The sequence below is a fragment of the Strongylocentrotus purpuratus genome, unplaced genomic scaffold (genome assembly GCF_000002235.5).
Source record: "Strongylocentrotus purpuratus isolate Spur 01 unplaced genomic scaffold, Spur_5.0 spur5_scaffold_1, whole genome shotgun sequence".
In the NCBI taxonomy this organism is placed as follows: domain Eukaryota; kingdom Metazoa; phylum Echinodermata; class Echinoidea; order Camarodonta; family Strongylocentrotidae; genus Strongylocentrotus; species Strongylocentrotus purpuratus.
Window position 1 is genome coordinate 25,223,885 of NW_022145594.1, and position 72,089 is coordinate 25,295,973.

The 72,089-nt window shown below is 36.6% G+C and overlaps 3 protein-coding genes and 1 long non-coding RNA gene across 5 annotated transcripts; all 4 read left to right on the plus strand.

Annotated features, from left to right (window-relative positions):
* The first annotated feature begins 9,208 nt into the window (after nucleotides 1-9,208).
* LOC115921000 lies at nucleotides 9,209-11,765 on the plus strand. Its single transcript, XR_004062661.1, has 4 exons — nucleotides 9,209-9,293; nucleotides 9,959-10,229; nucleotides 11,113-11,271; nucleotides 11,699-11,765. It is a non-coding gene; the product is annotated as an uncharacterized LOC115921000 (long non-coding RNA).
* A 2,344-nt stretch (nucleotides 11,766-14,109) lies between these two features.
* On the plus strand, nucleotides 14,110-27,966 carry LOC105440307. 2 transcript variants are annotated; one of them, XM_030977881.1, is made up of 6 exons: nucleotides 14,110-14,522; nucleotides 22,212-22,284; nucleotides 22,896-22,957; nucleotides 24,094-24,615; nucleotides 25,959-26,258; nucleotides 26,790-27,966. In XM_030977881.1, exons 1-6 carry the CDS (start codon nucleotides 14,228-14,230, stop codon nucleotides 27,107-27,109), a joined length of 1,572 nt encoding a protein of 523 aa, XP_030833741.1. In that variant the 5' UTR covers nucleotides 14,110-14,227; the 3' UTR covers nucleotides 27,110-27,966. The 2 variants fall into 2 exon arrangements, with proteins under 2 accessions (XP_030833741.1, XP_030833742.1); XM_030977882.1 differs by having other exon boundaries at nucleotides 26,796-27,966.
* Nucleotides 15,283-17,345, plus strand: LOC105436453. Its single transcript, XM_030977883.1, has 3 exons — nucleotides 15,283-15,875; nucleotides 16,148-16,466; nucleotides 16,786-17,345. Exons 1-3 carry the CDS (start codon nucleotides 15,683-15,685, stop codon nucleotides 17,084-17,086), a joined length of 813 nt encoding a protein of 270 aa, XP_030833743.1. The 5' UTR covers nucleotides 15,283-15,682; the 3' UTR covers nucleotides 17,087-17,345.
* Nucleotides 27,967-38,964: 10,998 nt separating the features above from the next.
* On the plus strand, nucleotides 38,965-53,535 carry LOC753898 (galactosylceramide sulfotransferase). Its single transcript, XM_001183680.4, has 4 exons — nucleotides 38,965-39,145; nucleotides 42,594-42,755; nucleotides 47,459-48,087; nucleotides 51,762-53,535. The coding sequence occupies exons 2-4, from the start codon at nucleotides 42,604-42,606 to the stop codon at nucleotides 52,505-52,507; spliced, it is 1,527 nt and encodes a 508-aa protein (XP_001183680.2). The 5' UTR covers nucleotides 38,965-39,145; nucleotides 42,594-42,603; the 3' UTR covers nucleotides 52,508-53,535.
* Nucleotides 53,536-72,089: the final 18,554 nt, after the last annotated feature.

The window sequence follows — 72,089 nt, forward strand, 5'->3', positions numbered from 1 at the left end:
TTTGAATACATTGAACTTGAAATACTCTCTGTATGATTAATAAGTTTGAGGCCACAAATACTTACTGTTTCCCACTGTAAATATTCATTTAAAAAAAAGAGTGATAATGAGCATTTTATGTTTTATTTTACCGTAACCTTTCAATAGATATCATTTTTACTTCGATTAAAATAAGGAGAAGATATCGCTTGATATACCTACTGCGATGACTTGCTTCGGAAGAACAAAAATCACTATTCCATGTTACGTTGCAAATCACTTTTTTAGAACTTATATTTCGTCTAGGTATGTTGTTTGCATGATTACACATGTTAATGACTTTGACGTTTAATTTACGTATGATGTATTTTTTCTATTTTTATGAAAATCTAGTTCACTTGTATCGTATCTTTAAAGCTAACGTACCACCACAAGCAAACACCTTGTAGGAATAAAGTGACATTGGAAATACGATGTGTAGCTGGAAAAGTCAATAGAAGATATTGCAAACAAATAATCAGAAGACAGTATACACGTTTTGTGCACTGATCCTGTTCATTTATAACATTTGGAAAATGCTGCGTCTTACAAGTATTTGTATCCTAAATTTGTACAAAATTCACACAAATTTGACCATTTATTAATCCAATATTACCTATTTTACCTAGGCAACGCAATTTTAAAATGATGACATATTTTTTCAAGATGTTGCCTATTAAATTCCCGTATGAGAGGGCAGAGCCTACGGATGTTTTTTATTTGTCTTTAGTCAAGTTTGTAACACATTATAGAAACGACCTCAAATATTTGTATATTGATATTTTAACACGGACAAGTCTTTGCTCGTTGTACAATCATGCTTGCAGAAGTCACAGAGATGCTTTTAAATATACTTTTGATTGCCCTCTTTAAATACATATGTTCACGTGCGCATCACAGCATGTACCGTCGGTGCGTAAATGAATAATACAAACTTAACTTTCATGAATACATATTCAGCATTTGTCTAAATCTGTCTATACAGTTATGTACAACCTTAATGACCTTTATCTACCTATTTGCAGATGAAAACTTCTGAACTGGCTTATTCAAATTGATCAAGTAAAGATATTTACATGTTATTGGTAAAACTGGGTACAAAGATTTTAAGAATAAAGGCAAAAAATCTTCATGATTAATACAAAGGGGGTAGGTTATATTTCAGAGTTCAATCAAATGATAAGATAAAGACGAAGCATACAAGGGAGGAATATGAAAGAATACGAATATGCGATGAAGAAGCTTACAGGGATTGATATAGGCCTATATGTATATAAAGAGAGAAGAATAAAAAAAGAGGGAGAGAGAGGGAGAAAGAAGAACCTTGGGGGCATTTCCCCAAAATGGACTTCTGAATGCGAACAAGTGAAACAACCTGGTGACAAGCATTTTTCCCTCTATAGAATTCGATGACAAGGCAAACAAACGAAGACAAAGAAATAGCGTCCCTTTTCAATTCAATGTTCTCCAATGATTCAAAATAGATTTCATATTTACTCAACCTGTTACTCCCCTTAAATCACTGCCAGCACTTCCTGCAGCTCATGAACGAAATAAATGAAAAGGCCTTTAGTGAGAAGGAAGAGGAAGAGAGAAAGAGAGAGAGAGATAGTGTGTGTGTGTGTGTGTGTATGTGTGTGTGTGTGTTTGTTCCAATGTGAGTTCGCGTGTAAGTGTGTGTGTTTGGGGGATAGAACGTTATGGTATACAGGAAAGAGGGGAAACTAATATGAGAAAGAAGGATACGTAGAGATCAACTAACATTTGCACCTATCAATTTATTTTGATGGATATTGATAATAAATTACCATTATAATACTGATTTAGTGTGGATTTATTGCCATACATTATCATACCTATACAATTAAACACTGGCTGGATCCGCCCCTGGTCTTAGGGACGCCTCCCATCAAGTCGATTTTAAATACAACAATTGGGGATACAATACAACGTTGGAGGAATCGCACCGACACTGTTGCTTCTTTTCAATTCGCTCTGTCAGACAGGTTATTTCTATCTTTATTTTCATCAGCATACATGGTCCATTCCTACGGTGAGTTATTATTGTACACACAACGCTGTCAGGCCGACGAAATTTGCAATTTATAAAACGTTAACAAAAAGTTTTTTTTATAAATAACGGCATGCATTGACAAAGTTATTTATTTAAAACAATGCGTTACAAAAAGTGTATAACACAGCATTTAAGCATTAGGAGTTATACATACAGTATTTGCAATAACAAATATAGTAGAAACATTTTATGCATACGAAAATTAAAGGTTTACACATAACAAGTTTATGAACACATATTATTTCACATACAAAAATAAAACCACATATTTTCAATTATTTGCTTTTTGGCATGCCATTCGTACCTGTCATCTACAATGTACTCGATCATGCATGACATCAATAGAAATGGATCAATCGAAAGGTGAAGAGTTCCTCTTTACTTGAAAGCTGGAAAATAAACTGCCAAAGGCAATGTCCTTGAAATATAAATTTTCTTTATTTGGATTTATTGTAATACACACGTTAGATATCCTTTCATTCCCAGCGTAGGCCTGCTACCGGTGCACCTCAGAGATTAATAATAATAGTAATCTTGATTTACATAGCACTTATTACGAAACACCATCTCCAAGCGCTTATAAACATAAGATTACCCGGGTCATCGGATTCTTTCATTCACAATATGCACCATCTCAACTCACTGGATGTATTCTTACCACATGGTCACCATGAGGGCATACAGCAATTACTAACACAAGGGCTTTCGTCATCCTACCAGGTCCCCATTTCTCTCCTGGTTATGGAGTGGCGATTTCAGATTTATGCATTGCCAAAGGACATTAGTGCCGTGTCGGGGATCGAACCCACGACCATTACATTAGTCAAGTCAAGTGCTGAAATCACTACGACACCTCTAGATTGTCTTACATAATATATTATGAAAGTTGTCTGTCAGAGGTAATTTCCCCTCCCCGTGTTCTCGGAGTTTACCCAGTTTCATTTAACATGACCATTTTATGGATTAATGTTGGATTGCCTTTTGTTTCCATTGATAAACACCTCGCCTGTAAAAGGGAATCGATGATTAACTGACAAATATGGCTGTCATTCATTCTAAGTCTTTGTCGCTATACATGATTACGTTTTGCAATAATACACGACATCGCTGACCAATAAATCTTCGGCAAATCATATCAACCGTTATTAGAGGTGTCGTGGTCGAGGAGATATGTCACCAGACTGTGGATCACAAGGTCCGCGGTTCAAGTCCCACTGCAGTACTAATGTCCTTTGGCAAAACATTGATCTACATTTGCCACTCTCCACCCAGGTGTTAAATGGATACCCAGTAGGATGCAAAAGTTAATGTGGTCAGATGAGCAAGTGTGCGCTTGTAAAAATTACGCCTGGCTAGAAAGCTCCTCAGGGAGTGGAGAATGTGCATACATTGTGTGCGGGTAAGCATGAATCCGATGACCGGGGTAATAATATTTATATCTGTAATAAAGCGCTTTCAGAGGGCCTGCGGTCCTAAAAAGCGCTATATAAGCGCCTTATTAATTCATAAATAATATTCTGCAGTTGTGAGTCGGTCAAAGGAGGTGCACACCGTCTTATTTTTTGTTTGTTCGATCCTATGTTTGATCCTATGTTTGACCTCTTGTATGTATGTTTGATCTCACTCTTATCTTATTTTTTATTATTATAATATGTATGATTTATTGAATATAGAACAGATGTATAAGTTGTGTGTTTATTATAAGTTTTGGTAAATAATTGTTAAGTCAGAATATGATGCGCTTAGAGACACCAGTATTAAGCGCCTTATGAATATTGTTTATTATTATTTTTATTATAAGAACTAGCTATTATCATTATCAGTAGTATTAAAAGGGGGAGGAAGGGGCGGGGGTTGAAGCGTTAAATTATAATGCTGGCATCGACAAAAAGGTTAGTGTCAATTGCTTTTTTACGATGACATGGAGTAATACATGACAATGACTTGGTGAAGTGTTCCGTGACCTGGTTAAGAATTATCCTTAGATAATGTGCATGACGGTGACATTTTGTCATGTTAGTGTCAAGTTCTTGTGATTTAATGAAAATGTAATAGACCTCCTTGGTAAATGACGGTGACTTGATGAAAAACTCCCCATTGAAATATAACATTATGGTGACTTGGTGACGAGTTCCCATGACTTTGTGAAAAATTGCCAAACATGTTTATTCGACGACAAATTCTCGTTCTTGGTCGTGTTTTTGTTGTTGCTGTTTGTTTACAAAAAGGGGAAATGCTGTAAAATGAGAGATTTGCTGTGTTTCGAGCAAATAATATCGAGTTCGAGTGGTGGGTCGGCACGACGAACCATCGGTGATCGCTAGCAAGCTGACGGCAAACTTCTCCGTTAACACAAGAAAGTCGACCCCGTCCGTACTACCAAATGTAATGGGCCTGTAATGGGTCGGTGACGACAAGCTCAGAAACTAAATGAAAACGAAAGAAGCTGGGATATACAGTTGAAGAACACTTTATTATTCATAAAGTAAGCCGAAGCTCCAGCAGTTACAAACGAAGATCAATAATTTTAGAACATTTTAATATAGCTGATTCTCTCAGAGGCTGGGCGGCCCTATGGACAATTAAAACTAGCAGCACATCATGAATGTGGTAACGGAATGAAATAAAAATCATCTTCAAAGTCCCGCACATGGCATTTAAATAATCCGTCACCCAACGATGCTTTAATATCACATGATATTTTAGCCAATCAGGAGGACCCTTACGAAGAGAACGAATTACAAGATAGGATATATAAAATTACCATTAGGTCATCCGACTTTTAGATAAGTTCAATCCACCAATTAAGAGAGGAGTTATACATAAATATAACCAATGACAGAGCATAATAAAAAGAGTTTCTTGAATTAGGCACGGACGAAAATGGGAGGAGTCTATTTCTTCGCGAGAATGTTAGGTCCCCGGTAAAACAGTATTGTCTAACGTATTCATCGGAAATAAACACCTGTAAATCTTAATGCAGGAATTCATTTCCAACGTGCTTATCGGAAATGAACACTTTAATCTAATGCAGGAATTCAAGACCAGGGGTTGTTTACCCGTTCCCGGCATACTATTGGAAACATAATTAAGGCGAGGCGTCAAAAATATCGATACCAGCAGGCTGCCGCCTCACGTATTGGCGCATCGAGGCTGCAATTACGGCCGAAGCCTGGCTGCATGGGTAATTATTTTTCACTTATTAGCCCAGCCGGTTTGCGCCAGGCTGGGATCTGAGGCTCGGTTTCCATTCAAAAGGCGGCAGCCGGCGCATGCTTTTGAATGCCATTTCCTACCGCCAGCGGTAGCCGGCTGAGCTAATTTTAAAAAAAAGGAGCCAGGACGCACAAGTGCAGTTAGCTGCCGCTGGCTGGTATATTTATTTTTGACGCCTCGCCTAACGCTATTTAACTTTTAGATGTATACCAAGTTAAACTAATAACCGTACAACTGATCAACTCAACCCGACTCCTCTATTGCTCTAGCGCCCCCTTTAGGTCAATGAATTGCCCAAATCATCGTACCACTAAACTGTTAAAAACTTAGGTTATAGGAAGAGCTTGCCGTATTAAAACATCTGTATTACCCTTAAAGTAGATATTCATTGATTATAAAAACTAACTTTATTTTCATTATTGCAAAGTTGAAACTTTGATTCGGCAAGGTTATCAAAATTCAATGCTTGGAAAAATTCGAAGTAATGATTATTATAAATTACAAAACGTTTAAATACAGCCCTGGCATAGCACCTGAAGAGCTCTCCGAACGCTGCTGACATGTGTGAGATCACAGTATGGACATGACTTGCACAAGCAGACGATATCCAATGACATCTCACACATTTTCAGTGCGTGTTTTTTTATTTTCTCTTGAGTTCTTTCTCTTACTTCACTACCGTCAGGCTAAATGTATAATCTATTGCCTCACTCTAAACCCCGCGCATGGTTTTATTTTATTGACAGATGCAGCGATGCAAAAATATAGGAATATGTCGCTAGTAAACAAAGTAAGACGCCATTGTATATTCAGTTTTACACACCGGGGTATGTTCGGCGTTTCAAGAGGGAACAAATGCGGGGGGGGGGATTCAATTTGAAAGTCTGGTTTCTTTGATTGTTAATTAACCCCTATCCTGTGTATCTACAAGCAAACGATTTTAGTTATCAGAATTGGGTCATATCCCCTTTTGAATGGTTTGACATGCCATTACATTTATATACACTAAACTCATTATAATTTGACAAATAATAGCTTTGCAATTATGTTCATTCTCTATGGGATGTCGTCTGCTTGGGCAGTGTTGGTTCATATAGTCATTAAAACATCGTTATTTTTCCGGTGAATCTCTCTTATATCCCAGCTGCTATGGAGGTGGTTGTATTTGTATTTTTATAAATCACCCGATATGTAGTTGACCTAAAACTTGTACGATGGCCATCTGTTAGCTTACAAGTTTCTAGTGATACATTAGTTGACATATTTGTGATCTTCTTTGAATTTCACCTGTTAGTTCTGCGTTAAACGCCCCCCTACCAAAACACAAAAAAAAATCAGTCCCATTGTGGTATCGATCGCTGCGATAATGCCTAACAAATGTATACATGAAACACAAAGCGCACATGACGTGTGCGTGGTACAGCGATTGTATGTATACAATATGATGTATTCCCTCATCAAATTGGCAAGTCGACACGTCAATGCACTTTGAACTGGCTTCCGTATGTACGCGTGAGTTGGTGACAACTTGATTCAACCGATTTTATTTTATACCACCGCTTTTGCTCTAGGTTTTCCCAATTTCATGAAACATGACAAATCTATTATTTTTGTTGTTGGTTTGTCTTTGATTGTCACTACGGTGCTAATTGATGTCCGCCTCCACCTATTTAAGGTTTACTTGCTAGACCTCACTGTCGGACACTATTAAGTGACTGACTGGCTTTTTTCTTATAACATACATAAAATGAGCTGTTAAAGGGTACATGAGCATTTGTCTACATCAATAACCCACTTCTTGTGATGGCCAAAATTAAACTGATTGAATCTTTGCGCAGCATCAAACGTATGACCATTCGGTACAATGGTCTGAAAATCAAGACTATTACTTTTTGGCTCTATAGCTCCTAAGTCGTTATTTTCCCACTTGAAGACATTTTCAACCCCCACATTTTTAGGGAAGTTCTAAATTAATATTATCTTTCAAATGCCGTTGGAATTCAACCTTTTCGTTTGTTGGGCCTGCAAATGGGACATAGTACCTTTAAAGGCAATTGATGATTTACTGGAAAATGTGGCTGATATTTATTCTTAGCCTCGGTCGCTAATATACTTCTGCAACCAAGAAGGACATGGTTGTACAACTACAGTACGATTTGAAACATTCAGTTTCCTCTCCAACTGTTATGGGTTAACGGTTAATTTTGTCTCACTATGATGCCTTAAAATTACTGAAGCCTCAAGAATAGCCATGTGTTTCTCATGTGGTTAAATATATTAGTGATAGACTCAAACATTGAAATTAAGGACAGAAACTAGCGTGGAATATTGTGCTTCCACCATTTAACATGGAGAGAATTATTGTAAAACTTGTGTGTGTGCATTTTGGTGGAGGGCAGATTGTGTGATTCAAATAATACATTTGAATTTCATACCACAAATCAAATATCGGTTGATCATTGTTTAAAATCACTCATCCGTTTATCCTTCTGTGCATGGTACGTGCATTTAGATACAGAATTTCCTACCCACCATTGTCAGTAATAACTAGACCTACTGGCCCGAATTCACAAAGCAAGGTTTGAGCTCAGACCAAGGTTTATGTGCGTCATATGACGCGTTTCAGGTTTGAGTTCAGACCTTGGTCTGAAATGCATTTCACAAAGGAGGTTTGAGCTCAGACCAAGGTTTTCGTACGTCATATGACGCGTTTCAGGTTTGAGTTCAGACCTTGGTCTGAAATTGCATTTCACAAAGCAAGGTTTGTCTTCAGACCAGGTTTATGTACGTCATCAGACCCGAAATTTACAGACTGCTCAGATAGGAGGTTTGTAATTTCTCAAACCTGGTTTGAGAGCTATCGACCAATCAGAATGCAGCACTGGGTGGAGATAATTTATGCTCGATTGATTTTATCCAAATAATTCACCGCCAAAACAATCTGCGATAGTATCTGGTCAGCCCGATTTTAGTGCAATTGAAATCTCTCAATCTCTCGATCCTTTCCTTAAAATCGTAAGTATAAAACCTGTACATGTAGTCGAATTCATACTCTTCACGATATTGACATTTCACTATTTGATATGCTTTATAACTTTCCATTTTCCATGAAATGTTCGGTGTTTTCATATCCGACGGCCTCTCAATTCCAGAGTTTAGGGACTGAGTCTGAGGGAGCTCGAGTCCAACGCCCAAGGCGGCGGCGGAGCTCGCACCCTCTGACCCTGGGCTGGAGTTGGGCCTAGCCGGGCCGGGCCTACAGTAGATATCTGTATGACTGTCATGTTTAATTTTGTCTTGTTGTCAGCAATGCCATGACACATGCCAATTAGACTAGGCCTAGACCTACACTAGTTATTACAAATTCATGATAATGATAATAATACCAGGCTCTAGCTTAGGCCTGGCAATGATGTCCATCACTTGACTTGGACACTGGTACCTAAATAAATAGAAATTGAAGTGGCATCAGCAATGCCAATGTTCCCCAAAATGAATCACACTGACAAGCATAGATCTAGACCAAAAGCTTCAGTCTCTCTATATTGCCAGTTGTTCACTGAGACTACGTCTGGCTCCAAACTAGACCTCCGATTATAGAATGTCAACAAATGTCAGTTTTATTATTTTTATTAAAGAAATGACCCACATCAGACGGTTATTTCTGTTTATGAGTCATGACAAGCAAAGCTTTTATTAAATTTAGATCTGGTTCTAATTGTCTTAATTAACTGGCTTAGTCTCCAGAGCCAGGATCACCCACAAAGTCACAAGCACAAGTAACATTTCTTTATTTTAAAAACATTGTTTAAACATTTGTTTCATTTTATCTTCACTCTAGTAAAGATGGGAGAAATGCAGCTGATTCAGCATAATGAGCTGGTGTACCTGGAGGAGGAGCTGGAATATATAGCAGCACAACTGGGCAGAGGCCTCTGAGATTGGGAAAACCCGCTGGATGATGAGCCTTTTGTTTTAGATTGAGGTAGGCTACTTTGAATTCAAATTTTGTATTGGGAAAGTTGGCGAAAACATGGCCAAACTACTTGATGAATATTGTTAACATAGCTATAAAAAAGGGCTTCTGTTGTAAAAATCCAACCCTAGTGTCGTTATTAAAATCAAGAAATATTTCAATTCATGTTGACCGCCTAAATTCACTGTTCGTTTGCCCCGCTCCGCTGGTCTGCCTACGACCGTGCAAGCCCCTAATGCCATGCACATGTGAGTTTACATAAATTTATTCAATTTCTAAGCATTTTCTGTCATATTCCATACATTGAAAGATTAGTTATGATATTTATTCTTTTACATGGTAGGTGATGAAAGCATTAATTTTCATAATTTGTGTGTGGGGCATTTCCCAATACTGTTATTTGGCTTTAATACATGAGGAAATTATTCAGATTATGTGTTGGAAACAAATTTGTGATTTGTTGCTTAAATTTCACAAAAGGTGAAGCCGTGAAGGAGATTAGAAAAGGCTTAGACAATTTTGTCTTTTACGTTAATTTGATTCACACAACATCTAGAAATCAGGATTTTTTTTTTTTTAAGTGACAGTGACAGTTGGGGATGTAAAAATATAATAGCATAAACCAGCAAAAAAATGATATATTTGAATGCTTGTTTTTTAATTTTTTTTAAAAGGTAATTCGATCTAAAGGATGCACCGTGAGGAGGCGGCATGCCGTGTCATATTCATCTGTTTGCTGAATGGAGAGTAGTGAGGGATGTTTCCGAAGCTGTTGTCAGAAGAAAGGGACAAGTCATGAAGTTTCCTACAAGTTACAACAAGGCAAAAAGTGACTACTATTCAGAAGCAGTTTTTCCAGTACTGCAGATTTCCAGGAGTTGCTGTTGATGGGACACATGTTTACATCAGGAGCCCTGGTGGGGCAAGAGCCAGGTACTACTTCAGGTGAGAATAAATGAATACTTCATGACTGGATCCAGCACGGCTTTCCATTTAGACCTTTTTTTTGTACCTTGCAAAATTTTCACATTAGTTATATACACTCTCCAGGCTTGTGTGTTGTACATCCATGCTAGCTAATTCATTGGTGACCAATGAAAGATTTCTAGTGGCCAAATGGATATTAAGGTAATATTCGCGTACAGGTACTCATTTCACTGCCTTTGTAAACAATTAAGAATATCCAATGGATAGTTAAACTTAAAAATCCTAACACTCGTTAATATCTTTTTAACGAAAGGGAAATTTGAAAAATCAAAACTTGTTCTATCCTTCTATTGGCAATACGGATATGACCTCTAGATTTCTGATATTTTGTTGATGGCCATGGCAATTGGGCCACTGTTTTTGCCATTGATCAATGAAAGAAAAAACAACAAAGAGAAGCATGTAAACTGATCAATGGCAATTACCACTATATATTTTAAACTATAGAAAAACAAACAGGTTCATTTCCAATAAAAAGATGCGAGAGTGGGTACCCCCCCCCCCCCCCCCCCCACACACACAAAGCATTTGTTGTTTTAGGCTCGAAATGTTTTGTTAAAGGTGATATTATTTTTGTTTACATTGTTACAAGATAAACAATGAAAACTAGTTAAAAATGAAGAAATACTTCATCAGTCAATAAATATAGGGTAATTAGCATTTTCTTCCAATTTTTGTTGTATAAATAGATATTGAAAAGCAATTATCACATATTCAACTGCATTTGCATTAATTACCATAAATAACAAGTGAAATTTATACATTTCACGGCCTATCTGAAGTGTGAAATGAGTGAGTTTTCATAACTAATGAATGCCAAGATGTTATTTCATATTGACAGGTTGTCTGTGATTATGCTGGGAAAATAACTAGTATCGTTGCAAGGTGGCCTGGACTGGTAGCAGCCACGATGCCAGGATCTTTTCTGAGTGTGCACTGAATTGACAGCTTCATGCTAGGGCATATGAATAACAGTTGATTCTTGGAGATAGACTATAGGGTAGGTAGATTATTTCTTCATATGAAAACATTTGTTTATTCTTTTTCTTAATCAATCTTGTTTCCGTTTTTGTATTTGGCCAACATGTGACATGTTAGGAATGTTCATTTGGTAATATAGTAACAACTCGCGTTAAGTAATTAATTCAAACGAGCTCATGTGCTTTTAAATTTCAGTTCACAAATCACAATTAATGTTTTTGATATCTGGATGCAACTTGAGGTAGTTTGTTGTCAAGTGGAACCTCATAGTTTTTGTATTGGTGACACAGGATTGAATAATTCCTGATTATGTGTACAATACATTGTATCCTTTCTATAGTATTACCCCCCCCCCACCCCCCCCCCCCTCCAAGAAAAAAAATGAACAAGTTGAAATTAAGAATATTGTTTATGATATTGTTTATTTTGTCCATTCGATTTTGCAGGTATCCATGCCTTCTCTGTCTCATCAGAAGCCATTTCTTCATTCAGAGGCCATCTGTACTAGTTCAGCCAAAGAGGATTAGACAACCCAGCGAGGTCACTGACGGGAGGCTATCTCATCAATTCAGTTCTCAATTAACATAAGAAAAAGAGGATCATGGGGGAATTAACAGGCACAGATTGGGGAAGTTTTCTATATAGAGGGAGCAAGTAGCTACAAGTAGTACCGTGGGGCTTTAACACTTCACACACAAAAAAGGGAGATGTGTGATTGAGCGCATATTTATTAAATGCAATGATGAGGACGTTCCATGCCTCATCAATCTAAGAGAGAAGGTCGACACTTCTTAATTATTTTTATGCTTTCCTGTTGCCCTTATTGGGGAAATTCACGTTGTGCAAATAAAGCATTGGTTTGGCCAAGTATAGCCTAAAACAGCTAACACTGGAGCTTACTAACAAGCATTTATTGCTTTCTTAGCTGTCAAGTAAAATAACCACCACTATCTATCTATTTAGTGAGCTATACATTATTTAATTAAGGATTCCACACAAAATTTCAATGTATACGGTAATAAGCTATAAAATACAGATTTAACTCAATTGCAACTGGAATTACCTCAAAATGTATTTCAAAATACGGCCCCTCCCTGGTGTTCCCACAATACTTCGTAGTTATGCAGCATTACATCAAGAACCTGGGTGTTGAGCTGTTGATTATTTATGAATATTTTTGATGTTATGTTTAGTTGATAAGTATTTGTTGTCACTCTGACGGTATTTGTAATTAAGTGTTCTCTATAGATTAAATGCACCCGATTTAACTATAATTAGCATTGTATACACTGCTGAGTTGAGGGGTGGGTCAATATAGATTATTTGGTTGTCAGCTAGGGGAGAGTATTCGAACAAATATTATTTACTGTACTAAGCGAAGTCAGAATTAAAGAACTTGTATGTGCAAATTTGAATTTTCGTCACCTATTTTGTTGTATTTCTGATTTTCTTTCTGCTAATAGCGCTACAGTGAGACTTTTAATTGGCCTTCCAGAGCCTCTCTTAACCTCTAGTGGGCTATATTTCATATAAGCATGCTACAAAATTTACAAATGTGAACTGCATTGTTTGCACAAACGGTAGATTACTATTGTGTTGTATGCTCAATTATTTATGTAAAACATGAAAATACAAATACAATATTCTTGCTTTCATATATTTACAAAGATAACTGAAATAGATATGTGTCAGATTATCTCTCTCTCTTTCAGCTCCCTTTTTTTTGGGGGGGGGGGGTGCAGATGTGTGTGTTTGCAGTTTGCATGGTTTTGCATTATGTGTTTCATTGCAAAAAAAGAAGAAGAAGAAGAGAGAGAGAAAGATGAATAGAGAGAGAGGGGGGAGAAAGAAAAAGAATTAATAGAGAGAGAAAAGGAGAGAGAGAGAGAACAAAAATGGGTATAGAAAGAGAGAGGAGGGACGGGAACAGAGAAAGAGACAGGGAGGGAGAGAGAGAAAGATGAATAGAGAGAGAGGGGAGAAAGAAAAAGAATTAATAGAGAGAGAAAGGGAGGGAGAGAGAACAAAAATGGGTAGAAAGAGAAAGGAGGGACGGGGACAGAGAAAGAGACAGGGAGGGAGAGAGAAAGAAAAGATGGCCATAGAGGAATTTTTTTTTAAATTAATATTATATGGAAACAAATCATTTACCAGTAACAATTTTGATGTGAAAAAATAGCCAGTTGGGGAAACAAACGGGGAACTAGTTAAAATAATAATTGATTGACCATTCTAACAAAATAACTATGTAGATCTATAGTAATTAACAATTGCAATCAAATGAATTAATATATTAATCGCAATAAAAACTTAATTCATATTAAATCATTATTATTATTATTATTATTAGGTGATTTCATTGATAAGAATTTGTAACCCCCAAAACAATAAGACTCTTACAGTTAATTTAAAAGAGCCCTTGACAACCTTAGATGTATTTATCTAACGAAGGTTTTCAGGTGCCGATGTCAATTTGTTCTGGGTCAGACTGTGTTTCACCAGCACCACACAAATGTGAGTATGTGGGGCACTTTCTGCATCGGCGCGCCAGTTTGGTTCGATTAATTCATGAAAATGCAATTCAAAAGTTTATTTCAGAGATGTTCTAACCATCATCTTTTCAAGATTGCTCATTAAGATGTCCGGATCGTACTAAGAATGCTTAGTTTAACAGTTTTTTCAATTCTTAACATTTAAACCCTAGCCCATAAAAATTATGTTAGAAACCCTATGGCTGAGACTAGTTTTACAAACCTTGGTCGGAGGTTTGGGAATTACAGACAAAGGTTTATTTATACAAACCTTCCTTTGTGCAAACCTTGGTCTGATCAAACCGGGTTTATCCTCAGACTTCCGTTGTGAATTCGGGCCACTATGTCGCATGCTTAAATAAACAGAATACGTTGAACTTGAATGATATTGAGCGTATAATAAAACGTGTTTGTTCGCGTATTCAGGGCGACATATGTACAAAGATGGCCACTGTCAGCTCTGTGATTAGAAATAGAAATGATGAATTACGGCATGAAATCTTGTCGTACAAACCGGGAAATGCCGTACCCTGTGATGATGAACGAGTGGTGTTTCCTGATAAGCTTGTCATCAGTATGATATGTCCGCATGGGCATGTGCCCGGCATAGTCCCTGCTCTGAGGCGCGCTCTGGAAGGAGACGCAAGGTATAGCAAGCTTGCTGATAAACGTCGTCAAACATCTACTAAGAATGAGGAGGAATATATCACCGATTTCATATCTGTCATCACGAAATATGGTTTGTATATTTGTTTGTTTGTATATTGAAAATCTTATAATTTTGGTGTTGTTTTAATTCAAATGAAGCAACACTTCTACGATGAACATGTAACTATTGGATAGCATTATTCTTTAATAATCAAGTTCGTGGTATGGTTTTGGTAAAATATTGAATTGTGTTGTTAGTATTACTAAACCAACGGAATACTCGTTTTCTCTCAATAAACTGGCGTTGTGAAGAATGTATATAAACTCGTCGGGTAAAACAATTCATTTTCTTTCCTTCCTATTTTGCTCTTCTTTGTCTCTAAACTAAGTACGAAAAAGACCGACGTCACCAGTGACCACCTTGTAGTGAATAATCATGACTGTTTTACTTAACATCGTTATGATCCTAAGTGGGCTTACTTTACCTTTACGTTGATGGGATACTACACTACATAAAAATCAAACGTTATTCAACACTGTCATGGCTTTACTCAGTCGCTTGAATTGTATAATCATATGTGACCCGCTACGGCAAAACCCGACGCTTCTCGGCAAATCCCATTGTGTTGTAGGCCCGTTTGAACATGAAATTTCGAATTTAGGGATCAACTGAGATTTTTGCATGGTCAGAAAGTCTATTTTTTATAAATTGATTTAGAGAAAAAATGAACTCAAAAGACGATCTAGAAGTATTTTTAATTATATTTTGTATCTAATCATGTGCTCCATTGTCCAGTGAAATTAGTTGAAACAATGCGGTCAAAAGAGGGGAAAGTTCGTGATTCATCGCTTGTTGTTTTCCCTCTCAGTTTATCACGTTTGAGTCGATCCCTGACGTACTTGGTACGAAAATAACGAGAAAGGATCGGTTATTCCAAATATGGTTATATTGGGCGGTCCTAAATAAAATTGCCCAATGAAAAATGCCATAAAAGATGACATCATTTCGATAAGCTGTCAAGCAGGCCGTAAACAAAAGCCCGTTGCCAGCCACGTGATCCAAATCCAGACACTTGATTCGCCAATATTCGCACATGACGTCATTGCCTTGTTGTTGTGATTGTTCAGCGGTCAAATTCTCGCATCGAAACACCAGCTTTTTCTTCGAAAACTTGTTCAGAAGTTTGTTTTTAATGAGCTAGAGTTTCATATATCAAGTGAAATACGTGTATTCGTCGAGTGGCTAGTACAATGTCGAGGAAAAAGAGGAATTTAACGGATAAAACCGTCGCTTCTTTGTTGAATGATGCATCGGCGTGCGGTATGGACGTGCATGGCTTGACCGAACACTTGGCTGACTACTTCGCGAACCCGACCGAGCCCCTGGCCGCGGGCGAGAGAGGAACTCCTTCTTCTCCTAGGCCTAGCTCCGACTCTGAATCTGGTAGGTTTATTAATATTATCATTATTAAAAAGGTAATCAAGTTACTTAATTAGGTCTACGCCCATATTATTTATTAAAGACTTGTTTCGAGAAAAAAATGTTCGAGCAACAAAAGCTAGATTACTTTATTTTAAGTGCACTAATTAAAATTTATAATTAAATTAGATTATGATTTATGAAGCTTCTCATACCGATAAAAAAAATCTCTGCGGAGTCTAGACTTCTTGTTGATATTAGTTTTTGAATCTCTATTTTATAATTGTACTTAACAGAGTCTGATGAGTTCGAGGAGGCAGGTCCAGGACCAGCAGAGCCTTGTGAAAGCCGCGATGAAAGCGGCGATGAAAGCGATTGGGTCGATGAGGCAGAGGAGCCTATGGATTTGTCAAGTGACAATGAAAGCGTCATACGGAGACCGGGTCCTGTCATTGATGACGTGGAGGAGGAGGCGGCAGCGGCTACAAATCTGGCCCAACAAATAGATCTTGATCTGGAACCGCTGAAGGATCGCGTGAATAAATGCAACTGCCGTATCTTCAATGGAAGACGCTGTATAGAACAATTCTCTGTAGCCGAACAAGAGTCCATAAGGTATGATTGGATCTGTCACTATTTACTCCTATTTCTTTAAAATAATGTCTAAGGACTGGATGTTTATGTACAAGCTGCAGTTTAATGCAAAATATAGTTACATTTATTCTAAGCTAATTAGATTTTCTCCTTTTTTGCAGCATTAATCAGTAGACCCTGAATATGTATGCTTTTATAAAATACTTCACCACTAAACTGCAGTCTACTGGTATCTTATGAAGAAAAAAATACAACAAGTTGGACATTTGGTTTTCTTAATTATCATTGGAAGTAGATACTAGTAGCATTATTATTTTTCATTTCTATTTTGCCATTTCAGATATTCAACCAAAGAGCTCACGGAGTTCGAAAAGGATTTACTTCTCCTGGGTATCATTTCGTCTTCCATCAATGATGGAAATATGACCCAGGGGAAGAAATCTAAGCCAACGGAGAGGAAAAACACAAGGATGCGGAATTTTTGCTATGGGCAGAAACGGATCTGTAGATATACGTTTTTCTACTTGATGGAGATTGGGCCACAGAAGTTTACGAATCTCAAGAAGTGGTATGCCAGCAATGGACTCATCCCAAGGAGAAAGAAGTCAGGTGAGGTGGTTTTCTTATCCTTTCACAGATGATGAAATTTATAATGAAGTTAACATTATTTTAATTACATTTATATTGAATTATTATTATCTTCAGGTGTGACTTCATAATAATTTGTATTATCATTTTGTGATGCATTTAGTCATAGTAAATCTACCAAAGGTTAATTGCGATGGTTTTTTTGACAGTTATTTTCACTACAACTTGACTCAAAACTTGACATCTAATCCCTCTACTTACTGTTTCAATCTATTCCGACACAATACTGATCATAATAAATCTTACTTTTGTTCAATACTTGTTCATTGTTTTCCAGGAGGACGGAGAGGCAAGAAACTTCTCAAGCTAGAGCAGGTAGAGGCGGTCGTCAAATTTATTTTGAATTTCACCGCAGAACACTGCATTAAAATACTCAATCATCTGGCACCTGAATATCTTAATGACACCCTCCAAATATATACACCAACTCGTAATCTTCGTTCAGCAACCGACACATATAAACTTAACATTCCTAAATCTAGACTCGCAGCAGCTGAAAAACGCTTTGCAGTAGCTGCATCAAAAACATGGAACAGCATCCCTCTTTCCATAAGGGAAATTACCTGTCTTGCCACCTTCAAAAGATCCCTCAAAACTCACCTTTTTCCCCAATGATCTATGTGATATACTTCCTGTACTGTACTTTCTTGTCCTCTTTACATATATTTGTATTTGTAAGCGCTATGGTACTTATTGTTTTTAGCGCTCCTAAATATTCGATATTATTATTATTATTATTATTATTCACCTACCAGGCAGGATACCAGGGTTCAAATCGGCTGATGTGAAACTGCTGCCGTCCTACGTCACCAAGGCGCATCTGTGGAGGCTCTACAGAGATGCTGCTCCAGAGCATGGACCCGTAGCTGAGTCTACCTTCCGTAAGCTGTGGAGCGACCTCCTCTCCTATGTGGTTGTTGCCAAGCCGGCCACGGATCTCTGCTGGACATGTCAGCAGAACAACAACCTTATCACCAGACAGGTGTGTGTTGGCTAAATACCGATTGTTTTAAATTTCATTTTGTTTTACGCTGCTGCCCCCAATGGTGCTAAAGTATTTTCACGTAGAGTTATAATATACATGTATATAGCTATTAATGTACCAAGCATAATCAATATTATAATTTGGATCCTTAGGAAAACGTTACAAAGCTCTGTCCAAATTTCAGGTGTTTTAATGAAATGAAATTTGCTACAATACATTTACTCTTTTCTTCTTCCAAGTCAACCAACTTTTACTTTATTGTGAGCTGGTGTTTTCCATTTGAGAATGATCTACTTTGTAGTGTAACAAAAAATATTTAATTTGTAAAGAAAAATAGTAGATGAGAAAATTCGACTAATCAGGAGATTTTTGTTTTGTTTTGCTTTTTCCCTCATGTCTGCAGGTCAATGTTCCTGATGAAGAGAAGACAGAGGCACTCAGGAGGCAGGAGGAGCATCTTCTGGAGGCCCAGAGAGAGCGGGATGCCTACAGGACAGCCTGTCAAGCCTCAAAGGCAGTCGCGAGAGAGCATTCTATCAAGAAGCTAGGGAAAAATGCTGCGAACTCCAAGCCTGTAGTTTTTCATTACAGCTTCGACTTTGCACAGCAAGTGCATTATCCGGCTGACCCCCAACAACCTGGCCCTTCGTATTTCCGTACACAAAGAAAGTGCCACATCTTTGGCATGGCTGCAGAGGGTCTGCCTGCTCAAGTTAATTACCTTGCAGATGAGGGCGTCAGCTGTGGTAAAGGAGCCAATGTTGTTGTAAGCTACATCCACCATTTTCTGGAAAACTACGGGATTGGAGAACAACATGTGCACTTCAATGCTGATAACTGTGCTGGACAGAATAAGAATAACACCATGCTCCAATATCTCTGTTGGCGTGTGGAGAGTAATCTCCACAAATCTGTCTCAATTTCATTTTTGCCAGTGGGACATACTAAATTCGCCCCTGACTGGTGCTTTGGCCTCCTCAAACAAAGGTACCGCAAGACCAAAGTCTCCTGCCTCCAGGACATAGTTAATGTTGTAGATTCTTCTACTGTGTCAGGGGTCAATATTCCACAGCTCGTTGGAAATGAGAAGGGGGATGTGTTTGTGAAGGTGTACGACTGGTCCAACCATCTTGGCAAACACTTCAAACGATTTCCTCGTATAACATTCGCCAGACACTTCAGAGTTACTGAAGATCATCCTGGTAGAGTGTTTTACAAGGAAAAGTCTGACAGTGCTGAAGAGATGTTTGACCTTGCTCGCTCGTCACCTCCACCAACACTTCCTCCACTCATCCAACCTGCAGGACTTGATGCCAGTCGCAGGAAATATTTGTATGAGCAGATCAGAGAGTTCTGTACGCCAGAGACTAGGGACTTGGTATGTCCAGCACCAGAGTAGCTTGGGTCAAACCATAAACTTTAGGTACTTAAATTCCTCTAGGACGTATTCAGCATTGAAGTGTACAAAGTATTTTTTCTGTCTACATGTAATAAGTAGCAGTCACTTTGTCCACTATAGTTTCTGCCATTTCAGTTCAGCAATATAATAGCTTGGATCAAACCATAAACTTTAGGTACTTAAATTCCTCCAGGACGTATTCAGCATTGAAGTGTACAAAGTATTTTTTCTGTCTACATGTAATAAGTAGCAGTCACTTTGTCCACTATAGTTTCTGCCATTTCAGTTCAGCAATATAATAGTTCCATGTGTTCATTTATTCTAAGCTTGATGCATATCAGCACTTAACATCAGCACTAAATTATCGGTGTTTGGCCACTGCCATATGTTTCTATTTGTAAAGGTTTTTGTTAGATTGACATTAACAATGTCTATCCTATGTACATACTATTGATCTCTTCGGCTGTGAATTTTGTATGAAACGAGATAACTCAAAAGATTCAAAACTGTACATCATTAATTCTTGGGCACTAATGCATAATAGTTCATGATTAGTGTAGTCACTAGTCAGATTGCATTTTTTATGGGATTCGTTATTGTTTTTTTTTTACGTTGATAATGAAAGAATATAATTATTTTATATCTGATACTGATTGACTGAAATTGATATTTTTGCATTATTAATCTCTATCTCAAGAAGACAATAGTTCTGTCAAATTGTCTCAACTGTTACTTTATTGTACATTCCTTAATGTACCAGGATATTTTTTACAATACATGTATTATAGGTTATCTGTTGTCGAGTGACTTATAAGTTTTTTTTTTTTTTTTTTAATCTCAAATAGCCTTGATTAAGACTAATGCTTTTTATCATAGCTTTTATTAAATATGACAAAATATAAATCATTTTGAACTCGCTTCTTGTGTTCCAGTAATTATCATTTAAAAAACAGATTCTGTCGGGTTTCAAGTTCAACGCAATTTGTTATTTCACTTTATTGCAATCTTTTTTTTAATATATTTAAAAAAAAAAATCATTTTTATTACATCTGGTTTTGTAATAGGCCTATTATTAAGCATAAATTTTAAGAAAATGCATTATTACATTTTATTATTGCAACATTGATGTAACCTGCTATTATTTTGTGTACGAGAACAATTTTGTACTGATGAAACATAATAAACCGTGGAATCGTTTTCCCAGCAACTTTGCCTAGTGTAACAAAAACTTTGAAATTCTTTTGTTTTCTATTGTTTTTAAAAATTATCATAACTTTATTAATATTTATTCAAATCTAATGGTTTTAACAGAAATGTAAGTTGGGTATGTGTCAAGTATGCCTGAAAAATTACAAGACTTTAGCTTGTTTGGTTGATGCCGTTGCTATGGAGTGAATGTGTGCATGTTTTTTGTGTGAAAATTGAACCAAATTCTTAACTTTAAACCTCAATATCTCATAATTAACTTCCGGTGATTGAAATCACAAAAATGACAATAACTTTGTCAAATTTGAATCAATTTCTTTAAATGAGGTATCATATTAAAGGTCATACCTTACTCTTTCCAATGACACCAAGAACTCAATTTTCATTTTTACCATGAAGTGTTGGGTTTTGCCATAGCAGGTCACATATATCCTAAATATCAGTTGTCTTTAACCTGTAATTGTTTTTTTGTTGCGGGTATGAATCATGACATAAGTAACATACTGACTATTGACATCATGTCACCCACTATCGACTCAGAGGGAAATTATGTGAACACTTGCGTTCTCTTATAAAGTCATTGGTTTAACAGTAATACATAAAACTCTTATATTTCGCATAACATAGCACACATCAAACTTATGGAGCGCAATATATGTATATATAGTTATAATGGATAAGAAAAAAACTAATGTTTGTGGGACATTGATTCATTTTTACATTTTACCTGTACTAAAAAAAATATTGTTCAGATGATGCGAATGTTTCGTTGTGACCATGTACCTGCCCTGCCTGATGCTATTAGTTTAAAGTCTACCAGCAGGGTATTATGCATAAGCATACAAGTATTTTTGGACGTTGCAAAAACAGGTTTTCGGACATAGTCAATCGTCAGGTCACCACATTGGGATTAATTAAAAGGGAGCTGGGAACAATTGTAGAATTAATTTTGGTTTTCTCTCTCAAAATCATATGGGAATAAACATAAGGGCCCTAACATGCATTTCCCAAAGACATTTTCAGTAAAATGAAGCTCAAATAGTGTTCATATATAGATGCACCCTTTCATTGAAGGGAGGGGTTTATTCGGATTTTCAAACATCCTTATTTTTGTACATTACTAGGTTCGGTGTTTCTTTATTCTTGTTTTTGTTCTTGCTGTTTCTTGTTTCTAATTTTGGTATTGTCCCATGACAACCCACTCCAATTCTTAATATATTTTCAAACGACATTGTACTTATATTGCTTTGCTACTTACAATCATTCATAATTCATTTTGTGCCGGGTATAATTGTAGAACTGCAAATAATTATCATATTTTGGCTATTTATCTCTTAATAATTTATGATATGTTCACTGTTTTGGTTATCACAAAATATTTTGTGATATTTCTGTTATTTTGGAATATTGAATGCAATTTAAAGAATTGCATAAACTTGTTTATTTCGTTGTTTATGAATCCTGAATTTCATGTTCTTAATAATCCATCGCATCATGAACAATGTATAACATATGTTCTCTGTTACAGTCACATTTTCTGAATTGAGAGATTATATACAATACCTTACTGGGAGGGTCGGATGTGTGGTGATGTTAGTTGAGTGAGTATAATCTTTGTCGTTGTCATATTCACATAGGCCATACATATATTGACTAAAATCAAATACTATATATATCTTTTAATATCAAATGTAAAAAAAGGTAACTCACGCAAAAAGTGAAAAATAGGTCTGTACTTAGCCAGAATTCAGTAAACGCTCTCAATAAAAGAATATTATTATTTGTTAATCAATTATTTACGACTGAAAAGCGGAATGTGTTATAATATATAATAGAAGAGTTACCTTTCCTTTACAATCATTACGCTCAACCAATAACTGCTAGTTACGGTGTATTGGTAGTTATCTCTACCAGTTAGGTACATCGGGCCTTGCACGTGAAGGAAATAGAGTAAGAGAGAGGAAGAGAGAGAGAGAGAGATGAGAGAGAGATAAATTCGAAACAAATACGCAATGGTGTGACTGAGGCATAAAGCACAAAGAATACTTCGTTCTATTGCATAATAACTACATACAATTTCTTTTATTGTAAGGGTGGCCTTCAGTTGTGATGGGTGGGTTGCAGAATCAAATTTTTATTATCATGAATCCTTTAATCATCACCACGTGAATAATAATGATTCTGAATCGGTGCATTTTCAATTTTCATATAGCTTCAGCCGGACTCATAGTTTATTTTACCAACAATGGATCAGTTTGGTGAAGACGATTACAGGTAAGTTTGCTCCTAATCATATTCCTTAAAGGTAGGTAGGAAAATAAACTAAGGGCATATGGAGCGATTATTTAATTTATACACACCATAAACACCACAATGGAGTGATATACACCACCGCATTGATTAAAAGAATGAATATAATTAAAGAGATGAATGAATCAATAAAGTTCTGAGCTAGGTTACTTCCACGCATGAAAGTTTGTTTTATACAGGTTGGTAAATTGTGTTTACATAGGTGACGATTTGTGTTATTTGAACTGCTATCAAATGAATAAACATCAAACAACAATGACACCTGATACAGAAACAATTTTGGCTAGGACATGAGACATACGAGGAACAACCATTATTAATTGCATATTACATGCTTATTTCTACAAGAAAATTTACATTGAATTCAAGTAGATATCTATATTATCCATTATGTCATATTATCAAGTACTATATTACACATCTGTAATCCTGTTCGTCGAATCTAACATGCCCTTTGTCCGTTCATTTTGTATATCGAATTCCCTTTTTTTCCTTCGTGAAACACACGCTAATACTTAGGCATGTTTAATGCAATATGCCTATGGGATTCTCTTTATTTCATTCTTTTCTTTAAAAAATAATGTTGTATACATCATTTCACTAGTCTTTACATTGACGATAGTTCGTCAGAACCATGTTCATGGATTGCAATTGTTGTAGCTAAATTTTATAAACAATGTCATCCTGCTATTTCATCTTCTCATAATCCATGTGTATTGTCATAGTTGTAAATGTATGAGTATCTCCTGACTCTCCATGTTAACTCCCTATTCCACCTCTTCTGCAGTCTCCTTCCTTTATCACCCCTCCCCCTCTCTCTCTCTCTCTCTATCTCTCGCTTCCTCAATCCTTCTCTCATTTACCAGTTCTACTTGTTACAACCCTTAACAAATGGTGGTATATTATGCGCGCATACAACATGTTTAGTGACAATACAAGAAGGCACAGAGATGAATGAAATATTACGAATCGATCCATACTCTGGTGTCAAAATACACCCCCAGAAAAAAGGGATTAGGTGACAAATGTGTAGCATATAGAGGTCATAAAACGATTAAACGACTTGTTTTAATCAAACTAAATATGTTTGGATTGGATAGATCGCATCCCTTCATGTGCCATGCTTACTTTCGGCGGAAGTGAAGACACCAATGAGGCAATAAATAAACTAAAGGAGCTCGGGGTCATTCACATCTATGAAGTTCCATGTTCTGATCACGTTTCTTCAGATGAGGAACAGTTGAAATTGCTAATACTTCTACATGGATGCCTCCAAGAAGGTGACAGAGTGTTAGCAATTAATGAACTGACAAAAATATGCACGAATCCAAGATGTAGGTTGCTCTATGAGAAAACCAAGAAAGAGATGAAAGAAGCAAATCAGAAGATGGTCAAAGAGGTCGAAGAACGCAGACACGAAATTCAGGAGCTGAAATGGAAACTCGAGTCTACTTCTAATGAGCATCGTATGGAGCAACTTGAGCGTGAGAACGGGAAACTGAGAACCACAATTCAACTAGAAAGTGAGATACGATCAGCAGAGCAGAAGAGGAAAGCAGAAACACCTCGATGGATGCAAAGTTTGATTACCTGGACGAATTCTGGAAAGCTTGAACAGAGTGGTAAGACTATTTTCCGATATTATTATGCACGTCTGTATATACTACCATCTTAATATGTTTATAGTATTACTGTTTCATCTTCAGCCTTTGGTTACGTTACAAAGTGAATTTAATTTTCAATTGTCGACATTGTATACCAATTAATCTGGAATTAGTCTGCAGACCTAACTAGGGTAATACAATAATTATGGGTAGTACCAGGCGCATTCGCAATGGGGGGGGGGGGGTTAATTTTAAAAAAATATTTATAAAAATCCTAATGGATGACATAAAAAAAAATGATCTTACCCCCCCCCCCCCCCCCCCCAACGAAACGGAATGTCGATCGGTCAAATGTTGAAATTTCGGGACCCCCCCAAAAAAAAAATTAAAAAAATTAAAATTAAAAAATAAAACAAAATAAATAAATAAATAAATAAATAAATAAATAAAATAATAATAATAATAATAATTATTATAATAATAATAATAATAATAATAATAATAATAATAATAATAATAATACAAAATGACCTCTTACCCCCCCCCCCCCCCGCCCGCTTATTCAGCGGCTGGCTGAGTCGTTGCGAAATGTTTGGCCCAATTTCAAAATGTTAACCCCCCCCCCCCCTTGAAAAAAACCTATGTACGCCACTGGGTAGTACATTATTTTGTGATGATACGATTTTATTAATTTCGTTAGTTTATGTTGTGCAAATAAATAGATACTGACATTAACGATCTGATCATATCAAACTGTCCTTAATTATTAACCGTTTTATTTCAATTACATCCAAATATTCTACGTTCATGGCAGAGTTAAGTTCTTCTGAAGATAATTCAATTGGACAATGCTATCCATCGAAAAGGAGTACTACATCAGAAGCAGAGTAGATTGAAACAGATTTTGCATGTCGGTTTACTACACCTGATGTTCCAGGTATTAGGTATTCTAGCTTGAGGGCCCATTTCCATTACAAAATGTAAATCATATTGAACATCTTCTTTTTCCCTTTATTCTTCTTCTTTCTCATTCTCCTCATCTTCCATCTAATTTTTCTTTTTCTTCTTTCTTCCTGCCCTTGTTTCTGTTCGTCGTGTTCTTTTTCTTGTTATCATTATTTCCGTGTGGGAATAATAGTATTATTTCCTTAAAAGGCAAACGCTTATAACCTTTAAATTCCTTATTATGTATCAATTTGTGGTACATAATTCTGCTAAACGAAACCCGATAGAGAACTTCGTTTAATTGTAATGATTATTTCCATCATGGCAGATTTTAACTTGTATCCGCTTACCTTTTTTGTTAAAGCGACAACAAAATGCATGTCTTCTATTTTCTCTAACTATGCTGATTTCTAAAGTATATTCCAACGTGAAACTACCCAATGATGAGTTTGCAGAAATCTTGAAGCAGATAGCTGACGATCTTTCCGATGAGGCCAAAATCGATAGCTTGGGTAGTCAGCTTGGAATCCTACAGGGTGATATAGCAAGAGCTCTCAAAACCAACATGAGATACGAACAGGTCACTAGTAGAGGAACCCATCTCATGCTGAAACAATGGAGAAGAGGTGTGTCCAGGGAAGATGAACGGATGGAACTGAGGAGGGCGCTTGTGGCTGCCAAATTGCTAGACCTTGCTGACCGTTATATTCCACAAGGTAAGGTTATCATAAAATTGGTTTAATAATTTGATTTGGTTCGTGATATAATCAATATAAAGAGAAAATTAATGTCTACTGTCTGCCTGCTTTTCCACGTAACCAGAACTAAGGAGAACATATCGTTAAGCCGCCTTAATCATGAATACTCTCTGTTTTCATCCGCCTGATAATGTCACTTTACAAATAAATATGTAACATGAATAAGGGTATGCCGGTTTCGTGGTTGTTATTTGTCTATATGTCGTTTGTCAGATTTTGTCTATTTTTAAAAAATAATTAATTAATTAATTTATTTATTTATTTATTTATTTATTTATTTATTTTAATTTTTTATTTATTTATTTATTTATTTTAATTTTTTATTCATTTATTTATTTTTTTTATTTTTTTATTTTTTTTTAATTTTTTTTTTTTGGGGGGGTTGGGGTGTTGCTGAGAGTACACTATTCATTATTTATTCTGGACCAGCTCATGTTGAAGAGCATTGATGCTAGTCTTGATAAATACCATCTCCCGAAACAGGAACAGGAACAGGAACAGGAACAGGACCAGGACCAGGACCAGGACCAGGACACTCTCAGAAAATGGAAGATTCTCACCAGCTATCCAGGATAGATAGCACATCTGCAGCGCAATGTTCCTCAGGAGGACAAACCAGCGTGTCTTCTAACGAGCCGTTTGGAGAGGGAACTAACACATCTGATGAAGAGGGTGTAGAAGATAACGGCATCAACTATAGCGACTTGCTCTCTAACATCGCCTTGACCGAGACATCTTCGGAGAATCTAGTGATGCTTTTATTCATAAAAGTAATCATTGATGTTCGTCAAAAAGCCTTTAAAGAATAAACCCTTTCGGACAACCTTTATTGTGACTGTATATATATTTTCTACACATTTATATGTGAATTTAACTTGCTTAAAGATTAACCATAGTGACAATTACAAAACTTTACATTGGCAGGTGAACAACTATGACTATACCGAGATATGATTCTCCTGGATCTTGTATACTCATGTTTATGTTACCATTATGCTTCCTAAATACAAATGTTGGATAGTCTAACAGATTAATACGATTCTTTTAAAGTATTAATACTGAGGTGCCCTTAAAAACAAATTCTATTCCTATGCAATAGTAAGGTATAACATAACAATATTTTGACATACGGATAGTCAAATACATAAAGTCTATGTGATGTTCACGCTCGTACGCCTGCGTCCTCACAGTAATGAGGGCTTAAAAATATAATGTAAAAAACTGTAAGTGACTTAATCAAAGTAACAAAAACATAATTCTCTTATTAAGACTTTACTTTAAATTACAAACAAATAAGATATCATTTTGTTCTCCCCAATAGTATTTGGAGTGATTATTATACCTTTAAATGTGAATGCCTATATTTCATGTGCAAATGCAAAGGTTGCCTTATATTATGTGTACGTTATCAGTACACATGACATAAGAATAATAAAGGTTTCGGAAACGTAAGGAAAACATAGATATTAATTTTACTATATACTATCAACTATGAAATTGTAATTATCTCATGCATAGCAGATTATTGAAGTATGTGTAGTATAGGTAGAAAATGCACGATTTATATTTAAATGTTACACTCTGCTTTTTTAGAAGACTCACTGTCCGTGGCCATTATGATAAACTGTGATATATCTCTGTATAAGTATGATCTATCTTGTACCACTTTATAATAATAGTACATTTATAAAGCGCAGAAACTATCCAACATTAGGTATATATTCTACTGCGCTACAAGAGCTCCTGATATGCTTAGATTTACGGTACAGTTAATTAAAAAGAAGTGTTTTCAGTTTTGACTTAAAGACGTTTACAGATGGTGATTTCCTGACTTCAAATGGCAAGTTATTCCAGAGTTTTGGGGCTGCACAAGCAAATGCTCGATCACCTAGCGTTATTTTTGTTTTGATAGATGGGATCTGTAGCAACAAAGTATCTCGGGAACTGCGCAAGTTGCGATTGTGTTGATTAGGTTTGAAATTCAACAGTTCTTTGATATAAGTGGGAGCTTGACCAAGAAGTGCTTTATATACAATCAGCAAGATTTTGAATGTTATTCTCTGGCGTACTGGTAACCAATGTAGATTTCTCAAAATTGGGGTGATCCGTGTGAATTTAGAACAACCACAGATCAGCCTTGCACAGGTGTTTTGAACCCGTTGCAATCTCACTATTTGAGAGTCAGGGATCCCATACAGTAGACCATTACAATAGTCCAGCTTATTGGTAATACATGCATGTACAATGTCTTTCGTAATGTCCTTATCTAAATATTTACGAATACGTCTGAGATTATAGATCATGTAGTATGCTGATTTACAGACATTTGTGATGTGCTCTCTCATATTCAAATTCGAATCGAACTGTACTCCAAGATTTCTTGCACTAACAGATGGTTCTATTACAGAGTCTCCAATTGATACACTGTTCAAGTTGATTTTGGATGTCTGTTTAGGTGTGCCAATGATCATTAATTCAGTTTTACCATCATTAAGCATGAGCCTATTTTGCAACATCCATCCACGTACATAGTCAACACATGTTTCTAGGAGTGAGACACATCGCTCTTTAGCATGTTCATCAGGTCTGAATGATACGTACAGCTGTGTGTCATCTGCATAGCAGTGGCATGATATCTCGGGGAAATTTGTTCGAACATTTGAAATGAGATTAGCAGTGTACAGAGTAAATAACAAAGGACCCAGCCGAGAACCTTGTGGAACTCCGAAAGGCACTGGCAAATCATCAGAGATCACATCGTCTATTTTGACCTTCTGATATCTATTCGCCAAATACGACTCTATCCATTCAAGAACACTACCATCTATACCAAAACAGGTCTTTAAAGTTTCTAATAAGCAAGAATGATCTATGGTGTCGAATGCACTACTTAGATCTAATAACAGTAAAAGAGAGACTTTCTGGGAATCCATAGCCATCAATAAATCACTCTTTATTCTTAGCAGTGCGGTTTCAGTACTATGGAATTGTCTATATGCAGACTGAGTACATGGCAAAAGTGAGTTGTTATTGAGGTGATCCATAATTTGCTGGGTAGCAGCACCCTCAACCAACTTCGATATATATTTCAGATTGCTGATAGGTCTTAAGTTCTTAAAATCTGCGTCAAGACCAGGTTTTTTCAATAAAGGTGTGATGAGGGCATTTTTCCATTGCATGGGAAAATGACCAGTCGAGAGAGAAAGATTAATCAATGATGTGAACACAGGAATTAATATGTCGATACATTGTAGAAGAAGTTTCGTGGGCATAGGATCTAAAGAGCATGACTTCTTACTGAGGTTAAGTATAAGTTTTTCAACTTGGTGCTCAGAAAGAGGTTTGAAATTGCTCAAAACATCGACATCATGGTAAGTTGCTAATGGAGAATAGGTCCTGGGTTCATTCATTGCATCTAATCTAGTTTCAATATTCTTGTGGATTTTAACGACTTTGTCACGAAAATAATCACCTAGGTCATTCACAAACTTATGTTTATCAGTACTACAAGGTATCAGGGGTTGTTTATTAGACATGTTCAATAGAGACTTGACAACATTGAATAACTTGTTTTGATTATCCTTATTTTCCATGATCAGATCTCTGTGATATTTTCCACGAGCTTTGTTCAAAAGTTTCAATGTTGCATTTCGAACAGACTTATAGTTGTCCCAATCACTATCGGCCCTGGTTTTCAACCAGCGCTTTTCAGCCTTTCTCTTTTTCCTTTTTTCTGTCCTGACACAGTCAGTATACCACGGTACTTGGGGACGTAACACTATCTGTTTAGTAACAACAGGGGCATGTTTCTCTAAGATATCACTAAGCGTAGTATCATACAACAAAGCTAGTTCAGTGAGGGTACTAGGTGTGTGCATACAGAGCTCGCTTTCAGCGATGTCTAACTTCAATCTATTCACATCAATAGCAGACAGCTTTCGAAATGATATCAGTTTAGAAGGCAATGGAGGTTTAGAAGAGTTTAGAAAACACATGACTGGAATGTGATCAGATAATATAGAACTATGTGGCCATGGTGACCCAAATACGATATCATCAGACTGACGACATATCATGAGGTCAAGGGTGTGACCGTGTACATGTGTAGAGAAATTAACCAATTGTTTACAACAGAGCGATTCGAGAAGATCTACAAAGAGTCTAGCATCTGCATTGGCAGTATCCACATGAATATTGAAATCTCCTATGATTAATAAAGGAGTGTTTGACAACAAATGACATTGAATGTAGTCATTAAATTCTGATACAAAAGATGTAACCGTCACTGGATGTGATTCAGAATAGGGCGGTCTATAGATATTAATTAGTTGCAAGCGAAATGATTTACATGAGATAGAATATTCTGCAAACTCAAAGGAGTCCTTTTCACCCGCAGCAACTTGATGGACGTTGATTGTCTCTTTATAAGCGAGACCGGTTCCACCACCACGACGGCCCATCCGTGGTTGGTGAACAAAACGATATCCAGTAGGGATGAGTTCATGCAGAACCGTTGCATCATTGTCCGTCAGCCAGGTTTCTGTCATGGCAATCAGGTCCGCGTTGCTATCGCATATGAAATCATGTATCAGAGCAGTCTTGTTACAGACAGACCGTACATTTACAGAGCAAAGTTGAAAGTTCGAAGATGGATTACCATGGCTCTTCCGTCTGATACTGTTCTTTCTTTGGCCACCCCGAGATCCTCTGCGCGTTCTCCTTCGATGAATTCCAAGTGACTGAATGATATCATTGACGTCCTGGGGAAGCTGAAACCTTGGATGTCTCCATTGCAAGAGTTCGGCTGGGGGATACTTAGTCGCATGTTGAAAATGATGATCAGTATGATGTCTCACTGATGACGAGAGTGTATCACCGTCTTCCCTATCCGGCCCTGGATTGGGATGAACATCTCCAGCATGCAGGAGTTCTAGTTGGAAGGAAGCTGTACAGTTTGGATGGTAGGAAATTCTTCTCTTTAGAAAGTGCTTTCTAGTGAGAAAGTGCTTTCTGGTGAGAGGACCATATTGAATGGGCTGTACAAAAGATTCTTCACTACATTGCACAAAGTAAATCACTGAGGCACCTAAACATAGTGCAACAAAGACACTAAGATGAATAGACCTCATTGTGTTTTGATCTGTAATCCCTACATTCAAGTTCAATAAAGCAGGCTATGTACAATAGCTAATGGTACTTACATAGAAATACACAGGAATACATGGCTACCAAACTACTGGAGATACAACCAAATCCAAAAACTGATACATCAGAATATGACATAAAAACAACACTTCATGAACTCCAACTTGTCTAGTAGTTTCCAGGTTACTAATACAAAAAGATGGTAACATAAAATTGTACAAATACATAAGAATAACAAGCAATCAGGAGCTCTTTTTGGAGAGCAAGCAAAGGACATGTGCAAATGCCTATGCCTATATAATACTTACTATATACTTACTATATGCCTATATAATACTATATGCCTATATAATACTTACAAATATATCACGTTGAGCACACAGTAAAATAAAATAAAGTCATTGCCGTAATAATAATAATAATAATAATAATAATAGCCCAATAGTCCACTCCAAATTTTATTAAACCGAAACGGAAATTCTTTTTGCCCAATTGATCGTGAGCCCGGCAGCCACTGAGCAGCGCCAGATCGACTTTGCTCTATCCCTTAATGTTGAACGCCAAACAAGGTAGCAACAACTCCCATCTTTTAACGTCTTTTGGTATGACGCGGCCGTGAAAATACATTACGTAGTAAACTCAACTTTGTATAGAAAAATAAGTTTAAATACATTGAACATGAAATACTCTCTGTATGATAAATTCGTTTGATGCAACAAATACTTACTGTTTCCCACCGTAAATATTATTTTCTAACAAAGAGTGATAATGAGCATTTTATGTTTTATTTTACCGTAAAATTTCCATAGATATCATTTGTACTTCGATTAAAAAAAGGAAGAAGAAGATATCGCTGGATATACTTACTGCGATGTGACTTGTTTCGGAAAAAATCACTATTCCACGTTGCAAACCACTTTTGTAGAAGTAATATTTCGCTATGTATGTTATTTGCATGATTACACATTTTAGTGACTTTGACGTTTAATTTACGTCTGATGTATTTTGTCTATTTTTATGAAAATCTAAGTTCACTAGTATCGTATCTTTAAAGCTAACGTACAACCACAAGCAAACACCTTGTTGGAATAAAGTGACATACAAAATACGCGTATGTAGCTGGACAAGTGAATAGAAGATACTAAAGAAAAAAATAATCAGAAGACAGGTATACACGTTTTGTGCACTGATCCTATTTATTTATAACATTTGAAAAATGCTGAGTCTTACAAGTATCGGGTATAACTTTGTAGTAGTAGCCCAAATGTGTACAAAATTCACACAAAGTTAAAGAGAAGGTTGAGTTCTAGGAAAAGGTGAAAAATAATTTGTGAACTTTATCGTTCTTATCATGCAATTGTGGAAGAACATCAGATAAGACATGTTCCCTAAAAAGCATGGCTCTTCAAATGCCTTCATATTCTAAATATTGCATGTAACATCGTAAAACTCGGGGGTAGGATTTTTACGCTACGTGTTCGTGTAGTCCCATATACATCTTTCTGTGCACAGTGTTTGTAACTTTACCAAGACTTGGCCAAATTTCTTATGATTTTGATGATTCCAGAACCTTGCAATACACACAAATTCTTATATGCTAGATGATCAACCTTTTCTGGTCGATTCCACACCGTTTCTTTCACGATGAAATCGCATGACCAGAACCCAACTTCATCTTTAAACATTTATTAATTCAATATTAATTATATTACCTAAGCAACGCAATTTTAAAATGATGAAATACTTTTTAAGATGTTGCTTATTAAATTCCCGAATGTGAGGGCAGAGCCTACGAAGATTCTTTTATTTGTCTTTAGTCAAGTTTGTAGCACATAATAGAAACGACCTCAAATATTCGTATATTGATATTTTAACACGGACAAGTCTTTGCTCGTTGTACATCATGCTTGCAGAAGTCACAGAGATGCTTTTAAATATACTTTTGATTGCCCTCTTTAAATACATATGTTCACGTGCGCATCACAGCATGTACCGTCGGTGCGTAAATGAATAATACAAACTTAACTTTCATGAATACATATTCAGCATTTGTCTAAATCTGTTTATACAGTTATGTACAACCTTAATGACCTTTATCTACCTATTTGCAGATGAAAACTTCTGAACTGGCTTATTCAAATTGATCAAGGGAAGATATTTACATGTTATTAGTAAAACTGGGTACAAAGATTTTAAGAATAAAGGCAACACAATTCTTCATGATTAATACAAAGGGGGTTGGTTATATTTCAGAGTTCAATCAAATGATAAGATAAAGACGAAGCATAAAAGGGAAGGATATGAAAGAATACGAATATGCGATGAAGAAACTTACAGGGATTGATATAGGCCTATATGTATATAAAGAGAGAAGAAGAAAAATGAGGGAGAGAGAGGGAGAAAGAAGAGCCTTGGGGGCTTTTCCCCAAAATGGGACTTCTGAATGCGAACAAGTGAAACATCCCCGTGACAAGCATTTTTTCTCCCTATAGAATTCGATGACAAGGCAAACAAACGAAGACAAAGAAATAGCGTCCCTTTTCAATTCAATGTTCTCCAAAGATTAAAATAGATTTCATATTTACTCAACATTTTACTCCCCTTAAATCACTGCCAGCACTTCCTGCAGCTCATGAACGAAATACATGATAAGGCTATTGGTGAGCAGAAAGAGGAATAGAAAGAGAGAGAGAGAGAGTGTGTGTGTGTGTGTGTGTATGTGTGTTTGTTTCAATGTGAGGTCGCGTGTAAGTGTGTGTGTTTGAGGGATAGTACGTGATGGTAGACAACAAAGAGGGGAAACAAATATGAGAAAGAAGGATACGTAGAGATCAACTAACATTTGCACATATCAATTAATTATGAAAGACATTGAGAACGATTATAATTACATTCATTTAGGGTGTTTTATAAGCATGCATTATCTTAACTATATATTAAACAGTGGTGTCGCTAGATGTTGTTGTTCATTATGGATTCACCGTTTTACCCCTAAAGCTATGGTCACAAATCAGAGCAGCGACCGACCGATTAGTAGCCTGCTCGGTCGCTGCTGGAATTAAGGCATCGCCCAGCAATTAGGTCGGTGCCCGGGCGGCGACCGCCCAGGCACCGAGCGTATTTTGGGCGGCGAGTGAAAAGTGAGCAGGCGCCGCCCAAATTTTAACTCCGCGCTAAAACTTCAGCGGCGACCGAGCGATGCCCTAAAAACGAGCGGAGCCTGGGCGGCCGCCGCTCGGTGCCCGGGTAGCCGCCGGGCAGAATTGGTTAAAAACTCGCCGCTCGGCCGCCGAGCAGGCTACTTTTGGGTAATGTGACCATAGCATAATTGACCAATATTAAGTTTACATCCAATAAAGATTTTTGATGAAAAAGTACAATTTGTATAATCATTGCCACATGGGCATTTTGAGGCCTACTGACTCGAGCCCGCCCTATCTGAGGATGATTCCTAGAAAGTCTGGTTAGAATCCAGCCATGGATTTTTCAAAATATGTGAAAGTGCAATTAGTGAGACACTTGGCGGAGGGTTGATACGTTAGGCTCCCTTAGTGGGACAGGAAACCTAATCCGAGCAATTTCAGAACCCCCTCTAATCATGTCTATATAAAATACATCGACGCGGGATGCAACGTTTGAGTAGTCGGATCAACGGTGTTGCTTCTGTTCAAAATTGCCCCTCAATCCAATTTCTCTTTTCCCTGCCTTCGGTCAGTTCGGTGAGTTGAGTTGTCCTTGCAAACGCAATGCGGCCAGGCCGACGGGCGGGGGGGGGGGGGGGGGGTGGGGTGGGTTTGGGTGGAGGCCGAGCTAGCTTCCAGCAGTAGATACGCTTCACACCAAAATTAGGGGTAAAAATCAACATTAAGACACTCGGGGGGGGGGAGGGGTGCCGCCCAAGCTCCCCTGGTAGGGCATGCACCCAATCAGAACAGAGTTAGTTAATTTGTCATCGAGTCTTTCACATCTATGTCATTATTATTACTATTACTATATCTTTACACATGATTTACTGATTATGACCGCCTGATTCGGGGTTATACTTTTACGACTTGTAAAGACTCGTGATATGTAATGTAATAAACCAATGTAGAAGCACGAGAGGGCGCTGTTCAACTTCACTCTAAATGGCCACGACCTTTTCCAGAGAGCTGAAAATCTCTCGTTATTCGAAATTCGGAAACCTTTTTACTTTGAATATTATAGTGAATGATGTTTTGAACATCTATACGATCTATCAACCTTCATCCTGGACTCGGATCGTAATTCTGAACTTGAAACTAACCGGATTTTGTATTTGTCAACTGCCCCGCCCATTTTTGGATTTTGAATATGGCGGCAAATGCACGCAGTACGTCATACGCTGGAAAAGCTGGACATGAATTTCAGTAAATTATTTTTAAAATAATTCCATAAATTGGGGCAAAATAAAAATATTCCACCTATATGAGCGACAGTGTAACATGCTGCCAGTTCTTAAAAACCTGTTCAAGTGGGGTCTTCTGACAAAATTTGTGTAAAATGCAAAGAGACTGAAGATGTTCTTCGTGCTTTTATTTCATGAAAAGCAAACGAAACCTTCTTTAAATATTTAAAGGACTCAGTTTTACATGCTTTCAATCTTAAAATAGAAATTTTTTACTCAAAATGAATTCGCAACCGAAATCGATTTGATAACGTCGATTGCTTTTTGGTCTATTTATAAAATGATTATTTTTCGGGTACGGGTATGATAATAGAGATTTGAACTTAATTTATTAATGGCATCAAGAGAGAAATGACTAACAGAATAAAAATAAATGAACATTTGAAAGTATAAAATGTATTAAAGTGTATTATTGATGTTCCTTTGTTTTGCTAAATTGTTAGAAAAATGATATTAGTGTTTTAATATTGAATAAACACCTCTAAGAGGCAAAGAGAAAACAAAATCAATATAGAAACACTGTTGAAACTACATTCTATCCCTCTCTCTTCCTCTCTCTTCCTCTTTCTCTCTCTCTCTCTCTCTATCCCTCACTATTTCTATCTCTCTCTCTCACTTTCCATCTCTCTCTCTCTCTCCCTCTCTATCCCTCACTATTTCTATCTCTCTCTCTCTCTCTCACACTTTTTGCATTGTATGCAAAGAAGTCACATGTCATCACAATAACATTCTTCTCTTTCATTAATATCGATATATTGTTTTATGCTTGATGTGATTTATGTTGTCTTTAGACTTTTTAAAAGGCTTCTAAACAGTACTGGCTCATCGACAAATGTTTTACACAAACTTGCTTTGATACCGCCACATTTACATAGTATTTTTTTTTTCTAGTCCTGTAAAACATTTCCTTTTATCTTATTAATTTGCATGTATTCGATGTTTGTTTACTTGTTAAACTTTTACTTTAGTCTATTACTATGTTTCTGTATTTGTAACGCAAATGTGGAAATAAATTTAATTCGATTTAATTCATTCATGTTTCGCTTCTTTTTCAAGAGATTAAATGAAATTACTTACCCAATAAATGCATTTATTTATTTAGTATCTATTCATTTATCGAATTGTATTCAAGAAGGATACACAATGTCATTACTGTTTACCATCATCGTCTTGAAATAGTTCATGATTAATAGAGCTTTGCACATGGTTGTAAAACCCTGCCTCCTATCTCTGAATATCAACATACCAAATGGTGAATTGCATTTTCCAACTTTGAGGATGCTTCAGACATGTTAGCGATTCTTTTTTAACGTGTTGTTTTCCTTCGAATATTGCGGTGATTCAACATTTGCTCCAGCCAAAAAATGGGCCGGACTTAATTATAGCTGTACACACACAAACACACATAAAAAAACAATTTCTCTCTTTCGTTCGCCCTCTGTAGTCTGTAGTAAATACTTCTCTATTCAAAACTTTCGTGCAGACACAACCACACACATGTTCACACACGCACACTCAAACTACTTTTCTCTTTCGTATCTCTCTCTCTCTCTCTCTCTTTATCTATATATCTACCTATCTCTCTCGCAAATGCTCCTCTCTTTTACGTTTATCATAAGTTATGTGTACAGTATCCCTACCCTCTCTCTCCCTCTCTCTTTTCTCTCCCTTCATTATTCTTCTCTCAATCTCAGCGAAAAAAACTTTGTTAACCTTCTCTCTGGATGGACTACCGTACTTCCTGATGTAGTTAGTGTCTTAGTCCTAGTTTCACTTTATTTTCTAAACCTTTATTTAAAACGTCCCACACACCACATGCTCCTTTTCTATGTGGTTTGGTTTGGAGATACTTCAAAAAGTACAAATCTGAAAATGCTAAGCGACCTTTAAGTAAACTCTCATCAGGCATTTGAAAGGTCCATAAAATGAATCATTGACATGATACATAAGTGGCGTGGTAAATATTAAGCGCTTTTGTAAATCCGATGATAACAAAAACACTATGCTAATTACGTTGTTGTCATTGTTTTTATAAAAACAAGAATATTGTTTGCCTTTATCCCCACCGTGATTAACGTGGCGTACACGATTACAATTTTACCATGCATATTAATAAAGCTAATAAATTGAAAGAGAGAGAATAGACGGAGAGAGAAACGAAGTGGAAAACATGGAGAGAGATAGAGGGAGAAATTGATGGAAAAGAAAGAGCAAAAAGGAGAACAGATTAGTGAAAGCATGTTCTATTAGGTTCATGGTGAAAGTAAGAGAGGTAGAGAGATGAGAAAATCAGAGGAGCGGGGAAGAAGTCAGAGGAAGGGAAAGTATGGTGACAAGGCTGGAAAACATGTAACATTAATGTCACTTCATTAAACTGCATTCACAACAGGAGGTCCAGTGAGCAAATAGTTCCTTTATTTATTGGGGTTTACTTCGGTATCAAGACAGAGGGTTCTATCCTCCGAAGGAATCATTCTAATAATATGGAAACATAACAGAAATGTGAACACTTCAGAGCGTTACATCTGGAAAACTCATGAGCGAATGATAGTTGTAACTCTTGGTTTCGGCAATAAATGGACAGCTGCATTATTCAACCGAAATGGAGATTTCACGACAAATCTAAAAGACAAACAAACAATAAATATAAATATGGAGGTATATATTTGGAGTGTGAAGGGAAATATAATTTGTATTACCCTTTTAGAATAAGTGAGGGAATTGGCATGATCATTCAAAAATCATTGACATGGTCCGAACAAAACATAATACGGTAAGGTTGATAATTCGGCCTCGTTCCAAACGATGTTGCGTTTTGTGTATTGGTCAGTAGAAATTTGGGGTTGAATCGTCGATTTTGAGGTTCATATGAACAATTAATACACAGGAAGGTAACGCAGTTTGCATATCAGTATACACTAACCACACTAGATAGCAGCTTCTTGAGTCGTCTTAGACCGGTCGATAAATAGCGTACATGTATTATCTAACCCGATAGCAAACAATGTAAAGTAAATATCGATATTTGACGTCTAACCAGGAACACTAGAAGGCAATCGGAAAAAGCACGGTACGTGTTCATTAATTGCGTGCGTAGTGCGGGGCGCAGTGTTGTATTGTCGGAGCGTATACTTAACGTTAAACTCACTGTAGTGATGACTGGTCACTGGAGCGATATGAGTGCAATGTTATGTTCTATTTCTTCCACGACATTTCCATTTCTTGTCTGGTCTCTCCCTGTTTGAGAGAGGGGTTTTTCTTTTGATTAAAAAGGGTAAGTCGAACCTTCTATTTATTTCTTCTTGTTTGCGAATTCAAGCTTAAATACTGTTTTAGTTTCCCGAAAACTTACAATACTGTGACTATTGCTTGATATTAGTATACACCAACCTGGTATCAATACATTTCCAAGAACATTAAACATTAAACTATACATCGTCGCGTTTACATGTTTCTGAAACATCCGTGATCTCGAAGCAGCAAACAGCAATAATTTCTAGATTATGCAAAGAAAAATAAAGAATAAATATAATTACATTTGTTGATAAGAAGAACAGGTCGAAGAGGTAAGCGCATTTCAGATGTTAAGGCAGTACGATATATTTCCTGTAATTGATCTTGATAATGATTGATTATGATTGATCTTGTTCTTATTTTGATGAATATTTGTGTTTTCATTTATTTATTTATTCATGCATGTTCACAATTTCACAATTCATTGAAGTTAACATCACATGAAAAATTAATATAATATAACAAATCATTTTCAATTTTACATGGATCATGGATGAATAAGTGTAGAAAAAGAATATAACATTGTTTTATCAAAGACAAGTTGCAACTTATATACAGTTTGAAGAATGAACACACAAAGGTGATGAAACATAAGCAAATAGAGTTTGAATCGTTACAACACCTTTCAAATATATAATATATGACAAATCAAATTCCTAAAGTTTTGTAATGAACTATTTACACTATTTACAAAGTTAAAAAAAAAAGAGAAGAAGAAGAAAAAAGAAGAAAAAAAGGGGGGGACTTGAAAGATTTCATGAACCAGCCTGTATATGTTTCATATCGTTTATAGTTTAGAGTAATTTCCATGTAAAATTCAGGAGATATAATGGTCTCACAAACGATATTGCATATTCTACTTTTGTAATGATAATGAACGACTAATAATGTATTCTTTCATTACAGTTCATATGATTTGTAGATATCATTGCATATTTTTCATGTCTCTGTGTACCAAATTGTACATCTCACAATATTGTCTTCTTGTCAATGAGCAATGACTACATACTATATCTGTAAATTGACTAGTCTTGAGAAGTATTGCAGTTCCTTATTTATTTATTTTTTCTTTTAATGTACGCGTATACGGCGAGGATATTGTTGCTTTTATTCTTTTTATTTACGGAGAGGTACCTTCACCTACTCTAGCATAGTTGTGTGTGTTTTTTGTATTCCTCTCTCTCTCGCCTGTGTACACACAGTACAGTCTGGGTCCTCCCTTTTTCCTTCTTTTTTTCCTTCTTCTTTCTTGAAAATTCTGTCACGAACTCTCTAGCTGTCTTTCCTCAGAGTGCATGGAGTATTTCAATATTTTGTGTCTGTAATTGCCATAATTGTCATCCAGCATTATACTAAATCGTATCTTTAGACAGGATGCATATCATTCAAGTAAAATCATTTACAATTTGCAATTGGAGTTTTTATAGATCTGTCAATTAAAGGCCTTTGACACAATTAATCACAATATTTTACTATCTAAACTATATCGTTATGGAATACGTGGTGTAGCTCATAAATGGTTCACCAGCTATCTTAACAATCGATTACAATGTACTATGTATCAATCTTCTATTTTGGAGTTTAGAACAGTAACATGTGGAATTCCACAGGTTAGCCTGCTTGGGCTACTGTTATTTATATTATATGTGAATGATATCTATAAATCTGCTAATGAATTGTCTTTTATACTGTATGCAGACGACGCAAACATATTTCACAGAGATTTAAACTTGAAGTCTCTTATGGATACAGTAAAGGCAGGTCTTGCATATATATGTGAATGGTTCAAATCTAATAAATTATCTGTAAATGTAAAGAAATGTAATTATATAATTTTTCACAATGGAAAGAATGCAGATTTAAATGACTTCAATATTGTTCTTGATGTCATATTGCCAAGGGTGGATAAGATCACATTTCTTGGCGTTAATTTAGATAGTTCGTTGTCTTGGAAATACCATATCCACGAAGTTGAAAGTAAGGTGACCAAAAACATTGGCATTATATCCAGACTCAAACATCTCTTGCCCAATCACTTTCTACGTATGTTATATTGTGCTCTTTACTTCCATATTTTTTCTTACTGTAATCTTGTTTGGGGGAATTCCTGCAAGTACAACATTCAAAAGCTTACATTATTGCAAAAGAAAATTATTCGTATAATATCCGGAATGCACTATCGCTCCCATACTGGTCCCGTCTTTAAGCAAATTATTTTCTTGAGATTCAGTGATACCAACTTGCATCAACAGGGTATTTACATGTATAAAAGCATGAACAACATCTTCCCATCAAAATTTAGTGATCTCATTAATTTTCAATGCAACTCGGAAACCCATACGTATAATACGAGAAGCGCTGCCAACATTCATCTCCCTAAACATAGAACTCGAATATTTCAATTTGATATTCGATTCTCTGATCCAAAATGTTGGAACACCTTACCATTTATCCTACAGAAGTCGCTCTCCTTGCAGACTTTTTCCAGTAAGGCAAAAATGTATTTAATTGCTCGATATTAATACCCTCTCTTGTATTTATGTGTGAAAATGACCTTTTGTGGGATTCAATAAAATGTTGTATGGCCGATTATTTATTTATTTTGATTATTTGTATCACTAACGTACACGCCTCAGTTGTTGCTAGGTACCATCTGTATATTCCCCGTGACAATGCTGTCGGATGAAGCTGCTGTTTGTTGGTTAATTATGCTTTTTTTTGGTGATATGTACCCGCTGTCTATTTTAGAATTTTAGTACTTTGTTATTTTAATGACTTAATCGCAGACACATGCACAGCCCAATTGAGTTAACTCAATTGAACATGCCTTCCTATACTTAATTCTCTTCCCAATTTTTTTCTTCCATTTACTATTTTTTATTTCCTATCAATGTTCTGTTATACAATATGTAATTTTCTTAATAAAATATATAATGTTCTCTCAGTAACTGTGTTAACTTATTATGGGCGTTCCCAACTCAAGCTATGCTTTTGGGGTTTTCGTCTCCTTCCGTATCTGAATTTTTTACTGTATACTCTATGTTGAAATCATTGTTACGTATACGATGTATGTATACATTGTGTTTCATACTGTACTGTTGAGAAGAAAATAAATGTTAATAAATATAAAATACACAAATATTTCCTTAGTTCATGAAGTAGTGGTTATATGTAATTTGTGTTGTTTTATCATTTTAAAGCGTATGAATATTTTCACAAAGATGAAACGCGCTATAGAAGCCTAGTTTATTATTACCCTTATTATTATTATTATCATTGTTGTCATTTGTATTACTTCTACCAATTATTTTAGTTTTTTTGTTAATTATCATTGGTGTTTTTGTTATTTTTTAAAATTATCATTACTATCATCATCATCACAACAATTGTAATTATTATTAGGTATATTTTTTTTCTGATTTCCTCAGGGGTGTTACCATGCATGCAATCAGGAGATTCGTGAGTCTTCTTATCTTAGGAACGCTGGCGCTGGTACTGCTGATTTTTGTCGTAAAAGGTCCTACAGGTTTCGCTCTTATAAATGGGGATCAGATAGAGTATGATGGCGTCAGGAGAGCAACGCATGTCGTGTAAGTAGTGCCCATCCTATGGGAACGTATTTTACGGGATCAAACCCGTTCTTTGTACAGTGTCTGCACAGTGAGACTATGTTGACGGTATACTGCATAGGCAATATACTTTAGCTGCTCCGGACACAGCTAAGGACTGTCGGAGCTAGGTTCTGTCAGATTAGAGTATGTGCCTGTAGACCACCTACGAAGCGTCATTATGAAATGAACAATTAATTAATAAGTGGATCGTATTTGCCACATTAGTGTTAATACTGCTTTTTTCATCTTTGGCAAGCACAACTCTTAAAGGTATTACAAAGTTTTGGTATAGGGTCATGAATTTGGTTCAAATCAACATATTGGAAGCATATGCGTTCCTACAATATTCATTGATCGTTGTCCCGGTTGAAATCGGGTCTAAAGTTATGAAATTATAAATAATAAACTCTTTATGTTGTATAGCTCCCTCTCAAGGTCAAGATATCAATTTAGCTATGAAACAATGTTTCTTGACTAAAATCGACCGTTTAGCTATTCCCGTTTGGAAATTATATATCACAACTACATATTCTGAGATTTTCATGGTCGCAGCTACCATACGGCCGTAGGCGCTATTTGAAATTCATCAAAATTTACCGGGAGCACCGGTAATTTTTTATATTCAATTTTTCTCAAAAACAGAAGTGTTTTAGGGGTTAATTTTTTAGTGCTTATAATACATCCACAGGGGCATCCAAATATATCAAAATTGTAAAGATTTACTGTCCACCCAATTTTCAAAATTTCCCAAAACTCTGTATTACCTTTAACTATCAGTTCGCTCAGGATTGTTTCGGTGATTTGATGGTATTACATGTTACAAACGGGATTATTGATTATACAAAACAAACCCCTCAGAAAGGGTCTTGTATTAAAGTTTTAACGTTGGCCTTTCTCTTGTTAGTATATTTACAATGATGCCCCATTTGTAATGATTGTGTAATCATGGAATATTTGATTGATTGATTGATTGAAAAGGTTTTATTAATTGCACTTCGCAGCCAGATGGCTGAATTATGAACAATTTACATTGGCAATAATACATACAAATGTGGTTTGACATTCTCACAAAGTATGATATACAGTATGTAACAAAATTCGTATCAAAATTCATAACCAATATGATTGAGGCAATAACAGGCAAATTAAGTCGGGTTTAAAATATATTTTGTGAGGTTACACAAGAGTGGGTCAAAGGATGAGCAGGCATTACATCTAAATATGGGGTCAAGTCACTTCAGAAATGTTCCAAAATACCTTGTTATCGTCAATAGTAAATTCAGATTTTTGTTGGGAGGTTGGAGTGTGTTTTAAAAGAACAACGATGCATTTTCCAAATGTTTTAATTTCGACTCGCCGGAAACCAAAATTGACCATAAATAGTACGATATCCATCTAAAAGCTGTAATTGTGATGTCTATACTTGGGTTTCGGGGGTCGAAAAGATCGTTCATACCACTTACAATGGGGAATGGAAACCAGAAATCGTAGCGTCCAAAATAACCAATTCGTACCTAATTTAACCGGATTTGGGTAGTGTATGTTTTTCAAATTTACAATACGAAGTGGTGAAGATTAATCGTCTTTTTGAGGTATGAATTTTCATCGATAGGCCGATACAAAAATAATCATAATGCTTTATGCAAGATTGTTTTGTAATTCTGATGCTACTGTGCTCTCTAATTTGGCTTCTGGCACTGGCAGGAATGCAAGACATGTTAACTTTAAGATGGGAAATTTCTATCAATGATTATTAATAATTAGTTTGTTGGGTGGCCGTAAGCATACGGGGGGGGGGGTTGTGGTTACCCCCCCCCCCCCTCAAATATTTGTAATGTGGGGTATCGGAGGATAACCCCACCTCACTTGTTACCAAATGTTAACAATTATTTTGAAAAATAAAAAAATTGCTAAAGGAAAAAAGAAATGACCTTACCCCCCCCCCCCCTCCCCTCCCCAATTGAAAGAAATATCGGTCAGCATAATTTTCCAATTTTCGGGACAAGAAAAAAATGTGCTCTTATCCCCCTCCCTCCCCTTTTGAACACTAATTTTGTACTTTTACCCTTTGTGTTTGGCTGGGAAGCTTGGGGTGACTTGGCTGCTGGGATAACAACAGCTGACTTCCAGCAATTGGGCACATAGTTTTGATCGAGAATCATTGATTTGCTACTGGCTGTTCTCTTTTAATTATTTTTTGTTCTCACTTTGTGTACAATCAAATTTGCCACTTAGTCTATAGATAACTATCTATATTCTTCTTGAGTTGACGTTTAGACGTGTAGTATAAGGTTAAGTAAAATGGGGATTACGAAAACATGCTAAGTATCATGATAAACATAATAATTCCGAGCAATTACTTTGTTTGTCTCTTTTCCTCTGTTCGACCTCTACAGTTTTGACAGTATCTGCAGCATAAATGTCTATGCTACTCCAGCGAACTTACTATTAAAAGAAACTACAATCTCTTACGTCTTTTCTCCATTTCATAGTCATAATTGATACTAGGCCGTATTATTGGCCCATAGACTAATATTGCTGATACCTGTTTTAATAGAATGGCCATATACCGTATACGGTGCGTCCCAGAAAAAACGAAACAGAGAGTTATCGATGCTTTATCATAACTTAATCACAATTATAACAATAAAAGACACGTATTTGTAAAGCTTAGATCCTCTTCTTTCATTTAATGCAACTCATATGATGCATATTCCACGCATGAGTGATTCAAATCAATTTGAAGAGAGGGAACCAACAAGTCATTTGGCGGGCGGTATCTGAATTTCAAAGAGAAAATCACATTTCTAGAAAGTTCAGTTACTGCCCTTTCATATGACACCTCAATCAGGAAAAATGAGCAAGGAATAATAAAGTTCGTTTGATTATATTGATGCTTTAATTCCACAATTCCAACAAGTAGAATTGACCAAAGACTTAACTCTGTTTCGTTGACAATCAGTCATGCATGAAGTCTTTTGTCTACGGCTGATTGTCAATACATACTCGGTTTAAAAAAAATGATGATTTTGTACATTCTTTTAAATTTTGAGCAAAAAATCACATTTTTTAGTTAGTAATGCGCGTGGCATCCACCGCTAAGTGATTTTTTGTTTGGTTGCAAAAGCTTTAGCATGGATGCCATGAATTACCTCCAAAATGCCGTCTAAAGCAAAAAAGAAACGCGTCTTGGCTGTTCTAATACTGGGTTTCCGTACAAGAACACGTGGCTATGACGTAATTTTCAGAACGCTTTTTGCCCACTTTATTTTTTTGTTCTTCAAATTTTACAAGCATATTTGTGATGGCTAAACGCAGGGCATTGCGAAGCCAGATTTTCATCAAGGGGGAGGGCGGGGGGGGGGGGGGTAGACTCCGTTTTATACCCTGCATTAATATATTAGTATGGAATGCCATTTGGGCCACAGCATGCGTCGTGACGCCACCTAAATCCTATTCGGTTTGCACGCAGTGCTTGTGACCCCATTCCAGGGAGGTGTTTCACAAAGATCCTAAGTCGAACTTATCTCTAAGTTGGACTCAAAAGTTATGGAAAGCCATTAGTTTCCTTGAAAATATGTTGTAAAAGTTATTTTAAAAGGCATAAAATGTTGATTCAAATCATTCGTATTTTCTATTATCATGGGAGATTTCATGTTCTTGATGTGGAATTTATGGAAAGTTTAAAACACTTGATTTTTCGCTTTTGAATATATTTTATTTTAAGGCTACAAATGGCTCTCCATAACTTGTAAGCTCAACTTAGAGTTAAGTTCGACTTAGAATCTTTGTGAAACACCCCCAGGTCCCTTCATTTATCCCTATTCATTTCAAACTTCGACGGCATTTCTAGACGTCATTTTGCCTCTTTCGGGCCGTTTTTGCGGACTTTCACATAGAAAGTCACAGCTCTCATGGGGAATTCGACACCGTTCGGGTGTTTACCCAATAACAGGTGTTGTCAATCACCAGGGTTATAGCCTTGAGTGTTATGACCATTAAACCTTAAGTAATACTTTGCTTTTCATTCGCCCGAAGAATCTCCGAGCATGCTCCGAGAGTCTAGGAGGTAATTCTTGACTGGCCAACGGGTTTGCGGTGCGCATATTTGTACTCCCATTAATGGTATTTCCACCAAGTCTGGTGTCAGCGAATTACGGCCTTCTGCACATGGAAACTGACTACCCACTCCCTTTAACTATCTCCACCTTCATAAATGCTACAGACTTCTAATCAGTTCCTCTTAAAGATCTCAGAGACGCCCTTTCGTCTGTATAAACAAGGGCGTCAATGCATTCATATTGTTCTAATACGATTTAAGTTCTAATTTTTATTATTATTAATATTATTACCATTATTATTATTATTATTATTATTATCATTATTATTATTATTATTAATTTTGATATTTTTTTGGTATTTTTTATGATAAAGATAATGATAATTTGTATAAGTAGTAGTCAAAACAGTAGTTGCATTAGTCTTAATAAATATAGTAGCAGTAGTAGTAGTAGTAGTACGAGAAGTAGTAGAAGTAGCAGTAGTAGTAGTAGTAGTAGTAGTAGTAGGCCTAGTAGCATTATAGTAATTATTTCCATTAGTATATTCAACATCATCCCCATCATCAATAATATTATTATTATTTATTGCTGTTTTTATTCCTGTTTTCATTGTGCTTTTAGACGGATCGAGCCAGTAAATATTCGATTAGCTGCCGACAAAACAGAGAGGGCGCACCAAACAGTTGAACATGGGAAGACCGTAGCTATTCCAGAAGACCGCAAAACTTACCAAACAGGAACAAGGAGAGTTGAAGACAATAACGAGAATGCATTGGCCAAGAATGCGTTCAGGGAAGCATCACTCACAGTCACTTCCGGTACTGAAATACAAGGAAATCCCTCCCCCGCAAGAACCGATTCCGACATCCTGTACGATACAAAACTGCGCCCTCAATATGACGGCATCGAAGAAACTGCCAATCCGCACATGGAGAATGCGCGGCTTAATGGAAACACGAGTACAGACACCGTGAGTGCGTCTGTGCGCAAATCGAGTGGACCTGCGCGTAATGACGTCACGACGTGCACTCCGCGAAAGAACTTGTTGTTTCTTAAAACGCACAAAACTGGAAGCTCAACCATACAGAACATTGTGTATCGTTATGGTGACGCTAACGGGTTAACATTTGCCCTCCCCCAATCAGGCGTATACTTTGGAGTGCCCGCATTGTTTCGAAGGACGTTTCCAATCAAGTCCCCGACAGGGAAATACAACATGCTCGCCAATCATGCAAGATATAACCGCCCCGGTGAGCAAAATGTTTACAACAACCCTTGTAAGGCCAAAAAAATAAAATGTTTAGCGTCCTGTTTCTTTAAAAAATAAGAAGGAGGAGGCCCCTTTTTTCCCCTTTTTTTCAAAATGGCCGCTCAAAATGGACGCTCGGTACATTTTCCCGGAAAGTCGGCCTATTTTTCAAGATGGCCGCCGGTATTTTATTTTAAAATCAGAAATAGATCACTTAAGCAGCCTGTTTTTCATCTTTTAATTCATTATAGAAAATACAAATTTAAAAAAAATAGGAGGCTTCCCTCCAAAAAGGGAGCGGGCGGGGACGCTAAACATGTATATTTGTTTTACTTGGCCTAATAACACTATTACTATTATTATTTTTCTACCACTACTATTTACTACAACTGTTATTTGTATTACTACTACTTACTCCCCTCCTTCTTGTTGTTGTTCTTCTCCTTATTGTATTCAATTAAAATTGCCGAATGTCATCCAACATGGATTTTGGTTCGCTACAGTGTAAAATATAAGCTCAGGCAAAGTTTACACGAAACAGAAATTTGATACAAAAAATCGATACATTTTGGTGATGACAAAATGATAGTCATACATACACTGTCGCTGGAAATTTGGAATATTTTTGGTTTACCCCAATTTATGGAATTATTTTAAAAATAATAGATCTAGATAATAGTATACAGTCTCAGATTGTATTGAATAATAATTTGACAATGTGTGTTTTGCGTGACTGCTGAAGCAAGTGTATGCTACTATGCTTATCAACTAGGGGACCTACGCCCTTAAGTCATAAATGAAAGTAATGAGGATTAATGCCATGGATTATGGCTCAAGGCATGGGCACACAGAGGATTTTTTTATGTTGGGAACCGGGGCAAAATGCAATAAATTATTGAAAATGTATTGCATTTTCTGTGTTGTTTTTTTTATTTATGGAAACTGCCCCTACCCTAGCCCCCCGCTGGTTCAGTGACAAAGCAATGGCCTCGTTACTGTGAGGCCCCAGGATCAAACCGAGTCGATGTGCTACAGTATTGCCCTTTTGTGGGGCATTAATCCTCATTACTGTCATTTATGACTTTAGGGCGTAGGTCCCCTATTTGATAAGCATAGAAGCATACAAATGCTTTAGCAGTCACGCAAAACACACATTTGCAAATTATTATTCAATAAAATCTGAGAATGTATACTTTTATCTAGACCTATTATTTTTAATTATTTTTAAAATAATTCCATAAATTGGGGTAAAACAAAAATATTCCACCTATATGAGCGACAGTGTACATACTTCATTTTGGCGCCAGTCAATTTTTGCACTCTCGCACATGATGCCTCCTGTTCATTCAAGCGTGAACACATACCACACAAAAATGAAACAAAATGATTTGGGATAAAACACTTTCATAAGATGCATAATAATTCACTGTTCATAGATGATTTTTAAAATAATTAGCAATTGCGTAGGTGTAAACTTTTTGTTTTACTTACACGGGATATATATGTATATACAGTGCGTTCCAGAAACAACGAAACCGAGATTTATCGATGTTTTATCATAACTTAATCACAGTAAGAATTAATAAATGACACATGTCACGCATGAGTAATTAAAAACAATTTGAAGAGAGGAAACCAAAAATTAATTTGGCAGGCTATATCTGAATTTCAGAGAGAAAATCACATTTCTAGAAATTTCATTTTCTGCCCTGTGATATGACACCTCAATCATTAAAAGTGAGCCAGGAATATAATAATATAAAATAAATAATAACAACCTTTTGTTTGTTTAAAGTAATGCTTGCATTTCCATAATTTGATTGAACGAATTTGTTTTTACTGGCTGCCTGTCGTAGCAACAGACAGAGTTGACAAAAACTTAACTCCGTTTCGTTGACGGTCAGCCATGCACAAAGAAGCCGAAAGACTTGCTGCATGACTGATCGTCAACGAAACGGAATTAAAGGAAACCTAGCCCCAAATAATAAGTGTGGGTATTCTGAAAAATTAGATGAATTCCTGCCCTTTGATGTATAATATTCCTTACGAAAATGTGCAAGAGATATATAAATGAAGATATTCCTGGCATGATGTGATGCCTTTTAGCATGACATGGGCGCAGCCATTTTCTTAAAAATATGACGTACCAGTTGAAGTTACACATGTATCATGCACCAAGCTTTAGTTGGAAATAATTTTTATATCAATAACGAAACCTTTACTTTTCAACGAGGAAAAATCATAACTAAGAAGATAGAAATTATATTTGGTGAAAAATAAATAACAGGGGAAAATTATTGTAACTAAATTCATTTATAAATGACACAATATAGCAGTTGACAAATTTATTTCATTTATGAGAAACCTTTACCCTAGTAGAGCACCAACTTATATATGCAATTTGCGTTCTGACAATTGCCGTACAAAGGATAATAGCAGGTGAATGAAATTCTTCATCATCACACACGTCTGGGAACACCCATAAATTTTAATACATTAACTTACTAAACGACTTCGCATAGTACGTCACGTAATCAAGGAAATAGCGATGCCCATGTCGTGCTGAAAAAGTTTACATTATTCTTGCTCTTTGAGTCTTTGCCTCTCTCATACAATTTGGTGGGAAATCTTATAGATTAATGGGCAATAATATAATAAACCTCTCAGAATAAGTAAAGTTATTTTGGGGGGGCTCGGTTTCCTTTAAGGCTTTTGTCAACTCTGTTTGGATTTAGCGACATTGTTACATTGTACCCACATTATATGTCATTGATAAAACGAATCAACTGTTGCATTTGGCTCCTATTATCAACATGATCACAGCTGAAAAATCAATGCATAGCAACACAAAATTGTGAAAAAAGAGATAAATAACAATTCTGCATGATTCTGATGGTGATGAAAATAAATATTCATATAACTGATCGGTTCAAGAAAAGTAGTATACAAAATACACAAAATCCAAATTCTTGATAAAATAAAGAGAAAAGGCGTATCCCTTTAACAATCGAGTAACGAATTTGAATGACGCTTTGACGAAATTGATTTAAGCAAGCATATATATCGTTGGAAGCTTGCAATGACATACTCGATTTGACTTTGACGCAATTGGATGCCAAATTATAAAATAAAAAGAAAACAAAATGAACTTCTGACGTAACTTCCAGCAGTAATGTAACTTCCTTTAAAACCAAACTCAAACGTTCAATAATACTTACATTTGTCAAATAAACATGTAATTTCCTCCTCCCTACGTTTTCTTACTTCACTCTTTCCTATTTCCCTTTGCCTGTATGTTTAGTGTTTAATGTTTTTTTTTATTTTTTATTTTTATTTAAGTTTGTTTTGTATCTCATGTTTATTGTATGTATATTTCTTTATGTATAGGGCACCCCATTAATCAAGCCTTCGCTTTTAGGGGCACCCGAACCATTTTACTGTATTAATAATTTTCATACATGCATGATTTGTATATTGATCTTTTATTTTAAATGGTTAAATAAAACGAATTGAATTGAATTGAATGTGGGAACCTTCATAATGCGGACCTGGCCTTGGGAAATAACTAGTGTAGGGACCGTATGTAAGCAGATGTGGTTAACGTGGCTATTAAACGATCGAGTTTAAACTGTATCATAATTCATTCTATGCTTGACTTTCTTTTTTTCATTCCAGAAATGGCAAAGATCATGTATGCCAACGCAGCATACGTGACCATCTTTCGTCATCCGTCAACACAGTTTGAAAGTATGTACGTCTACTATGGCTTTGGAGGCATATTCAAGGTTAACCTATCAGGGTTTGCGGACAATCCTCTGAGCTACTACCCTAGACAAGGTTCTACTCCTGCACACAGCGCCCTCAACCCAACTCTCTATGACCTTGGTATGGCAAAATCTGAATTCAGCAATGAGAACGCTATACAACATAAAATTGCGAGTTTGGAGGAAGAGTTTGACTTGGTCCTGGTAGCAGAGTATCTTTTGGAATCGTTGGTGCTGTTAAAAGATTTGATGTGCTGGGATTTTAGTGATGTGACCTATTTCTCGGCCAATGCGAGGATAAAGTCAAAAGTAAACGAAATGTCAGAGAGGACCTTCACCCAACTTTACAAGTGGAACCACGGTGACGCGCTCCTCTATGAACATTTCAATCGGACACTATGGATGAAGGTGAATGCGTACGGGCGGGAAAGGATGGCCCGGGATGTGAGAATACTGGGGAAAATGAACGAAGCACTTGCAGAAAAATGCTTAAGTGGGACTCAAGCTGAAATGAGTATGTCGACGTCAGTCAGTCGTTATGTTTTAAAAGACAGTATGAAGGATGACGTTCAGTGCATTAGAATGATTCGGCCAGCAATTCAGTATCTAGAAACAATGAAAAAGAAGCAAACGGGAACTAATTTGAGACATTTATAACTACAGTAATTTATTAATTTCCGGTTAGTTGTTGGAAACGATTACCTGAACTCATGTTAAGTTGATGCAACCGAATTTATGAATGTCATACAAGAGGGTGTTTAGGAGGCAATCATTGTTTGATCAATTAAAAAGCGTACTCACGACCTGAATATTCATTAATTATTAGTACTGATCATATATAGTTCAAAATAAATTTGAACTGTATCATTCATTTTACATATTGTACGACGACATTTTGATCACGCTGTTTTTCTTCTCTTTATATAACTCTCACTTAACTACCTACCGCACGTTATACGATCTAACTACGATCCGATCTGTGAAGAATGTGCAATATCATTTTGTATGAACATTCAAACTTTTGACATCTTAATGATCGAGGACCTGAAAAGTCAAATGCCTAATACATTGCAAGTATACCCTGTGATGACCCTACGTTGTAAGATGCATCAATTCAATGGACAGATGCTTTGTTCATTTTGTTTTTGCCTGGACGATTCTGATAAATATCACGCTAAAAACTACCCAAACTAAAATACCCGCCAACTCCACTGTTACATGAAATATAAACACATGGCGCGCCTCTGATTTATTTTCTCTAATGTACTAGTCCAATACAGTTACACGGATGTATTTTATAAACTATGTTCTGGTCAACCCACTTGTTTTTCCCAACATGAAATTGGGTTCATAAAACAAAGACAAAAATGGAGCAATGGTTATTGTATATTACAATTGTTCTGGTTAACTATTTGGGGATATGTTCGGAATCCATTAATACAAACCTTCAGACTTATAAACATTAGCATTTTTAGATTTATGAAGCTACAAAGAAAGGCCCCCCCCCCCCCGTAATCTGTTTCATTCAAAAAGCTGCGACATAGTGACTATCTTGGACTTGAAATACGAGATGTAGATCCCCATATGTTTTTTTCATTGATGTATTCGTTTTATATTTCATTATTGTATTTGTTTATTTAATGACATATATTTTTTATCTGTAGTTATATACTTAATATAGGATTTCCCGGCCAAATTCGCGAGTTTGTCATTCAAATTAATTTGTCTTGCGTTCAAATTCGACGGGTTTAGTGCAGTCAGGTATATCTCGGGTTTGTATTTCCTTTTCTAGTTTTCAAATCTATGGAATTTTCGTTAGGCTCTACGTATGTTTCATTCAAATGAATGAACAATGTGCTTCTTTCGCTATTTGGTCATTCGATTTGGCGCAACACGATTTCTTGACAACGCGACGGTGTACTTTTAGCATTCTAATTCATTTGTAGCATTCAAATTAGCACTTTGTGCACTTAAATTTTAAAAAAAGGGGTGCTACGATAGACCGCGCTATCTCATGGCAGTGTGAACAGCCTCAATGAAACTCTTTAAGAAAAACAGAGGGGTGTGCTGGGTATAAGAGACGATGTGAATTACTTTTGTAAAATTCCTAGTCTGTAGTAAAAAGGGGCGATTGAGGGTACCCCCACCTTTCCCGGGTATATGAACATGTCCGTGCAGAAATGCCATATCCCTTGATTTCGCCCCTTCTTTACTTTATGTCTGACTACACCCATCCGCATTGTCCTGAAAATTAATAAATGGAATAACAGCTTAGACCCCAATGGCAAATCATGCATTTTAACTGTATTATTCGAAAACTGTACAAGTTTGTTGCAATTCTTCCTAAGTTGAATAAAAATATTACGAATACGAATGACAGTTGTTAATTTGAATGATAAAAATTACGCTTCGACAAGTGAATATTAATTTGAATGCTAGTTGAGCAGTTTCTAAATTGAATGACAGATATATGAAACCCTTCGACCAAAATCCTAAATCTAATACAAAAAATGGAAAATTGAATGATAATTGGCATGGCAAAGCCGATCTGCGCTAACTTAAATGCAAAGTAAATGAATTCGAATGACAAACACGCGAATTTGGCCGGGAAATCCTATATATAATACATATTTAGTTACTGTATTACTTACTAGTTAATTGCTTATTCAGTTAATTGGATTGATATTAAACTTGTATAGCATTGTATCTGTACTATTACAGAGTAAAATCATGAAATCCATTTGAAATATGTATATTTTGGTAGAATATCTAAAAATAAAGAAAACGATCATTTAAGCTAGATGTATATCGCTAACTGTCTTCTGTTCCACGAACATTTCTCTCGCTATGTATTTAGGCTGGTACCGTGTGTTTCTTTTAAAATATCAAACTCAACTTTCTCCAGTAACATCTCTTCAAAAAAGCATAACTACATTGTTTTCGATACATCGTAACAAATTAAAAGTTTCCATTATAAAGAATGAACAAGAATAGATGTCTTGCTCTGGCGAGAAATGAAATTCAAGATACGAAATATAGAGATTCACGGATAATGAAGGTTATAGTATAGATATGTCGACTGCTATGAGAGGCCTGTCTGTTTTTATAGGCTCAATGCAACCTCCCCGAGAGCCAGTATAGAAACAGCCAGGCCTCGAATATCAAAGCAGTCGATATGTCTTTTATATACCGAATTCAGACAAAAATTTACCAACAATTCTAATTACCTTATCCTTTTCTTGAGCAAAGATTGGTTAAAACATCACAGAAAATTTGAGACACTGTCTGTTAATCTTCGCTGGAAAGATGACTGAATGTTACAATTATTTGGGAATCGCACACACACTGCACTATTTGGTATCCGCGCTCGCACAAGGTAACTTTTAACACGTAAACCAATGGGGATCTCATCAAAATTTTACTATTTTCCTGGAAAATGGACTCTTTAGGAAATCTCACTCATGAACTTTTGACCGTTCCGGCATTGTTCGTTTCTTTACGGGAATGGCTAAAATCACGACTCAAATTTCGACCAATCAGATGGCTTGATTTCTAAAGAGAGGTATACAATTATTTATGCTCAAGGGTTACATGGCGGCTTCAACGCCGCACGCAAAACATCCAACCATGTAAACAATAATTTGCGCACGGGAGAGGTATCAATGCACTAACACAATGAATAGCCATTCATTGAACCTTACTCTGCATACATTTATTTTTGGTATATCAATAATTATGGACTCAGTAGTAATATATCACTCTAGGTTGCAGAAAATGTTGAGAGATTAACAAAGAAACGTAATGAAATATTGATATCTTTGTTCTGCGTCTGTATTTTTTCTTTCGTCCTTTGCTTTGTAAATATAAATGTATTATCATTGTGCATCATTTCTTTGCGCAGCATAGTTTGGACATCAAGCACTTCGAACCTTTCCGTCTCTTTCCTGCATGACAATAATTATTACCATAACATATTTGGTAACACCTGTAAGAGGTTATATTGAACTTTGACAAGAATAATAAGACGAAATCACTGCATAATCATATTTGTAGTAATTGATGGGAGAATTCGGGTTAAATTTGTTTTCAATGAAACACACTGCATGAGAGTGACATAAACCAATCGTGGTGAGCGTTTTTGTCACATGAAAGGCCTCGTCGATGGGGTCGCTATAAAGGCTTTACTAAAGACGCAGGTGTAGAGAGCGCTGTTCTGATCCAGGAGACCAATCGCTTGGAGGTGGCTGTCGAGTGTCGACCCTGGTCGCGCCGCCCGAGCCAGCGGCGTATTCGAGCACTTTCATTAAGTTTCTCCTCGACTATGATATTTCGGGAGTAAGAAGATACGGAAATGGACAGGCCAGCTGCGTGAAATCTTTGCGCAATATACTTTTGACATCAAACCATTTGACGAATTCAAAAGTAAACTAGACTTGAATTCGTTACTTTGACGAATTAGGTGATAGGCCTACGTATCCTCATTTGTTAAAAAATTGAAGAATGCATTTTCAAGATTTCATATCTTGTAAAATGCTTCTCCCATTAAGGTCTTTCCATATAATGTCATGTTTAAACTGTGGAGCTATAATCATTATGGATTCATGGAAGATAGATTGAGACAATATGCCAATTGATCCCGTGCCAAAACCATTTACTCCTTTGACCTTAATTGACATGATGAAGAATGCATTTTCACAATTTCATCCCATTTCATGAAATGCTTTACCCGCCATGTCCTACCTATATTGTGCTGCGCAAAGATTCAATCAGTTTTATGTAGACAATTTGTCTACATAAAACTGATTGAATCTTTGTTCATGTACCCTTTAAAGCTCATTTGATGTATATTATTACCAGAGAAAAAGAGAAGTCAGTCACTCAATAGTGTCTGACATCAAAGTCTAAAGAGTTGCATGCTTTGAATACTAGGACACTGCTAACGTTTAAATGTCACAGAGAGGACTTCTGCCTTCTTCCCATGATCCTCCCGTCACTCTCTTCACTCCCTTTATCTTCCACTCACATGCACCCTCATCTCTCTCTCCCTCTCTCTCCCTGCCTACCCACTTTCCTCCCCTCTCCCTCTCCCTCCGGATTCAAACCTTACAAATAAATCATAAATTTAGACTCGGAATAAGAAATACAACAAATACTTTAATCTTTGGCACATACTCTGTAAACATAAACATAGTATGCACAAACATGATTGTTATGAACACATTTCAGATGTAATAAAGTTTCCATTTCAGTAAATTTCGTATTCTGTGTATATTATATAAATACATGGCTGTAAGCTTTAACTATAAGATCATCTGATTGGGGCTACAGTGATCAGATTTTCCAGGAATGAGACAGAGAAATTCCCCAAAAGGAGGAAGATCACATGGGGGTCCAGTGGCAACGCCCGTGGCTGGAGTCAATGGTGCCCCCTTTCCATGTCCCTTTAAGCTACAGTTAAATCGGTATTAACTTTAATCTTGATACAACTGAGTACACTAAACTACAGTGTGAACATGCCTCTGTTCTAAGAAGTTTGTGCCCATTGCAACAACAACCAACCTAAGACTTCACTGACCATCTCTGCTATACTGAAATGACTAGGTAAGACCAGTGTCCCCGGGCCCAAATCATTTACGGGTGTGTGTGTTCACATGTATGTACGTATGCACAACTTAACATAGTTCAGTTTAGGTTTCAGTTCAGTTTCAGTTTTATTTTTCATTTCCAACAGAACAGTAATTGTGACATGAAATCAGATGTACAATTAAATATTCAATAATATAATACATTTTAGATGGTTTAAAGTCATAAAATAAAAATTATACATAAATATCCAGTATAACATTCCCTCAAGGTTTCTTTAATGGAGGGATCCACTGAAAAGCAGAGCTTGTAAAGTGTGGACCCCTCAAAAAAATGACAAACATAATTTGTGTAATATCTTAATATACTGACTTGAAGATAAAAATATATGTATATACATAGATAAGTAGCAGAATAATAATACAATAATATATCTGTAATTTGAAAACTTTTTACTACACGTTTATAGAATAGTAAACACTGAGAAGATAAAAAGAGACAATGACAACTGATAGATAACACATAAATGTATGATAATAATATACACAAATATATAAGACAACAGAAAATAAAGCAATGAAAGAAATTAATGGAAAAATAATTATTAACATCTTGTAACTATTCTTATACATCTTACATGATATTAAACGGAAGTTACAAACAATATACAATATAATTCACATTCAAGAACATCTACTTTATGATTCTCAACAATAATCAAACAGTAATATCAAACTATATAGCAAGTTCACTACAATTATGTGACTTTCTCACTTGAGTATTTACATACATAAACATTCTGTACACACACAGATTGCACAGACTGCAGGATACACAGAGATACAACTTTTTTTCAATATTGAAACTTATATCCCATTCGGGCTTAAATATGTTACAAACTTAAATGTGTGAAGACTGATAATACATGCATAAAACAATATTTTAACTCGCGGATTGTATGACCTCCTGGTTTTCACACCTTTCAGTAACTTTTCGTTCCAAAGGGTATGAAAAACTTCTTGACAGTGAAACGTTCTTCTTTCTTTCTGATGGAAGCACGATTGATGCTTGGATCATTATACTACTTAGAATTAGTATACTTGGAACATAATCTGCATACATGCCCCAAGTCTTATACATTGGGGTCATTGTTAGTTACTATTTACCTGTGGGCTGGCTGGGTGTACATGACCAACCAGAGATCGACTCATCATAAACAAAATGTTGATACGGCAGATAGTGTATCTGCTGACCAATGAACAGTAATTATACTTTTTTGTTGTGGAACTAATTCATGAACATTTTTTCTTCTTTTTAATTTGAATTTATTAACAACAACATAACACAATGTTATAGATGTATTCAAGTGGGTAACAAAATTACATGTCGTATACTGTACATATCCATGTACATGGGTTACAAAGAAAAAGAAAACATCCATAGTTGAACCATATGTACACATAAATTTAATCATATATCATGTCTTATCAAACCTGTGAATTAGCTATAACTTAATAATACATAGAGATTTGTGGCTGGAATTGAAATTCAAAGGGTTCCAATCCCAATAGCGTATAAGTGATTCAAATAAAGGACATTTTTAAACTTAAAAACTTAAAATGTTGTTAAAGGGAGAACCAAAAGTTAGCACAAGTGCTAGTCGGGATTAGTTCTCCTGATAGTCTTCAACTACCGACTTGTTTCCTTTCTGTGTTCATGCCGTTACAGTATATACAAAGCATTAGGCACACAAAACTTGGTACACATCTACTGATAGTTGAAATTGAAGATGAAGAAAAAACTAAAAAATTACCAAGTTCTGGACAAATCCCTGAATTGTAGATGTACATACTTGTAGAGTTGGGCCAGAAATAAATTATCACAACTTCACTCATTCCTACCAGCTTCTCACTTCGGAAAGATAGACAAATATGATCTCTGCCATCGCTAATCACTATGAGACAAGTGACTCCAGATAGGAATGAGTGCAGTTGAGAAAATCTGAGTAAAATGACTTTCTTCCAGGTGCATGTAAACTTTTTGGGCCCAACTGTCTATCCTCAACGTTAGTGAACCTGAACAGAATGCATACAATTAAGTACAACATGGTACTGTAAATACTTAATAAAATTATAATCACAATACGAAACAACCTCGTAGTCAATCTTGCGTTCTGGGGCCTCTTCCATAAAAGGATGAAATGAAGATTATATTTTCAAGCAATTAGTAATTGCATTTATGTCTTGAGTTGTGTTTGAAATTGCAACTTTTTAAGCAAGAGGGCCCTCCTAATGGAATCCCATTTCCAGACAAACTAGCTCAAAGTAACCCTGGGTTGTGTTTCATCAAACTTGCTATCAATAACAAGTGTCACATTTCCATGACAAATTTGCTCTCAGCCAATCAAATGCAACGATTTCAGTAGCTGATTATAGTTATTGCAACTTATTGACAACAAGTTTCATGAAACAGCGCCCAGATCACAAATTTCAGATTATGGCTTTTCGTTCATTCTTGCAACTTACTGTACTATGATGATTTCAGCCAAAAATAAAAGACTTCAGTAGGTCATCCTTCACAGCTATTTAAAAAAAAAAAAAAATTTAAATGATAGATTTTTGCTCAGGTATAAGCTTTTTTTGTATTTTAGTTTGACCAAGTCACTATGAAATTCTGCATGATTGTAGATGTTAAGTCACTAAAAGCAAATTTAAGAGAAAAGAAATCCATGAAATAGTTTCTTGAGTTTATGTTTAAAGTCATCATCTGTCATAAAAAACAATTTAACAATTTTATCGCGGTATACGATTGATTTTTGCTCAGGTGTAATCGTTTTTCTTGAATCAGTTAGTTTGACCAAGTGATGTCACCATAAAATTCTGCATGATTGTAGATATGTTGTGTGCTTTTACATAAACGTTTGCTATTACATAATCAAGGAACCCTGTGGAAGGGGGAAAAACAATGCTTGTCACAAAAGTTGTCATGGAGGATCAAAATTTGATCCTATGATCCAGGGTTCACTTCATGAAATATATAGGTTTAGGGTTGCAGTTTATTTTCAATGTTTAGGGTTACAGTAATGTACACATAATATGATATATTCAATGTGTATGAATAATGTTGCTATGTGGTGATGCGCCGACGCATACGTGCCGCCTCCAAAGATACACTTAATAAATTTATGATCAGCATAATCTCTGAAATACACTGTTGGTCATAATGGTGGAATAATTATTTTTACCCCAATTTATTGAATGATTTTGACAATGATTTATTCCTAACAGATCTAGATAATAGTATACATTCTCAGATTTTATTGAATGACAATTGGGGAGTATTTGTTTTGCGTGACAGCTAAAGAATGTGTGTGCTACTATGCTAATCAACTAGGGGACCTACGTCCTTAAGTCATAACTGGCAGTAATGGGGATTAATGCCTCATAAAAGGGCACTAAGATAGCATATCGACACGGTTTTGATCCTGGGGACTCACAGTAACGAGGCCATTGCTTAGCCACTAAATCATGACTGTATGCAGCGGGCGCTAGGGTACGTCGACGCCCCCACAAAAACAAAAAAACAAAGAAAATGCAGTAAATTTTCAATAATTCATTGCATTTTGCCCCGACCCCCAACATAAAACAATCTTCGATGTGGGCATGCCTTGAACCATAATGCATGGCCTACAGAGGAATTTTTCCTGTCGGGGGACTGGGGGAAAATGCAATGAATTATTGGAAACTTATTGCATTTTCTTTGTTTTTTTTTTTTGTGGGGGCGTCGACGTACCCTAGCATCCGCTGCGTACAGTCATGATTCATTGGCTATGAGCAAAGGCCTCGTTACTGTGAGGACGTAGGTCCCCTAGTTGATTAGCATAGTAGCACACACATGCTTTAGCAGTCACGCAAAACAAATACTCCCCAATTGTCATTCAATAAAATCTATAAATTTATACTATTATCTAGATCTGTTAGGAATAAATCATTGTCAAAATCATTCAATTAATTGGGGTAAAAATAATTATTCCACCATTATGACCAACAGTGTACATTGAATACCGGTATGTAGTTGACGGATGTTATCTGTGATGACGTCACTGGCTGTAGCCACGTCAGCCCTGGGATGGATGTAAACAATGGTGACGAAAATCTGGGGGAACTCTCTGGGCAGGTAAAATGGCCGTAGTCCGACGCTGTCTCATTACTAGTGTTATACCTGTATCACATAACTTTACCTTTACATTATAGTGTAAGGTCTGAGGTTGAAGTTAGAATGTTGGTTAGTGTAGGGAACCAAAGCAGAACAATTGTCACAGGAGCAAGTGTCGTACAACCCTCTTAGAGAAAGTTAATACGATCGAGCAGCACTAATCCAGCTGTGAGATCCGGATGGTTGTACACTGTCCTTGTGTGGCTCTCAAAGGTATTCTGATGGCCAACTTAGCTCATCCTCCTCGTCTGAGAAGTCCCAAGTATCATCCCTGAATTGATGTTGAGGAAAGAAGATAAATGTAGGTTTTGGGAATAGGATTTGGGCACTGTAATATATGAAGCGACTGACAATCCAAATCAGTCGTTTATAAATGCATTTACATAAATAGATTTCCTTTACGAGCTCATGCAGTGTTATTTTGCTCTGGTTCGTTATGTCATGAACCGGCCAGAGCAAAATAACACTGAGCTCCTATAGGAAATCTGTTTATTCAAATGGTCATATCTCAGCCAATACTTAACATATTGAATTGTTTTTCAAGATGTTGACATTAATTTTGATGTTCTTTCGGAAAATGAAGAGAAAAAAAATTATCATTTATGATGTAACAGCTTTAGTACTCTATAGAGAAATGAGAAGAGGAGGGGAAATAAGACAAAAGTGCCTGATAGAAATTTAGACATAAAAACTTATCTCTGTGTGTAATATAAAATGATGCATGCGATGCACTTCTTTATACAAATTTATCAACACTTGAGTTGAGGCTGTATGCATCTATCGTACATTATGCCGTCCGGCAGAGTAGTGTAGGTGCATGAACAGCCTAAATAACAGCGGATAGATCCTGTAATGAACCTATGTAAATATTCATCATTGGTTTTATACAACAGACATCCTAGATACTTGTTATATGATGTTAAAAGATTTTCTTTCAAGATTGGTTGTATTTATTATACCCCAAGTTTAATTTGCTTAATTTAGCGCGCACATAGAGATAGGCGCACTTACCTCTACAAGCATCATTGCACATGCAGTGCTACACATGTAATACAAAAACGTGTGATAGTCTCAATAAATGAATCACACATTTGATCATTTGATTTGGATCTCAGAGAGATTTTTATAATAATAAAATGCATTATGTTTAGTTCACTTACCTTCAACGATCAAGGTCGTCTATACAATCAAAGAGTTCCATAATATCGAAAATATCGGCAGTCAGGTTTGGCATCGAACACAATGATACTGCTAGGTTCTGGGATGAGGTTGGTGTAAGAAACTGGTCATTTTCATGATGGCGAGCTTGGACCTGTACAGACAATAATTTATCAAGGTAAGTTTAATAATAATAACATTCCATAGGTTTAATAATGTTAGCATTCCGTTCTTGAAAAGTACATGTCACATTATGATATAAATGTAACAGGACTTTGAATATTATTAAGCCAGCTTTAGCTTCGGCAACCGTATAGTGCTGCATTACAGGAATATATCCTATATATACTGAACCTACATGTAGGTCGAGTGTGGAAGCAGTAGGTAATGTCTTGCCAAACAATGGTTATGTAGACTGTGTACACGAAGCTGTGTTTAAATTAAGTACACTGTAATCTATATATTCACCCTTGTTGAGTATTGAATCTTTGGTACTGCTTTCAGACCCATATAATGATATATTTCCAGTACCTTAGGAATTGCTTTGGACTTACAAATATGAAAATTACAAACAAAACTGCAGGGTCCTCAGGGAATACACTATGAAAGGACGCTCCCCTGGGTAAACAAGACATTTTATTATTATATTATACTTTTATTATTTTGTCTCCTGAGACTAATGTTTTTTTTTTCACATAAAACATTATCCACTCTTAACAATATTTTTGACTGTAGCTTATATACCATAAATCCTGAAACTCATCTCCATTGCTATATAAGTACATGAATTCATCATGGCATAGATATAGAGTACAAACACCACAGAATTTTAAAATACGTAGAACGCTCATCCCCATTCACATTGCACGGATCGACGTGTGGCCGTCGAATGTACAGGGGATACGCTCGAGTGCACACGTCGCCATTTTGCTTAGTCCTCAATCTTTTAGCTAGCAAAAGCCCAGCCAACCTTGTGCGCATTGACACAGTTAAATGCTTTTCTGATATTCTTTTGATGGCATTATGCCCTCGTCTTAGATGCACCAGTAAGTAATTTGAAATGAAAGTTGAATTTTAGTTCTCTTTCAAGACCAACATTAAAAACAATAGTAAACTTAAAAAAAAAAAAGATCCTGTCTCAGGATAGCCCAACTAAACATCTTCTTTTTCATATTATTTGTAGGGGGGGGGGGGGTTTCATTTGTTTACTTTTGACAGCTTAGTGATAAGAAATTTTTCACGACCAAAGGGCCAAAATTAAGATTCTTTCACGATCATGATAGCTATAGTGAAAACATTGTAATACATTCAAACAGGTATGAAAATATTTAAATTTCAATAGTAATAGCTTTTTACAATAATTGCAGGAATCACTTGGTATTGAAATACAAGGTTAACAATATTTTAATAGAGATTAAATCCACCTCACTGAGAGAGAAAAAAGGGAGAGTCAGAGAAGGAGAAAGAAGGGGGGAGAATTAGGGAGAGGGAGAAAGAGAATACAACGGAAATAAGGAAGGGGCAAGGGAGAAATAAAGAGGGGGAAAACTACAAGGGAGAAACAGTGGAGCAAGAAGGAGAAGAGACACTTTAAATAGGGAAATAGCACCCAACTATAGGTTTGGAAATTGATATGTTTAGAGAGGAGAAGAGAGTGAACAAAATGTTCAATTTTTTTCAAATTAATTACATCTTTTAGACAATTTCTGAGTTACCTTCCACACTACAGCAGTATTTTGTCAGCCCCACACGTAGCCAGGTCTACAGACTGAGCTGAAATAATCAGGTTTGATGGATATTGAAAGTATTTAACCCTTACTGCACTGTGCTGTTTTGAGCTCCCGGTTACTGGGGGGGGGGGGCCTGGGAGCCCCCCCCCCCCTCCCCCATGATCTCGGCCATCGAATGTCTGATGAACACGAAAATGTGCAAGTTTGTATATATTCACATAAGGAACAAGATGGTACAATCATTTTTTTGTAATATGCAACTCTTTGTCGTTATTTATTAATTATGCAAAATGCTAATTTTATGTATTTTACAGAAAACTCTACACATTGTTCTCTAGACTTGTGAAGAATCTTGAAATGTATTGAATAAAAGTTTCCTTCATTTCACATTCACAAAGTCTCATTATTTTTATGATATTTGAATATGCAAGGTTAATTTGCATAATTATGAATACGCAAATTACGCAATTTTCTTTTGTTTTGTTGCTGTTGAAAGTATGTCTAGCACTGTTAGCACTTTCCATCTGCATATCACTGCTCATATCCGGGAAAATGTTTGAAATTCACTATTTTATTTTCTTATGTATTTTATTGTTTTCTATTTCTTATTATATCTATTGTTTTTTTCTGGAATACATCAAGTTACTTTGAGAAACATATCAAAGCAATTTGATATCAATTAATATCTCCCACTTATGAAGAAATACATCTAAACCTGTATTCACATTTCTGCTTGTACATGAATATCTGCAATTATAGCATTTTTGTTATGACATGCGCGGCATACCGGTACTAATGATTATGTAACGCCTTACAGGTACATCCGGTAATGGTATCAAAATGCGCAGGGGAAAAAGTCATGAAACAGCAATTTAAATTCTGAGCGGTTGCGGCGCAATATCCAACAATTTTGAGGTGATCCCAGGCCCCCTCCCCTCCCCCCCCCCCCTAGTGTAGTAAGGATTAATACAAAAGTTCAATTACCTCTAATTCCCAATTAGAATAGATCTTAGGAATATGAGGATATATCGAAGTGTCTGTAACTGTCTGTGTGCGCGATTAACTTCATCTGTTGTTCCATTAAAAAAAAAAATATATATATATATATGTATTGTTTCAAGATTGGTTTTATTTATTATATGTATTACAAAAACCCAGGCTATCTTTAAAGAGAAGGTTCATTGATTTAAAAAAACTACCGGTAAGTTTATTGTAATTATTGCAAAGGTGAAACTTTGATTGGACAAGGTTATCAAAATTCAATGCTTGGAGAGGGATCAAATGCCGTCCATGCTATCATTCAGAAATAATAGCATTGCAATTACGTTCATTCTTTATGGGATGTTGTCTGCTTGGGCAGGATTGGTTCATATTGTGACGGCATTAAAACATCACTATTTTTCTGGCGAATCTTTCGCATATCCCAGATACTATGGAGGTGGTTTTATTTGTATTTTTATAAATCACCCGATATGTAGTTGACCTAAAGCTTCTACGATGGCCATCTGTAGGCTCACCAGTTTCTAGTGATAAGTAATTTGCCAGATTTGTGATTTTCTTTGAACATGCACTTTAAACATCACTGATAGACTCATTAAACCTTAATAATTCATTACTGCATCGGTCTATAAAACTTACCTGTGGAAAGTCTTTCCGCATCCGTCTTCCTGACGATTGGTGCAGTTAAATGCCGTACAAAATGACATAAAAACAGTCACAAATTAAAAAAATTCCAGCCTGTCGTTGAGTAAAGTGGACAACACAACAAGAACTCACTAAGATGGCAGATATCACATAATCAGGTATGAACGCTGGCCACATTTTTCGAACCCCTATGACTCGGAACCTTCTACGTATTTTACAGTTCTGTGACAAACACACATACATACCTGTAAGGTTGGCACCTTTGCAGCCAGTGTAGAATAGAACGCCTCGTCAAAATCCTTTTCACATACAGTCAGTTTAGTCAGGTTTGGCATGGAACACAAAGCATCCACTAGGTCATGTGGAGAGACTGATGTTGGACACCCAACACATAGAAGCTCGAGAGTTTTGATCTACATGTATACAAAGAGTAATTCATACTAGTACATTAACAGAGTGCATGTTTTAATTGAATTGTAAACTGCAAATATAACGGGGTGCTCAAAATATGCATGTATGTGTATGGCTATGCTCAGGTGACAAGTGCTCTGTGCTTTATTTAGTCAAATATAAAGGATTTGGATAAGGGCTGCACAAGGGTATAAGCTTAGGTTTAGTGATAGGTATATACTTTTAGGTGCAGGGTTAAAGTTAGGACTTTGTTTAGTGCAGGGTAGTAAACACTGCAAAATTGTTGATAGAGTCGTGTCAAACAACGGGAAGACCGACAATTATAGCCATATTGGATTTACTTTAATACTGCCTACTACATATTGATGCATTCAAGGGATATATCCCAACAGGTATCAACCTACTACACCTAGGTCGAGTGTGGCAAATGTAGATCAATTTCTTTCTAAACAACATTAGTGCTATGTGCGGCAGGGATTTGAACCCCATATGTACCCATGTTCAAAGAATTATCCACTGGACAACAAACCCCTCTACCTGAACCATGGTTGGTGCCCATTATTTGAGAATGTATATTATCCATATGATTAGTTTTAATAAGTAGAGCTGTATTTGGGTTTGGAGAATTAAATTTTAAAAAGAGGGAACTATCGCTTTGAAGATTGTTTCAACACATTTTTGACATTGCCTAAATGCTATATAATACATTAATGATTAAAAGTATGCATTATACATTAATGTATTTGTAGAGTGTGTACATGTAGCTGTGCTTATAATAAGTACACTGTGATGAAGACCTTCATTCTTGTTTAGTTAGTATTGAATCTGAAGAATACTTTGATACTGCTTTCAGACCCGGCCATGATGACATAATTCCAACCTCATGTATTGCTTTGATCTTAAAAATCTTTATATCTACTAGTCTTTAGAGTATTTCTGTAACCTTTTTATACTAAAATTGTAATACTGCATGAATAGAAACCCAACACTCCCCCCCCCAAAAAAAAAAGTAATAATAAATTTAATTAAAAAAAAAAAAAAATGCTTACTTAACGTCTCCAGATTGTCTCCATCAGAAACCAAAATACAATATCAGAAGCAAACCTTTAACAGTGATTTTTCTTGTTTTGAGGACCTCATATTTTCAACTCAAGTTATAGGAATTCTGTATCATACACTTCACATAAAAAGATCCTCTATTATCTATATAATGTTTCTTTGCCTGCAAAGACTATTATATATTGCCATATAAAACATTACATACATTGACAAACTATTGACTGTTGATAATTTAGCATATCATAAATCTTTAAATCACATCTCCACTGCTAAATGTGTACATGGATTCATCATGGCATGGAAATAGATACAGACACACATACATACCTGTAAGGTTGATGCCTTTGCAGTCAGGGCAGAATATAACTCATCCTGGGAATTCCGTCCATAAAGTGACAGTTCAGTCAGGTTTGGCATGGAACACAAAGCATCTGCTAGGTGATGTGAAGAGGGTAGTGTTGGACACCCCACATCGAAAAGATTGAGAGTTTGGACCTACATGTATACAAACAGTGATTCATAGAAGTAGGTTACCAGAATACATGATTTAATTGAATGACTGCAAATATAAGTTGGTGCTCCAATATACATGTATGTGAATGGCTATGCTCGGGTGACAAATGGTCTGGGCTATACCGGTATGTTGTCAAATATGTAGGATTTGGATAAGGACTGCAAAAAGGTATCAGCTTAGGTTTAGTGATAGGTATACTTTTTGGAGCAGGGTTAAAGTTAAGAATTTGGTTAGTACAGGGCAGGGACGTCACTCCTTTTTAAAACATGGGGAGACACAATGGAGTAAAATATGAAGTGGCGCTTACGCGGACAGGGGGGTGTCTGAAGCTAAAAGCTCAAATTGACTTTTCAAACTCATTTGGTGCGATTCGGTGCATACTTTTTGGTAATATTTGACTAAAATCCTTGACTAGATTCCAATGGATTTTTTTTCTTGAAAGGGGAATATCTTATGTCACTATTACAAAGACTCAGAGACACATTTGCCATACAAGCTTTATTATTGTCATTATGTGAAATGATTCCACGGAGTATCTGGATAACAACAGTTTAAAATTAGTAACTACATGTACCCGTCTCATTGTAATTCATTATCACAACATAACGTTTTTGTCAGGGGCGGCCGAATGACTTCAAAATTTGAGGGGGAGGCACCAACGAAAAAGGACTCTTTCTGGAAAAAAAGGGCACCCTCAAAGCGAAATTATACAATTTTGCTAAGACATTGGTAAATACCCCCTTTATTGTTTTCTATATTTGATTCTCTTTATACATTATATAAGATATTGACATTTGTGAGGTCTCAGTGCGAAGAATTACATCTTATATAGAGGGAAAAACCCAACCCTGATGAGTTTATAAGCACATTCTCATAATAGAAGATTGATAAGTAACATAATTATATCATCTATAAATGCGAACGAGCGTAGCGAGCGAACTTTGAGGGAGATTGCTCTTAGTCCCTTTAAATTAGGGGCAAGTTTAATGATGAGAGGAATAGGGGACCCTTATAAGAAAAGAAAAGGAGCACATGTCAAAGTACAAAGGGTAATTATCAGAGGTAAAAATGGGCACTCCTAAAGGCCTGAGCCAGTATTCAATAAACTTCTAAGACATTTTTCTAAGTCTAAGAAAATGTCTAAGAATTTGTCTAGGTTAAGAAAGTTGCCTTAAGGCCCGGTCACACAGCCCTCCACGGGCGTATCGCGGCCGAATCACGGCCAAAAATTTCTGCCCGTGAAGCAGACGCTGTTGGACGCTTTGAGGTCGCGATAAAGACGCGATACAGCCGTACTTTACCCGTCGTTACACGCGGTAAGAAATTCACACGCGGTTGGCCGCGCGAAAAAGTTTTGGGCTGCCCAAAAATTTAGACCGCGGGTAATCGCCGCCGGTACACGTGGTACACACTCGGTAAAGACGCGGTACAGACGCGGAACGAACGTGCTAGGACGTGCTACGGCCGCGGTTAAGACGTGGTTACACGCGGAATTGGACGCAAAATTTTAGCGGGTAATCGTGGGTGGAGCACGGTCATAGCACGTTTGTTCCGCGTCTGTACCGCGTTGTTATCACGTGCATTAGCGTGTGTACCGCGTGTAAGTGTGGTAGGCCGCGGTACCGCCGCGCTTCACCCGCGATAAGGACGCGGAACAGTCGCCGGCGTCTGTTCCGCGGGCATACCACGGGTAAACCGCGGGTAAGCCAATTTTGCACATTTTCCACAACGGGCAACCGCGGGCAAAAAAAAAAAATCGCGAAATTTTACCCGCGATACAGACGCGAAAGGCTGTGTGACCGGGCCTTTAGCCGTATTCTAAACACGTAAAGGCCCGGTCACACAGCCTTTCGCGTCTGTATCGCGGGTAAAATTTCGCGATTTTTTTTTTTGCCCGCGGTTGCCCGTGGTGGAAAATGTGCAAAATTGGCTTACCCGCGGTTTACCCGTGGTATGCCCGCGGAACAGACGCCGGCGACTGTTCCGCGTCCTTATCGCGGTTGAAGCGCGGCGGTACCGCGGCCTACCACGCTTACACGCGGTACACACGCTTATGCACGTGATAACAACGCGGTACAGACGCGGAACAAACGTGCTATGACCGTGCTCCACCCGCGATTACCCGCTAAAATTTCGCGTCCAATTCCGCGTGTAACCACGTCTTAACCGCGGCCGTAGCACGTCCTAGCACGTTCGTTCCGCATCTGTACCGCGTCTTTACCGCGTGTGTACCACGTGTACCGCCCGCGATTACCCGCGGTCTAAATTTTTGGGCAGCCCAAAACTTTTTCGCGCGGCCAACCGCGTGTGAATTTCTTACCGCGTGTAACGACGGGTAAAGTACGGCTGTATCGCGTCTTTATCGCGACCTCAAAGCGTCCAACAGCGTCTGCTTCACGGGCAGAAATTTTTGGCCGTGATTCGGCCGCGATACGCCCGTGGAGGGCTGTGTGACCGGGCCTTAAAGCAGTTTGTCTTAGCTAAGACGAAAGATAAGACAAATTCTTAGACCCGATGACGTCATGTTGGAAAGTTAATGTGGTCGACTCGAGCGAATTAATTGCAACTCGATTTGCCTATGTAATTTGCGTGTTAAAATAAAAATCGCACCGCACGAAAATTATACAATAACATGTATGGGAGATAGAGCGTAAGGGAGGAACGATGCTCACATAATTGTTTCGGGATTGACCAACTGACACTAAAACAGTCTAGTCAAGACCACCTGAGGCTAGATCTAACATCCACTGTAGGCTTTTGATACTTTTCTGTCAAACATCTCCGAGGAGCCCAACCGGGCTTACTTATTATGTCGCAGCCGCAGGGTCTGTGAGTATGGAGGGAGCACCGTCGCTAGCCAGCCGACCAGCGCTAGCATTGGATTTGGAGCTACCCTTTCATTGTTTTACATCGTCTACTGTTATGATGGCCTAAAATTAATCAAATGGCTAGATGTAACCTTTATCAGACTCATACTATAACAAATTTTGTCTCACCTAATATTATGCTGATTGCACATTATTCCCTGTTTCCATACTTTAGCGCCAAAGACTAATAAAGTAAGAGACCTTTTCTTTATATACGACAGCCATGTCATGATTTAGTGTTATACATGTAGATGCTACTACTCGTTTAGTTGTGTACAAACAAACATAAACAATGAAGTACACAGTGCCTATGGCGCTTCTGCGCGTTGCGCCGTCGACGCTGTATTATACGCGAAGCTTACGTTGTTATATGGTCAACTAATAACCTGCGCTCGCGCTGCATGCATTGTTTTCATTCCATTTGATCGAAACCCGAAGCGTTTGCTTGCAGCATCACTAAGCTGCCGGTGCCAAAGCCCCATTTAAGCATCCTCATAGTATGCTTAAATATAGGGTAGATTTCTTACTTATCTTACATATCTCGATTGTATTAGAATACGACATGCTACTTAAGTCCTCTTTCTTAAATAAAATCTAAGAATCCTTCTTAATCTTAACCCTATTTACCCCGGGCTATTTTGAAACTGCATAGCCCGGGGGGGGGGGGGGGGCTTCTAAGGCCCCCCCCCTATGATCTCGGCCGTGAAACGCCCGATCGCCGCGAAAATGTGCATACATGTCAAGTGAAGTGTATAGAATACTATGGTAATTTCAAATTTTTTTTGAAAAATTCACTCATTTGCATATTTATGGTAATTTATGCAAATAAGGTCATTAAATTCACATTTTTGCCCATAAATCAGACATTATTCATATTTAAGCATTCTTTCTCACTACATATATTTGTTAGACCATTTGGAATAATAATACAACACAAAAATTTGAAAAACCAGGGTTATTCCTTATGTTATCTATTGTTTTGATAATTTCTTATGTATCTTTTTGTTTTTTAACTTATGTATTTTATTGTTTTTGTTTTTTTATTTCATTTCCAACTA

Bases quoted from the DNA above. Each gene is read 5' to 3' on its own strand.
- LOC105440307 (XM_030977881.1), top strand. From the start codon at position 14,228: ATGGCCACTGTCAGCTCTGTGATTAGAAATAGAAATGATGAATTACGG. The intron at 14,523-22,211 runs GTTTGTATATTT...TCTCTGTTACAG, and splicing joins ATCTGTCATCACGAAATATG to TCACATTTTCTGAATTGAGA. The intron at 22,285-22,895 runs GTGAGTATAATC...ATTTTCATATAG, and splicing joins TGTGTGGTGATGTTAGTTGA to CTTCAGCCGGACTCATAGTT.
- LOC105436453 (XM_030977883.1), top strand. From the start codon at position 15,683: ATGTCGAGGAAAAAGAGGAATTTAACGGATAAAACCGTCGCTTCTTTG. The intron at 15,876-16,147 runs GTAGGTTTATTA...TGTACTTAACAG, and splicing joins TAGCTCCGACTCTGAATCTG to AGTCTGATGAGTTCGAGGAG. The intron at 16,467-16,785 runs GTATGATTGGAT...TTGCCATTTCAG, and splicing joins GCCGAACAAGAGTCCATAAG to ATATTCAACCAAAGAGCTCA.
- LOC753898 (XM_001183680.4), top strand. From the start codon at position 42,604: ATGCATGCAATCAGGAGATTCGTGAGTCTTCTTATCTTAGGAACGCTG. The intron at 42,756-47,458 runs GTAAGTAGTGCC...TTGTGCTTTTAG, and splicing joins AGGAGAGCAACGCATGTCGT to ACGGATCGAGCCAGTAAATA. The intron at 48,088-51,761 runs GTGAGCAAAATG...TTTTCATTCCAG, and splicing joins TGCAAGATATAACCGCCCCG to AAATGGCAAAGATCATGTAT.